A 60,948-nucleotide genomic window follows, 5' to 3' on the forward strand; every position below is an offset into this window, starting at 1 on the left:
TCAGATTTCACTAGGGTCATGTGAATTAGCAAACAGATTGATTTAGGCATAGCCAAATGCTCAGCTCAGCAAAGTTAATAGGTTCAAATGTAGCCTGATTTAGATGAAATAAAAATTGCATTCAGGTTGAAATGTTTAGGTCCGTCAGTTACTGAAAAAACTACAACTTCCAATATTAAACTCATTGAATAAATTGAACATTTTAAGAGTCTTACGGATTGAAACAAACTTAAACAAACCGTAAGGGGTTCACTAACAAGAAATAAACTGAAACCAAGAAATAAATTCGTGTTCCAAGTAAAAAAATAAATAAATAAAACTTTTATTAAAAAAACCCAAAAATTTAATTGACTAGTATCAAATACTTGCAGAAGTTCTAAAAATTCTCAACCACCTAATTATATTGACAAGGAAAAAGAACGTCAACAAATTATGTTGGCTATGTTAGTATTTTACATCACAGACTTTATAATCACAAAAAACATACATCTATTACAATTGGGTACACGATCCCTATTAATGAGTATGACACATTTTTATTGGAATGAGGTGTTTTGGATGAATTGGGAAAATATTAAACAAATGGATAATAGGATGTGTATATGATGACCAAAAAAAGAAGTGATTTGGAAACCAAGTATAAGGAATCGTTTTTTTTTTTTTTTTGGGGGGGGGGGGGGGGGGGGGAGGGGGGGGGGAAGCAAGGACTAAAATGCTATTCCCTTCCATTTTGATACAAATTAAGAGAAAGACTTGACTTACAACACAGAGAAGAGAGTTACAAAGAAATTAGGCTGCCTCCATTGATAAAATCTCGAGTTCTGCCCACCACAAGGGGGAAAGCCTTGGGGTAGCTTGCTCAGGTGGGATATTAATCCCTTGCCTCAATTTGGAAGTGATATCCTTCATTGTTGGTCTTTGCCTTGGATCTGTTTGGATGCACTCCTGTATAATCTCACAGATTATATCAAGCTCATTATTTTTGAAAGATTTGAGGGTAGGATCAATCATGCAGCTGATGTTCCGTTTATCATTCAAATATTGACCGGCCTGTCAAGTTCATGATTATTAGTTTACCAAAACGCAAAAACGGGTAGGGGTAAAGCAATGCAAGTGTAGCTTTTGCCTAGAACAGGTAGGGGTAAGAGGCAGGCACTATGTAGTCATTATCTGTCATCCAAAACATACCCATTTCTCAAGAGGCCCTTGCTCTTCTGAGTAAGGAAGCTTTCCGGAAATGGTTTCAAGTAACAATATGCCAAAACTGTAGACATTCACTTCTGGATCAACAAAAGGTGGCAATTCGGAATGCTGTGATTCACCATCACCTGAGGTTTTCAACTTGGGTGCAGCCTCTGAACTAGCAATTTCCCAAACCTGCGAAAGTAAAAGGAGAGGAAAGAGAATGAGTGTTTTATAATGATAAGACCTTAATGAAGCCAATTTATACAGAAATTGCTGTACCTTTGCAGCATAATCATCTGTTAGAAAGATAGCAGTTGAACTTAGGTTTGAATGAGCTACAGGAGGATTCAGATCATGGTGCATATACTGAAGACAATAAGCTACACCCATGATGATCCTCATCCTTGTATTCCAATCAAGATGTTCCATTTCTTTAACTGATAACAAAATTAAATATTTAAGCTCTCAACGACTCAACATTGAATGCAATATTCACCAGGAAATATGCATGTAAGTGATAATATTACCATGCAGATGCTCAAAAAGTGTTCCATTTGGAGCATATTCAAACACCATCATCCTGTTGAAAGGTTCATTCTCCTCACAGTAGCCAATAAGGTTGACAAAATTCTTATGGTTAACTCGTGACAATGTATCAATCTATGGTGAGTTCCAATATCACAATTGATCAAAATAAAAATAATCAGGAGATTTAAAAATATAAAATTGATTTCTGTTATGGGCACAAATTATCACATTTATATGTTGTGACCATAAAAACAACAAACCTTTCTCCGATAGGCCATCTCTGAGTTCTTTGACCAGTCTTCTAAAGATGAAACGCTGATAGATGCAACAGCAATCTCAACCCCGCTGGAAAGTGTCCCTTTATACACTGTACAACCACCGATTGTGTCAATTATATTGCTAAAATCCTCACAAGCTGTTTCCAGTTCTGATCGGTTTAGCTTAGGCACCCCTGCATTTCAAATAAACTGAAAATTAAGTTTTTCTGCATTAAACAAAAATGATTAGTGTCATGCCAATAAATTCAAATTGGTCCAAACATTATCTCAGATCAAGCCACCTCATGCTAAGTAAGATATTGGACAAGTAATGAAAATCCAATTACCCTGCCATATGTTTCACAGCACATGAAGCGATGTCTCCATTCTCCAAATTTAGAAAGTAAAATAACAGGGTCTATCACCACATGTAACAAAGATGAACATTTAAGTTTCTGTCAATCGACAGAATTTTTTAAGAATCATTTGTTTAACCATCCTGATTCCTACCATGAACAAACACTGTTTAACTATCCTAATTCCTACCATGAACAAACACTGGACTATGTAATAATAAAATCTGAATGGTTAAAACTATGCAATTTCCAAGGAACAATATATTTGAATAATCTTATCAGCATATATAATGTAGTGCCATACTGAAAATGCAATTTGACCATCTACAAAATTTAATCAGGATCACAAATCAACAGTTCAACTAGATATATAATTTGGTTGTTGACATATAATCAAACAAAACATTTTGCAATTACCTGTAACGAAAGCTTTCTGCAGCTGTCCGCTTAGTCCAGTTTTCCAGGGACCTATGGTTTTTACTGCTCGTCTCCTACATATGATAACCATGGCCACAACTGCAAGCAAGATGACCACACAGGGAATGGAAATGAGATATTTCCATAAATCTCCAGAAGCTGAAGGCTGTTGAGCAGTTGGCTCTGCATTAGAGAATTGGGATGACTGGCCAGCAGGCTTTGAATTAGTCCCTGGAAGGGGAGGATCAACCAGTGGTGGTGGTGCAAGAGACTGTTTCTTTGTTCCCTTCGGCACAGCGGGGAAAGTCCCACTACTTCTGGTAGTTGGGAGAGAAATGATCTGTTCAGTGGAAGACACATTGGGAGCAGGTGCAGCTGGGAGGTTCTTTGACTGCTCAAGCAGCCTACGACGTGCAAAAGGGACAAGATTCCTTATATCATGGGCCATTTGTTGCTCAGACGAACCTACTTAAGAAAAACAAAATGCAGTTGTTTCCCAGAAGCCATACTTTGTTGTCCAATAGACTGAGATTTGTTAATTGTTCTACTCACCAGGCACATCACTGCAGCAACTGTCTTGATGCTCAACCGGAGAGTTTTTTTGCAACTTGAACCTTGTAAGAAGGTAAACCATGTTAACAAAGAAAAAAACAAGATTTTAAAAACTAAAATAACAAAACCAACAATAAAAGTAGGATAGTAAAAAGATATATATCAGTTCATACTGTGGCAATGGCAAGGCATTGAGGTAATGTGTAAGAGCTCTTTTAATTGGAATGAATAATGATCCACCTCTGTTCAGTTGTTTCAAACTGCTCTGCCATGTGCTGTCAACTTAGGCAATAAGTAATTAGGAAACTAAAGGCTAGAACTCTTAACAAGTTTAATTAGCCGGATAAAAAGAAACCGTAGTATAAAATGAAGCATATTAATCTCCCACATGCCACTTATTCAATGCAAAATTTTGAATAACCTTTTGTAGAATCAAGTTCAATGTATTTTGAAGAAAATAGGACCTTGTAATAATTCTAAGCTAGCAGCATCCAAGTCTGAGAACATTATGACGGCCATCGTTAGACATGGTATTCCATGACCTTATACTGAAGCTTATACCAGTAAAACTTAATAATTCAAATTGCTTCATAGAAATATCAAACAAGTGTTATCTCTCTATGTCTAGGAACTGATTTCTCACATGAAATTTAATTTTTTGTCCATCCAGACTCCAGAGTTTCAACAGTAGAATTTGGCAGAGCAAAGAGTGACTCCATGAATCCCAGAATTGGCATAAGCACTACAATTAACAGTTCAGTTGTGAATACAAGCCAAAGATTTAGAGTATCTAATTAATCGAATAGATTCGGTATCATAAATAAGGCTAAAAGTCAAGCAAGCCATTAGCAGCACTCCTTTGATTATTAGAGGCATATTTGTATGGTGTGATTATAGAGGCATATTAAATGGTTTTAAAGGAAGCTGATCTCCTCCCTTATTTTCTTATAATCATGCTGCAATTTTATAAAACTAGGCATTTAAAGAAATTTTAGGCCAATGAACCTAAAAAATTAGTCTACTTTATGAAACATATATTTTCTTCTAACATAACCTTTGCCGAGGCAATTATCAAATTCATGCCATATTCATAAGGTCAACAAAAAGACAATGGGGAAAAAGTCAGATGGTTTTGCATTGTGGGTGGATAAATATAGGTTACAGAATAAGGGGAGGGGATCAACAACATATAGCAATAAAAATTCCACTGCAATGAGTATGCTCTTACCAAAGTCCAAACTTTCTATTTACACAGCCAATTCCAGTAGCCAATATCAATGTAAGATTTTCATCAAACTGCAGTTCAGAGAGCAGGTTTAGCCCCCCAAGATCTGAAGGAATTCCGCCCTCAAATTTGTTGTCATAAAGTAACCTAAGGTGGAAGGCAATTTAGTTAAAGGTAACAAAATAATGCATTATGCACAGAGTAAATTTACAAACGTGAACTTACAAGTGTTTTAGAGACAGCATTTTGCCTATCTCTGCCGGAATTGTTCCACTCAAGTTATTTTCCCTCAAATCCAATAGTTCCAGCTTTGTAAGCTCTCCAAACTCCTTTGGAATGGCACCAGAGAAATGGTTTTTATAGAGCACACTGTTAATATAAGAAAAAGATCCAGAAAGTTCAATTAGGTTAAGCGAGCACTAAAATATTACCAAATATGAGGCTGCATATTAACACCTACATACAGTGCCTCTCATTTACAGGATTCCATGAATTCACACAGTAAGTTAATCTATTGCAATGCATGAAACCAGGGTTTATTCGAATTGACAATAAAGAAAACCAGCAAACAAGAATTAAAATGCAAAAGATAAGGGAGAACCTTGTTTCCAGATCATATATTGGGGCCAAATTGTAATTGATAATCACAATATCATATGATGCTGACTTTTATCAGGATTGTTAGGCATGCAAGAAGAAATACAAGCTAAAGTAGATAAAGAATTTCAGAGGGAAAAAATGAAAAACCAATCATTTAGCAGCAAAATTGTGAATCCTTACAGTGATCTTAAGTTGCTTAATTTCCCTAGCTCGGGCGCCAATGTTCCTTCCAATGAAAGAGCACTCAAATCCCTAAAAGCAAACATCAGAAGATTCATCCTAGACATTTTACACCATAAAGAACTTCAAGGATTCTTCTCTAAACAAATGTATTTCATTGATGAGTATAGAGAGAAACTATATATAATAAGAAAGACTTACAGCATTTGCACTTTACTGTCAACACAATGAACCCCAAACCACATGCATGGTGTGCTGTCATTGGAATTCCAATTTGCAAACAAACCACAAGGATCAGAATCAATTCTCGCTCGAAATTCTAACAAAGCCAAACCTGCATCCCCAAATTCATTTAAAATCAAACAAACAAGTAAAAAAAGAAAACAAACAATAAATTGAACAGCATTGTTAAAAAAAGTAAACAAACAGAAATACCAGAAAAAGGAATTACCATCAGAGTTAATAGCCAAAGACTCTTGAATCATGAAACTTGGAATCAAGAACAAGAAGCTTAACAAAACGAATCCAACTGGGTTCCATCCACCCCCCATTGCTTGATAGGCCAAATACAGCAGTGGCGGAGGACGCTATACAGAATCGCCAGGTTTTCCTTATACAATGCACCTCTACAAACCGAAACAATAACAACAACAACAAAAGAGAAAAATTTCCCTGCGTTCCCTTTGGGTTTACAAGAAAACGTGAAAGAATGCAACTTTTTTACTACAAAACTATATTACAAAAAAAGATAAATTCAACGCCTTTAGTGATGATCACATCAGGGTCTCTCATTTTTCCCTTTTTTTATTTGATCTTACAACACCGTTTTTCTTGACAATTGCATGTGCATTATCAAAAACAGAAACTCAACTTCTCCTTTCAATCTCCAGAGAAGCTGAAAAAAAATGCAAAAAGAAAATGAAGAAATGTTGGCGACAGAATGACGTTGAGAGCAAGCAATCCAAGAAAAGTCTCCGAAGCAATAAAGAAAAAGTTGAAATTACCATAAAGGGTGCACAAAATCAAAACTTTTTCTCCTTCTTCGATACTGTTGTTGAAGTGGTAATAATGGAATTTTCTCTGAATAAATGAAAAGTATAAAAAGAAAGTACGTTCTTGATAGTTGGGCGGTGGTGATGGTGGAGAGAAGGTTTCTGATAGAGACTCAAAAAGGCAGCACAGAAAAATTATGTAAAAAAGTGTGGAATTTGAAACAAACAAAACCAAAAAAAAAAAGAAAAAAACCCAGATTTTTTTTTTTTCTATTACTGCCCTTTTTTCACAGGATGATCTCAGAGCAGTAATTCCATCTCTTCCACCATCTTTGGTCTCTCTCTCATTAGTGGGGGGCCTTCAAGTTTTTGACTTCTTAATCCTTTTTTCTTTACAAAATTTACCAGAGATTTTTTTTTCTTTTCTTCTTCTTTCTCTTTCTTTGTTTTTCCTGGAGTGTGGAGCCCCCACCAGCCACCCCCACAAACTGTGCTATGTTTTACTTTCTTTTCCTCAATATTTTTTTCTTTTTTTTTTCTTTGTTTTTCTTGAAGGGTGATAACAAAATTTGTCATTTTTTTGAGGTGTTTAATTTTGATGGGCGGGAGCGGCCCACAAAAAAGTGCAATTAATTAATTAAGTAATTACTAATTAGTGTCGATAAGTATTGGCGGGAAGGATTAAGGAGAGGACTAACCGTCAACTTTGGCCCCACATAAATAAAGAATGGTGGTGAGGGCCCCCACTTCCGTTGTCCTCGGACGCGCTTTTTCCCTTTTTTTATTATTTTTTAACTTTGACTGGGCCCACAATTTGCGTGCTTCCCTCTTTCTAACATGATTAAGATATTCTTATTCAAATTATTATGAGAATAACATTTAATTTTTTTCATTGAATATTATTTTATGAGAATAATTAATATAATATTAAACCTTTGAAAACTCTCCATTGTTTTTGTGGCCTCCCACCACTCTCTTTGTGCTGTTGTCTTTGTATTGATTTTAAGAATTTCACTTTATTATTTTTAAGGAAGATTTTTATTGCTACCATTACTTTTTTTTATTATTTCAATATGTCAATTCCTTTTTTTTTTTTAATTTAAGTATAATTTTCACGAAATTTAAGTATTTGGGTATCCAAATCCTCCATATAATTTCTAATTGTCATGAACAAATTTCATGGACCTTCAAATGCGTCCAAAACAGGAAAAACTCTTGAACCAAGCCCATATCCAAGACAAAGAACATCAGAAGTAGCCCGATTGGTAAAGGGGCTTGCAAATTTTAAACAGGCCACGTAGCTCGTGACTTGCGTTGGGCTATTGGCTAAACTAGGTTAAGCTTGGCTTTCGCTCTCAAATTACTTTTATTTCTTTTTTATATCGAAACGAGTCAATATTTAAATCCTAATTTTTCGTGTATTCATATGTATTTTTTTAATTCTTATCCAAATGGTGTTGATCAGTTGCGTGGTATAAATTCTTCTGAAGTGGTTTGGTTGAAAGAGATTCAAGCCCCTGAAAACTTGTTGGTCCATAGGGGACAGTATAGAGGCCCCATTATTCGACAAGAAGGGATTTTGAGAAGGACCATACCATTAGTACTCACATTGGCTCAACAGTCGACAAGCGAAGAGCCATTTCACACATTGTTGGAATGTTAGGTGTCAATTCTGTTGAAAATAAATTACTCGAGGAATTTGTTTGTACCTATTACATTAGTATTTTATATGCCTGCTTAATGGTGAATGTCGATTATATCAGAGTTCTTGGCGAGAATTTATTTCTAAATGAGGCATATTATTATTATTATTATTTTCCTTATGAAATTTTCTTATAGCTTTACTTTCTTTTTATATTTACATGTTTGGTGTAATTTTTCTCTACATTTACTGACCTATCCGGATAATAGTCGAGTTATGGGCAAGAAGGCTGTTATGCGAGTAGGTGGCTAATTAGTTAGAGGAAAAGAAACGAAGAAAATGACTGCTAGTATTCTTTCTTTGTGGAGGTGGTGAAGAGAAATACTAGATGTCAAGGAGACAGTGCACAACAAGTACGCCTCACTAGCTGGAACACAATGGGCCGCTGGAGTTGAATTCCTTCTGATATGTACCAACCACTGAGGAAATGGTGAGACTAGATGGGCAGTTGCCTTATGAACCCTCTCGCGTCATTTTCAATTATTACTAAATCCAACAAACTGTGTACAATGCAGGTAAAGGTTTGCTTTCCACAGTGTTGAAGTAGATGCCTGAAATTAGTTTCCAAATCAAGCACCCATGCCATAAAAGTACTTTGTCCACTGGACAAGGAAGCAGGCTACGGCAAAACTACATGCTAAAAACGTGCAGAAACCAACATTTTTTAAGGGTTTTTTACATTTGAAAAACCTGTTTGGTAATCATTGAAAACCCAGAAAATCAACAGTGTTTTACTTTTTTCTTTTCTTGTATTTGATTGTACAATCTGCAAGTGACACTCATAAAACAAAATTAATACCTGTGAGGCCCTATGAAAGTAGTTGAAGATGATATATATGATTCATGAAAGTGGAAAACATTATTAGGTCCTTAAAACAGGAAAATAGTAGTAGAAATTTTATGTAGTGCTGCACGGTTGGACCTACTTATACTGTAGGTGCTGTTAATAGAACAGTGGGCAAACACAACAGATTGGCAGGCTCTGATTATTTCAGAGGCCAGTCCAGTTTCATATTTGATTCTGTTTGTGTAGTTACGAGTAGTATTGAAAATTTGGCCCTTGGTTGCTGGTGCTTTATAACCCCATGCTGCCAAAAACATTTCTGGGCAATCAACTGGGACCCTGTTCATAGAGCAAATATGTAATTGAGAGATGATTTTTCCCTTTTTTTAGATGAATTTGATTTTCTCCATGGACGAAAGTGAAAGTGAATGTCAAAGTTAGTAGTCAAGATGCTTAAGAGGTTTTGGCAGTCATAACTTCTCTTTGGCCCATGGATTTAGTACATAATTGCAGATACACACACACACACACACACACATATATATATATATATAAATATATACTCTCATGCATGAAGAACATTAATTTTTATGTCTATGTTAAGAGAAAGAACTTTCTCAAGGAACACTTTTTCTTTGTTACATTAACCTTTTTTGTCTCTTTTCTTTTCTTGCAAGTGACTTCTCTGAATTCTAACCAAAGTCATCAAGTTGCCCAACTCTCTTTAAGACAAAAGTGTAGCTATGTTCTTTTTATTTAGGCATAGTTCTTAGCTATTTTTACAGGTTTATACATAGATTGTAACTTGAAAGATTTAGATGGAAAAACAAAATAAGGATAAAAAACGGAGAACAAAAAAAAAAAAAAAAAGGAAAGTTATTATGAGAATGTTCCCAATAAACTTTCCTCCTCCATCTCACATGGGTAAATGGACCTTCTTCATCAATGCATTTCTCAACACATATATACCATTCAGTTCCCCAGAATAATGGCTAAAACTGCACTGTTTCCTTTTTTTTTTTTTACATTTTTCCATCGTTACTGTACAGAGGATTTATTTCAAGTAGCATCAGGAATTTTATGTATACTCGTATATTCTTACTTTCCTCCCAATTAATCTCATGTGCAAGCTTGTGGTATGTAGTTGCATATATTGAATTGGGAGAGTATTTTGCATTGGACCAGCAAAGCATATATGATGAAATCAATTGAAAATGCACTTTACTTCCGATTACTTACTACTACTTTTCTTCAAAAAGTGGAAAACTAAGATGATGATGATGATGAAGCAGCAAAAAGCAAAAAGGAAAAGGGATTGCATTGGGGGTTGGTTAGGTTTTTAACAAAATAATATCCAGCGACAACATGAAAAGGTCTCCCCACCTCATTGTATAGTAACTAAGCAGCAGATAGGGGAATAAGAAATGTTGTTTTCATCTGAAGGTATTTCATGTCGGGCACTTTTTCACCAGAAACGTCTTTTCCTATTGATTTTGAGAAAAGAAAATTTCCCATGCCCTGGATTGGATGGATATATATGAAAATAAATTAAAGTTCAATCTAACTACTACCCTTTGAATTTCATCCAATGGTGTAGACAGAATATTTATGTTTATCAGCTTGCAATGAATTTTAGTCTATTTCATTGCGCCATAATTGAGAGTACATTTAGGTTAGATCTTAATCAACTTCAAATTTTACAAATTATAACCAGTAATGCTTTCTTTAAAATGAATAGTCCATATAGAAGCAGCTGATCTCTGCCATTATTTAATTGCATTGATGGCTCAAGACAAGAGGTTGGTAAGGCTACGTATATACCAAAATATAATATAAATACCCTAAAAACAGAAGAAAAAAAAAAAAAAAAGAGAAAGGAATGATACTTGTTTAAGTCTATATCTATTTCCATTATTGTCCTTCCCCCAGCTTCAAGGGCACATGTCAAGTTCTTGTTTTTGCGTCAACTGCTTAGTCAACATTTAAAATAGATCTTATTTAGATGAGCTTCTCATTGGTTTTTATTGCCTTTAAATTTGCGATATAGCAGTATGTCAGACTATCTTAAATTGAAACTAGTGTGAAATATACAAAAGTGTTATAACATGTCACTTGTTTCTGGATAACCAAGTAAGGTTTGGGAAAATACTATATTCTTTTCTTTTCTTTTCTTTTCCTTTCCATATTGCATCATTACGCATTAATTCGCTTACTGTAGACAAGAAATGATACTTAACATATAAAAATGCATAAAGTAAAGGATAGAGTATTGCTCAAATTCAGACTTGTCTAATCTCAAAATAATGGATTATTACCCTAGCGACTAACAGTAACTAGATATATATATATTTATATATATATTATATAGATATAGATGATTTCGTTTAGATATTATAAAAGAAAAAGGCATTCTTGTGGATGGTTTACTCTCATGACTAGTTGGAGCTAATCAAGTCTAATTTGTTACAACTACTCACATGAATATGACCGATATATATTAATCTTTGCCATGACGATGGGCTAATGATTGTTTCCTAACTCTTCAAAAGGGCACAACTACACTGATATATGAACTTAATTGGCCTCTTTACCTCCCCTTTTCGTGCTTTTGATGATTCGATCCGATGAGGCAAAACATGCAAAATCATTCTGGTATGAATGAGCTTTTAGGGACCCAACGGAGCTGGTAATTTTTTTGATATAAAGAGGTTATAGTCTTAGAATAAAGGAAGGGATTATAAGTATTAGGATTTTAATCTAGACCTATTAGATATCACATTTTAGAGTTGATTATACGAATAAACTAATTTAAATTTTAGGTTCATCAAGAAATTTGTGGTAGACTTGATTCTTAAACAAAAAGTGGTATGTCTTAATTTCTTAATTAATTTTATATGGTTATGTTTCAGGAATAAAATTTCCTCTAATTATCAATCTTATTCTTGGTCATACTGGTGTTTTTCATGTGTATCAAATTGAGACCGTCCTCTATATATTGTCAGTTATAGTGGGGAAGCAGGCGACCAAAGATGAAGCAATTTGGTGAGCCGGTTCATGCGTTTAATAGTGATATCTATGGAATCCCAATTCTGGCACAGTGAAGGATCCGAACGGGAAGAAAAGGAAGACTAAACAATCATAAGAAACAAACAGAATAAAAACGATAGATTATTGGTATTAAAGTTGATTTGTGGATTTATCAGCATGATTCTTTCTTCACGGTTACTTTTAAAAAATGGTTTAAAAAAATGTTTCCCGAGACCATTTTTTAAAATCATGATGGGCAGTGATGCTAGGTTGGATGTCTTTATCCATGAAATGATACAAAACAAAAAATAAGTAATTCTTTAAAAGATTCTCATGGGTTTAAACAAATAAAAAATGTCAACTCCCCATGCACAGGAGAAGACAAGAACCAAGTGTTTTCTAGCGACGTAGGGTTGGGTTTTGTTCTCTATTCCAAGTTGTTTTCTCTGTTAAAACTTTTAATTTAATCCTTAGAATATCTGTCATCTCTGTTTTTGGAACAAAAATAATGAACATGTCACACATAACGAGCTACTTTTGGATGTCATTTAGCCAAACCTAATCCTCTTAAGTTATTCCTCTTCTTTCCCAAAGACATTGAAAGAGAGAAGACAAAACAGTCCAAATTCTATCTGCTCAGCCTCGGAAAGTAAACCCTTTGATGTTAGGGAAAAAGAATAGACAAATCTCTTAATTTATTCAAAAGTATTATCGTCATACAAGAAATTTGTTTATGTGTTTTTGCTTGCAAAACTATCCCCACCATCCTCATTAATTTCCATTTCTTGATCAATATATATCTAAAGAACAAATTAGTTAATGCACTTTTGAACTTTGATTATCACCAGGAATTGGAGAAGTTTTATAATGATTTATACTTGAGTTTCAGCATATATGAAATTTCAAAACAATATGTATTTTTTTTTTTGTACAAAAAAACTGTAATACGAAAACAAAAAAAATGTTGTAAGAATTAAAATTTGGATGTAAATTTATTAGATGCCACATCATATTTTTTGTTATGATCAAAATTAATTAATCAGTGTATAAGTGTTGTTAGATCTATACTCAATGTTTAATTAAATTATTCATTAATTACCTGATGTGATAATTATTAGGTCATAAAAGTTGAAACTACTAATCTATACCCTTAGGTATAAAACATATAGATACACTCTTAAAAAAAAAAAAAGTTAAACAGTCATTTCTGGTTGGTGTAGTTGCAACAATCTTCAACAATTTCAATATACGTAATTATATGTCAAATTTCATATATTTTTCACTTATCATTTCTCCTCGATATATAAACAATTAATCCGGTATTGTACAAATTTTTTTTTTTTTTTTTGGAAGGCAAAATGGAACCGAAAAAAATAGGAGTACCTAAAAGGGAAACTCCATAGACCAAATGACAACAATTTTAATGGCAACAATTACAGCTAAGCTACCAAGTCTTGTGATCGAGAGACCCCTGCTTTGACTAATTCATCAGCAAATAGAGTTAGTCTCTCAAGGAATGTGACTGATTAAGACTCCTATAATTTTGAACTCAAACAATGAAAAAAATTGGGTTGTTGTATGGTAGAGCTAAGAAGTACCAAATATTTTCCTGAGTCACAAATATAATTATTTTTCTCTTCAAAAAAGTCTGAGTGAAAATAGAAAAAAAATTATTGATACTAAAATTTAAATCTCAGATCCGATAAATATTACATTTTAATAGTGATTATATGAAATTTTATTATTTCACTTATGGAAAAATTAAAATTAAACTAACTAGCTGCTAGTAATGGTACTTTGAAAGTATTTCTTGCCAAAAGTTTATTTCTTTACTAACTAGATACAGAAGTAATTAGTCCATTTTTTTCCTTTTATAATATGAAGAAATTAAGTGCAATTTTGTGTCAGATGTTTATCTAACCAACTAATTATCTCAAATCTTTATATATTTAAAGGACAAAATGGGGGTCCTCAATTTTTTTGTATTTTTGTGAGAGTTAAGTGTGTGGAGCATTTTCCAGTGGCTAAAGCTAAAATCAGTTTGACCAGACCATGCCCTAAGCCTAGCCTCTAATTTCTATTTATAGCATATTATCAGAATTCGAACAAATTAATTCACTCCTAACTTTATTCCTTTCCTAATGAAGCGATGAGGATGTTGAAGTCTAGATTTTGAATCAAGCTCATTCACTTAAAACAATCATTTTTTCCTCAAATTTTTATATATGTCAAATATTCTTCATAGCTCATTTGCTCTCCTGTTTGCAAATTGCAAAATGTTTGGTAAGTGATCGAGTGCAACTTGTTTGAATACACGAGAGGAGACCCACAAAATCGACGATGTTTTCTAGCTTTTGCTCATAATTTTTGACCTCAGAATAATTTGTGATATAAGGACGGCCATTTCTTTTCCTATTTGAAAAACGAATGAAAGTATATATAATCAAAGTCATAGCAACCTGTATTGGCACCGAAAATTAAAGCTGTGGACTCTAAAAAATAAGAAGATGGGGACAAGACAAGAGTATGCTACTATGATAACCAAAAAAAAGTCTTTGTTTAGGTAGGAAGAAATTGATGGGTTGATGAAGAAATGGCCCCACAATTTTCTCACAAAACCCATGTTTAATTATCTCATAGAATCCTGTTTTTTGGTTAATCGTATAATAATTATTAACAATGAGAGGAATCTCTTAAGACCTTATTAACAAAGGTCAAACAATTAGTTTAATCACCAAAGAAAGAGAATATGTAAAGAGTTTTTAGTTTTTACAACAAAGGAGACAACTGTCAAAGGAGAATTCATTATTCATGGAAATAAGAGAAAAAAGAAGAAAAAAAGGTGGAATGGTCACATGATATATGCAAAAGTCGCATCTGTATCCATAATGTGATGAGAGACTCTCCTTTTTGCATTATAAAGAACAAGTGCAGTGTCAACATATGGTTGATTTTTTTGTTTGTTTTGATTTAAAACCATGAAGATGAGGGTCTCATATATAATAGTATATAAATTTTTTATGACTTAAATTCCACGGTTCAAGGAAACCCAAATTACATGTGTCCACAGACCAAGTTGAAAAAAACCTTACCCAGCTTCTTTTTCTTCTTCTTCTCTCTCTCTTGATCATTAGTTTAGAGGAAGACCAAGTTGAACCCAATCTCTTCCTTTCTATATATATACTCCTCATCAACTCTCAAGTTGAAGGTTATCTGATGATCAACAACTTGGAAGGAATATAGGCTTCAGGAATCTTCAGCATAAATGGTTTGTATCTTTGAGGGAAAAAAAAAGAAAAAGAAAAGACATGATTTCTTTGTGTTAATTGATTTCTTAATTTTCTTTTGGGTTCTAATTTCTAGTTTCTTCTTGTTAACTCAAGTTTTTTCATAATTCTTTTAGGGCAGTTAATTGTGTTATTTTTCTTTCTGAGTCTATGGATTGATCTTTTTTTCTTTTTCCCTTAAATTTTAAAGGTAGGTTATAGATTTTTTTTTACAAGTATTCTGGAAAAGAAATGAAAGGATTTTCTTGAATGAGTGAAAGATGATGTTTTCCAGTATCCTAGATATGAACTGCTTCCCATTTCTTCGGAAGTCAATCTGAAGAACTATATAGTTCATGTTTAGACACAACTGAAACACAGTTGCTACTTGCTACCTGAAGGTGTTTTTTTTTTTTTTTTTATTGAGCAAATTTTATATAAAGGATTGGGAAAATCTCAAGTGTAAATTAATTTAGCTACCTCTTTTCATTGGATGCCATTCTTCACTGTTTTCATTCTAATGAAATATCAACAATCTTTACAGATGAGAAATCTCCCCTCTTTCTATCTGATCTCTTCCGCCTTCTGTTCTAATAAAAACAGCAGTGCAGTTGGGAATTTCTCAGTTTTTCTCTTCATGATTTACTTGTGTTCTAAACACAATACGTATAGAGCAGAATCCAAACTCCACTAGTACTATTTTTCCTACAAAACGTTCGGGTTATGAATTACACACTTACCATTTGCTAATTGATGTTACTGTAACCCAATATCTTCCTCGGTACGATGTTGATTAGATTTTTTGTCAGATCAATATAATATAGCTGAGATTGTTTCCATCTGCTATGGCAAATACACCACTTTTGCAGAAACTGGATGCCTAGAAGTTTCAAAAATCCTTAAGGTTGGCTTCACTTTCTCACTCGAGCAAGATTTAGATCAATATGTAAGTGTGACGTATGACACTCATTTTTTTTCTGTCATGCATTAATGCTTTTAGCAATAATGTTTTCACCAAAATAAATATATATTTATAGTTATAAATAAATATTTATTTATTTATATATGTTGAAGTATAAAGCAACCTGTTGGATGAAATTGTCTGGTATTTGTTTTTTTATGAGAGAGAACTCGGTCGAATGTTGTAATTTGTCTACGTTTAATTTACTTCACAAAACACCACATTCTTCTTAGACAAAACTTATTAAATTTGAAACTACTTCCATTTACAAAGGTGGATGATTTTGTTTGTGCAAATGGTTTCCCCCATTAATTTCCTGACAAATAAAATGCTGTGCACTCCGCAATAAGTTAGTGCAGTTAAACCTATCACCTAAAAATGTCCTCACATCCATAAGATCGAATATGGGGAGCAGTTGAAATCTTTTAAACCCCAGCAAATGTTGGATATTGCTACTTATTGCATTTCGATGTACATTTCAACTCCTTGCTATAAACTTCATCTAAAAAATTTAAATGTCTCCAAGTGTTGGGGTATGGCAAAATATATATATATATATGTCATATTAGATAATTAATTAGTACTGCATTAATATTGAGGATGCAGGTTTATTGTCTTAATTTTCATTTATGAAGTCATTACAGATTTAATGGCAAGGCAACCCATATGTAAACCTGAAAGAGGATTTATAATTAGCACTTTAATTAGGGATTATATGAAAATTTAAGCCTTTTAATTACTTTCAATTAGTGTATAAAAGGAAACTAAACCTGACATTTCTAAAATATTCTACTTCAGCGCATGGGATCTCTGCATGTTGTGCTATCTGTGATAAGAATTTTCTTTGGGAAAAGATAAATGGTATTATAAAGAAAACTTTTAATTTGTTTTTTTGAAACAAGGGAAGCTTTCATGGTAGTAAAAAAGATTTAAAAATGTACTTTTGGAATATATTTGATAGAAATACTGACATCTTTCAGTATTTTCTTTGATTTTAACTTCTAGTCATTGTAGCTTATCCAAAGTCCAAACCAACAACCAGAAGAATTTCGGAGAAACTTGTTTCATAAAACTAATTTTATTGCATGGTCCAAGTTTTACATTAATGTTGGAATTGGTAGGTTGCATAGAAGCATATGTCCTTTATTATTCATAAACGATGGGTTAAATGTAAAGAAAAAAAATGGTATGAGCGAGGATTCTACTGCAACTTTGAACAATATTTTCATCTTGCAAACCAATGTTACACATATAGAATAAACAGATTTGACAGTTAGGCAATAAGGGCATTAATAAATAAAATTCAAGGTGGTATTTTTTTTTCTCTGATCATCTTCAAGGAATTTGGGGCATAACAATAGTTTCATTTCACTTGTTTTTTAATACCCTTCCTCCCTTTTCTATTTCTATCAGCAGAAAGCAATGGTAGAAGGTATGATAGAGATGCATGATGAAGAAAAGAGGGTTGATAGTGAGGAGCAAGCTGAAAACTTGTCTGCAGTGTCTTCCCAGAAGTGTTCATCATTCGACTTGAATGAAGAAGCTAGCAGCGAAGAGGATTATTATAATATAATTGTCAAGGAAGGTGAAGTCATGAGTGTTGAAGAGGATGAGATCGAGAAGAGAACTGAAGGGAGTTCTAGCAATAACAATGTTGGCGAAGGAGGGAGTGATAGAAGAACAGTAAGGCACTATGTTAGATCAAAATTGCCTCGGCTTCGATGGACTCCTGATCTCCATCTCTCTTTCATGCATGCTGTTGAAAGGCTTGGTGGACAAGAAAGTAAGTTCAAACATTAGTGTCATTCATATTTCTTTTTAATTTTAACGTTCTTATGATCTTGATTCAAGAAAGAAAAGTAAAACAAGAAGGATTTTCAAGTTGATTTACCGTACTTTGTTTGGTTTAATTTGTTGCAGGAGCAACTCCAAAGTTAGTTCTTCAATTGATGAATGTGAGGGGACTTAGCATTGCTCATGTAAAAAGTCACTTGCAGGTTAAAAAAAAAAAAAAGAACATTTTGATTTGATATTTCCTTGCCGAACTCTTAAACTTTTCGATCCATTATTTCACATGTCTTAACTTTCTATTCCTGTTTCAGATGTACAGAAGTAAGAAACTTGATGAGGCTGGACAAGGTGAAGTTCCTTTTTCCTTACTAAATGATTTACTACTTTAATACGATCATGTCATTGTATAAATTAATCAAGAGTGAAAGCATAGAGCTTGCAATAAAAAATCAGAATACATCTTTGAATCCTCAAGTATTATATTATTAGAATCAGATATTCTACCATTTAACTAGGAAAACTTTTTTAATTCTAGAAGGATAAATTTTTAGGTTAGAACAAGACTAGGCATAGTTCATTAAAAAAGTATCAAATAGTGCATACCAAAAGAAATAAATTTATTATATTTGATATACGGTCAGAATATATATTATATATACTATCAATTAATCATAAATTGACATTTCATTAATAAATAAGATTGAAATTTTAAAAATTTTTAAAAATAAATGTCAATAAATTAACATTTGATCGCTTAAAGATTATTGGAAGATTTTTTTAGCTCTCTTCTCGAATCTTTTAACAAATAAAGAAAAGAAAAAAAATGAAATGAAATTTCTATGTGTTAGGCTTCATAGATAGTTGAGAAACTCCATTATTAGATGTAATCAATTTTGACAGTATTTTCAAATTAAGTGGTAATTCCTTTTCTTTTCTTTTTTTCATTTTGGAGTTTGAGTTTTTTTGGCAAAACTTTTACACATTTGAGCCATTGATTTCTGATTTTTTTAAAAGTATTGAGCCATGAATTTCTAAAATTGCTTAATCAGATTAAGGTTTTGTTTACTTGACCTCTTGTTCTTTTTATTGACAAAGAAATATCCAAATTTGAATTTGAAAATTTGTGACGTTAATAAAAAAAATTACTAGTATCAATTTATAATTGATTGGTAGTGTATAAGATATATACCTTGTTAATGTATCACATATAAATCCAATGATTAGAAAGTAGCAAAAATTAATTAAAAGATAATTATTATTTCATATAAAAGTGAAATATTTTTTATTTATAAAAATTAATCCTTTTAATTTGAATTATCTAAATAATTTTAATTTTATATACATGTTTTTTTTAATATTTGGTCATTAAAATTAAGTAATAAAAATATATAACAACGAAGGTTACGTTTGATTGATACTTCTATTTTTTTGCTATTGGTCCCTTGTTATCGGTTTTTTTTTTTATTATTTTTTATTGTGAAAAACAAAAAGTTAAAAAAAAAAAAAGCTTTGCATTTGTTATGCAGTTTAAAGGGCAACTTAGGGCAAATAATATTAAAGGGCATATCATAGATAAATTAATAGTGCTATATATTCAACTAAAAAAAGTTTGGATTTGTACAGTTTTATGCCAAACAAATAGACCAATTCAAGTAAGGGATGAATTCCGGAGCATATTGTTGCAGCAGGCCTCTACCTTCAGTCCTCATCAACATTTCAGAATGGAAAATGGTGGAATTGTCTTAGCCAGAGAATCTCCTGATAATAACATCACTCCAAGTCGTTTCCAACGACCATTAGATTTCAAAGCTACCTTTCCAAGGTAAGAATAACTCTTATCAATCCTAGTCAGCGATTGAAACGATCCAGAAGTTAATTTCTCAAGTCTAATTAATGCTGAAACTTAAATTGCTTCCTAATTTTATAGGCACCAATTACCAAATTCTTTCATAAGCAAAGCTAGTGGACAAGAAAATGGTTGCCCAAAACCAGCTGTCTTCTGCAGTCAAGGCCAGTCAAATGAAATTCATGGAATGGATACGACCATGCGAATTGGACCCATTGGACTTGGCCGATTTCTTGAAGAGACGAGGTGGCATCCTTTTGAAAAGATCAGTAATAGATGGAAGGTTAATAATGGAAATATGAACAAGCTTTCTAATACCTGCTCACAATCTCCATCACATTATTTTTGCAAAAGACCAAGCTCGTATGGGGGAGGCTACTCCACAAGGCCAACTGAAGGGAACCTTGGAAACACGAAAATGGTACTGGGGCAATTTGTTTCGGACAACCACGATTCCTTGAGCAAATACAATAGCTGTAGAGCAGATCTTGACGCACCGTTTTTAGCTGAGGTAATCACTGCTGCTGGACTTTGGCAATATATATATATATATATATATAATGCCTATAATTACTAGTTAACAATAGTTAAAATTTTTATTTATAATAAATTATTGTATTTAATGCATTATTTTCATCGGGTTTAAAAGAAAAATAACACATTAATTACAAATTTTTTCTTTAAATATCACCCTAGTGATCAATGTTAACATTTTTCATTAATAAAACTGCTTTTGAAATATTTTTCTTTTTTTATTAATTTTTTTTTACCATTGTTTGAAATGCAGTTGCACCAAAATAAAATGATGAAAGACAAGGAATGGTTGCCTGATCTGCAGTTAAGACTAAGCCAAAGAACTGGAATAGATGATGAGAAGAACCATTTTAAAGGCACGCAGGAAATTAGCACCCAGCTTTCACTTTCTTAGCCTCAATATTTATCCAGGATAAAATCCACCACAACCAAGCAAAAAGATTCAGAAGAATTGTCCAAACTGAGTATCTTGTTCTACATACACAAATTAATATGTTGCAACAAGGCCGAATGAGGCTGTGTACTTAATTAAGGATCTGACCATATAAAAATAAACCCACAGGAAGTGAGATCTTTCTAAGCACTTGGCCTAGAGCCATTATAAGCATAGTGTTTGTTTTTTCATTTGAATCTTTTTGTTGTTAAATGAGTTTTGAATGAGATAGATCGAGTACTCAACCTTAGGAAGGTTTGCGATTGACATTTCGTTGAGTTTGCGGTATATATTTTCAAATTTTCACCAATATCATTCATCCATGAACGTTAGTGTTTTTACCTTGTAATTGAGATTCATGTTCATACATGCATGCATGATGAAACTAATGAACAGCTAACCCTAGCTAGAGTTTGGCTTGGGAAGAAACCCTAGCTAGGGACACAGGATGTTAAGTCACCATTGAGTAATACACAGAAATCACCTTTTTGATCATTTAGATTTAGTCATGGATCTGGGTTTGGATTAATTTAGCAGAGGGAACATGTGAAATTGAATTTTCTTGCGTTATCATTCTCAATTCCTGATGTCTTGTTCGCAAACGGCATGGACTCATGGCTATATGCAGCAATATTCGTCGGTTCTGTTGGAGTATACTGAAGAAAAAAGCTCCTTCAAGATTGCCGCCCAATATGATCCCTCATTCGCGTGCATGGCGGTCTTGGAAGTCTTCTAATTAGCCCTCAATCCTCAGTCTCCAAGACATGGTGGGTTCTTCTGTTTTCATTGATCATCATAAATTAATCACCCTTTTTCATGCGCAAGTCGTTTCTCGAAGTGCAGTACGCCATGTGGCCTTTATCTAGAATACTCAAATATAATGGTTTTAATGGAATTTTCTCTCTCTTTTTTTTTTTATAGCAGGATGGACTTAGTGATTATCTTTATAAATCCAAAAAAAAAAAAAATAGTGCATTTATCCTAATTCTAGTTTGTAACGACTTAAACTAAACTTAGCCGGCATTTGAACACCGACTGACATATAATGGTGTCACAGATCAAATGCAACATCACTTAATTTTTAGTTTTGAGGATTTTATTGCCTACTAACTACTCATCAACCAAAACAAGTCTTTAAAATTTATTTCAGATAAAAAAAATTATTATTAGACGGTGATATGATCGTTGAGTTACATATATTTAAAAAAAAAATTATTAATTCTTGCTATTATGAACTTTGTTTATATTCAAATTTTTTTTTTAAAAAAAATAATGATTTCGCTACAACGCGCATGCATGACATGAATTATATATATATATATATATATATATGATATATTTATATTCATACCTCTACTATAAAAACTAGCTTCTTAAGATCAACAGGCCCATAAGTGGATGTTTGGCTCTGAAGAGTTGAGAGTCAAGACCCAAGACCGACTGTGATTGTATGGGCCCGTTGCTCTCTTTTTTCTTTTCTTTCCACGGTGAGAATGCGCACTTTGGGCAATGATGTCAGTTACTGATTGCAATGATGAAGCATCAGAAAACGCTATGAGTAAAAAAAACAAATGAGGTTACGGGCTTGAGGAATTGAAGCACCAGGAACGCCCAAAAGAGAAAATGGAAAAGGGCATGGGATTGGGTTCCCAAACCGCACACTACTACTTTCAAGTTTCAATTTTCGATCCTTTAACCGAAGCCATAATCAAATTTTAAGGTCGGGAACAGCATATTCATCTGAATTAGTGACAGAGGGCAAGTACGTTTTTCCCCTGGATGCATTTGTTTCTCCATCATATTAGAACTACCCAGGTAACAAGTATATATGAATGAATCGATTTTATATTTGTGTTGAAACTTTGGACAGTAAAGTCAGGAGCACATGAATTACTTTACCAATGAACTGCTGGTGGGATAAAGTTAAGCTATAATAATGGCAGACCAATAAAATATACAATAGTTTATTAATATATCTGAACAATGTGTGGTCCAATACTCCAAGTTCCCTATAGATTATAGAGCCTGCTATTTGAGATGAAAATGTTCAATATAGACTATAGAGCCTGCTATTTGAGATGAAAATGTTCAATTCTACTAGAAGCCTATAACAAGTAAGGTTGGCAACTGGTAAGATCGAAGTAAATTTTTGTTTGTCTCGAATTCGATCTGATTTTATTTTTATCAAACTTGAACTCGACTTGAAATTTTTTTTATTTTTTCATATCTGAACTTGATTTGATATTATATAAACTGTATTTGATCCGATTTTAAATTAGTAAAATATTATTTTTAAAATATAAATATTTAAATATATAATTATATAAAATATATATAAATAAATAATTAAAAAATAATTTTTATATAATATTGGGTAATATTAGATCAGATTTGCTTAAAATTTGAACTTGATTTTTTTTTTAGCCTTACTTGACTCGACCTAACTCGATATCCGATTTAAAAAAAAAAAAAAAAAAACCCAATCTTATAAAATCAAGTCGTGTCAAAACCCGGCGGAACAGGTTAACAAGCATGTTTTATATCAAAGAACCTTTTATATCTAATAATTTTTCAGAACAATATGTTGACTCCTGTGCAACATAAACAACACAAGAACTACAAGATTTGAAGTTCAAAATATATTTGTGGTCATTACAAGATTTGAATCTTACTTTGATGTACCAAATTCCTCAGCCTGCACTGATGGCTGATGTAGGAAAAAGAAAAAATGAACAACTTACAAGCTTGTACAAGAACAAGAGCTAACAAACCCACTTGCCTTGCGTAAGATACAAGGAAAATGGAAGGAGAAATTCCGGGAAGAAAAATGAATAAAAAAAATGGTAGGCTGCTGCAAAATCTTAAACCAGCTCTAACCATGTTGAACCAAAACTGCTGAAACAAAGGCAGTGAATGCAGGGAATTCAATGATGCCCTCTGCATTTTTAAGTTTTGGATTTCTGGGAAAAGTGAGGTACTAATTCCTGTTAAGGAAGCAAGTGTTAGTATTTACAAAATGAAACTCTCATCAGAGAAGACAACGTCATTGTTAAAGAATGATAATATTACCTCAGAATAGCGTACGTGATCATGATGCAAGTAAGAAGTTTTGACAATTGTTTCCCACTTGGTATCAGTAGCAGGTATCATAGGTTCCCGTTTTTTAGGATTAAAACGAGTTCCATTGTAAGACTGCGAAAATGAATTTCTTGATGTAACAGAAGGCAGTGCACGCCAAAGCCAAGACTCAGATGGTGTTTTTGGTAAAGGAGGAGGAAGAGGAGAGTAATCAGAACCAGCCTTAGCTTCTCCTCGATCAGCTGCTCTCAAATCATCATCATCATCAATAAAAGTTAGATTTCCATCAGCCCTAACTTTTATAGGCTCAAAGGACTTGGCTTTTTGATCCAGTTCTCCATTCTGTCCGAAGTGATCTATCATTGTTGCTTGACCTCTGAGATCAGGTTTGTCAGAGAAAGAAGATCGAGTAGAATTCACCAGCCCTGTGATTTCATATTCTGCTATGCCCTTTCCATCCAAAAGATCAAGACCTTTTATATCTTGAAGAGAAGATTCTACAGTAGCAGGTTCTTCCTGCATTCTCTTCACTACTAAGGTATCAGAGTGCTTTCCCGTGGAGTCCGTTTGGATATTGGAATCTGAGGAATTGGAATTTGAACTTGCAATTTCAGTAAAATTTACAGTATCTACATACAATGTTTTCTCAACTGCAGGGCTCAGAGAACCTAGCCCTTGTCTAGTGCTCTGATAGGGTACTAATTCCTGCGAGTTGTTATTGCTTTTGGTATACTTAACCAACATATTGGCTTTGAATTTCTCAGCTTCTTTAGGCATGCCAAGAAACCCCCCTCCACGGAAGGGAGATTGCGGTCTCTCTCTACGATAGGGAGAAATGCGAGCACCACCTGGAAGCCTTCTGGAGAGTGACCTGTTCACTATCTGCTGGTCATTTGAGCGCGCAAATTGATTTGATCCACATGTCAGCTTTTTCCCAATCTCAGGAATTCTAGGGGATTGAACTCCATTATCTGATTTGTCCTCTGGGAGCCTGGGCAATTGAACTGCACTGTCTGATTCGTTCTGTAGGAACCTGGGGGTTTGAACTCCACTATCTGATTTGTTCTTATGAACAACATCCCACGCATGCTGCAAAGATACAAAATAATAAATACAAAAGCCATTCATTCCGATCTCTAACACTTACAGAAAGAGCATTGAATAGTGATTTGAAGGAAAATGAAAAGATCCATACTAACCTTCTCAACAATTTGGCTGTTAGACTTCATATAGGTAGCTTTGCCTGGTTTTGCTACCTCCAGAGTAGAAGACATCGAAGAGTAAGTCCTAACTTTTAACCCTGGCACAGGACTTAAGAGGCACAGAGAGTTCTTAAAGCATAATCGAGGCAACAAGCCACAGGCTTTTCTTGATAAATTGCCTGAATCCTCGTAGTCATTGTATTCATCTTCTGTTTCTTCTTCATCTACATCCTGGTTATAATGTGGAATGATAATGGACTCAGATTGATTAACAGGAGGTTTCCTGTCCCCAACAACCACTTTCTTAACCTCTCTGTGTTGTTCAGGTGGCATAGATTGTTTCCTTGAGGCATACTGAGGTGTCACCAGAGTCATTGCCTTGGCAGCAGGTAAAAAGCGACTCATCATGAAATCCCAAGTTTGTGGATCTGTAGAGGATGTTCGTGATGGTTTTGCAACTGTGCCATCTGATCCACTTAGACCACTTATACTACAATTCATGGAGAATGAATCTGTTGGGGACAAGGTATCAAGAGCATCAGAATAGGCATCATCATCATTCTCAGAGTCTGAGATGCATTTCTCATTCATTCCCTCATTTGAACAATCTAATTTAGTCACATTATCATTCCTAGAGTATGCTTTGTTTTGGGGCCTAACCACATTCTGACTTTCAAAGTCTTTCTCCACAGGATACTTTATGACATCCAAAACCCTCCCTGGCGGAAGCCTAGGAGTACCAGAAGCTTCCTTTTTAGGCTGAAACTCATGCTCAATGCCACCTTTAGCTTTCCCAGGGATCTGCTCCCATACAAAAGGAACAGCAACAGGTTCTGTTACCTGATCCAAACTCACATCCGAGTTATAGAAGGTGAGAGTATGTCGTTTCGTGGGAGGAGAATTCTCTATTATATTCTGCTTATCTCTATTTGAGAAGGAAGATGTTGCAGAAAACCGCCTCACAGATAAAAGTGGTGCATTGAAATTTAATTTCCTTTCCTCCATCACACTTTACAATCAAGAAGTTCAGCAGCCTTCCTTCTAAATATGATTCACTAATTCAAAACATGACATAGCTGATGACAATTGTTGGATGAGAACACCATGGTAAATTCCTTCATGTCAAAAGTTTGCCAGAATACCTGAAAATATGCTAAGACTAATTATTTGAAGAACCTAAACTCACAGCAATGAGCATTCAATATACTTTACATCTCCCTAATCTCTGCTTAAACTAGATAAGCATGACAAGGTACACCAAAACAAGTAAATTTCAGAACATTTATGCTATGTAACCAAATCTTGAGTAATTATATAACAATACTTGAGAAAACCTTCAGTGCTCTCAGCTAATAGACTATGGAAAAGAAAGAAACAAAATGAGAAACATTGATGCTCCCCTCAGTGCCACCTAAACGTAATTGAACATTTGAATTTTGGAGAACCAAATTTGACATTATCTGGGATCTGACAACCAAAAATGCCCAATCAACGACCCCTACAGTATATCAAGGCTAGAAGTAAATACAGAATTCAATGTCTTCTATATCCTTAGAAGACAGGCAAAGATTTGAATTCCATTTAATAAAAAAGTGTAAATTTATAAGATAGGTGGACACATACATTAAATTCAGGCTATGAAAAATCAAATGAAAACGCATTGATTATATCATCTCAATTTTATCTACTCTGCCATATTGATTATTGGCATCACCAAGAAAAGTAAATCCTAGTAAAAAAAGATCAACAAACCTGATCAAGAACTTGGTAAAACCTTAAAGATAGTCATAAATAGTTCGACCTTACCAACATGAAAAACTTCATGTACAACAAAAATCTCTAAACTAACACCACAACCCAAGATTTACCTCTTTTTCAAGATCGTTAAACCAAAAAAAGAAAAGAAGAAGAAAATCTACGGAGAAAGTAAACAAGAATCTTTAGCTTTAACGTAAGCCCAGTATTCCTTTCAACCTTTAAACAACATAAACATTTCTTGAAGCAAGTAGCTTTTGCATAAAAAAGATCATTATCTGAAACAAAAGATAAGAAGATATACCTGTAACTGCGGAAGAGATAGCTGAGTTCTTTGATGTTTTGGGTTTTGGGTGTGTTCTAAAATGATGGCAAGAGTTTAGGGAATGAGTGAGGACAAAGAAAAGTAAAGAACGAATAGAAAGACAGAGATTTGACGCTATTGGGGCTTTTCTTTGCTTGAGCTTTGCTTTCTATGTATTTTGCACTTGGAGTCGCAAGAGTGTAGATTCTACATAAGACTTTGAGAGGGATAAACTTTTCTGTTAAAAGCTTTGGGCTTTGGGTTTTGTGTATAACTGCATGTCGCGTTTGCATCCACGCGCCTTGATTTCCTTGTTCTTTTTTGCATAAAATAGTTTATACTTTCTTTTTTTCAAATTACAATAAAAGTTTTAATATTTTGTCAAAATTTGAAATTTAATTTTTATAATTTAATTCATATAAATTTAATTTTTGTATTATTTTAATTTAATAATTTTAATCTAATTACTAGTTTCATCAAATTTTTTATTGTTAAAAATATTCACGTGAGTATTAATTTTACTATCGTGATAATTTGGATGAAAAAAATTAATTGTCAAATTACATAAATAATCTCTATATTCATATAAAATTTTAATTTTAATTTTTTTAATATAATTTTATAAAAATTTTATTCTCAAATAAGTTAAATTTGATAATATTAATTTAATTAATAATAAAATTTATATTTTTTATTTTTTAAAATTAGATTTTATTTTTTTGAAAAATAAATTTTTAAATTTTTTATTTTTTATACTTTTAAAATATTAAATTTAATATTTTTAAAATGTTTTTTAAATCATATTTTTCTGAATTTTTTAAAATCTTTTTTTTAAATTCAATATTTTGATTCGTTTTATAAACTTTTTAGATTTTTAAAAATATTAAATTTAAAATTTTTAATATTTTAATTTTTTTAGACTTCATTTTTTTAAGTTTTTATATTTTTTTAAAATTTTAACATTTTATTTAAACAAAATATTTAATTTATTATTTTTAATTCTTTGGAATTTTTATAAAATTTTCTATATTATTTTAATTTGTATATTTTTTACAAATTTATTTTTAATTTTTTATATTTTAAAAGGAGTATAAATTTTAAAAAAATTTACACATTTTTTATGTTATTCAATAAAAATAAATTAGAATCCAAAGCTCTACGTATTAAGCTATTTCTTTGTTTTATCTTAATTTTTTATACTCTTTCACCTCATATATAGTAAAATAGAACAAGTTATAAAAACTTATGTTTTCTTAATAGTTTATTTATTTGTTCATTTAAATATTAAAAAATATATAAATTTTTGAAAAAAAATAAAGATTAAATAATTTATAAAAATTTCAACAAATTAAAAACAAAAAATTATATATTAAATTAAATAAAATCTAAAAATTTCAAAAAAAAAATCAAAAAATGAATTATTTTTAAAAATTTAAAATTTTAAAAAAGTAAATCTAATATTATCAAAACATTTAGAAAATATCTAAAAATTTTGAATATTGAATTTTTTTAAAAAATAAAATATTATTTTAAAAATTAAAAAATATATGATTTTTTAAAAAATGTAAATATCTAAAAAATATTAGATTTAATATGAAAATTTTTAAAAAAATTATAAATATTGATTTTTTTAAAAAAATTGAAATTTAATTTTTTAAAAAAAGTAAAAAAATTAATAATTGAACTAAAATCTGATTTTAAAAAATAAAAAAAACAAATTTAATAATAATTAAACTAACATTATTAAGTTTAATTTATATGATGATGATATTTTTATGAAATTTTATTAGAGATATTAAATTTTAAATTTTGTTTAAACACATGGATTATTCGAATAATTTAATAATTAATTTTATTCATTTAAATTGTTATTTAATAAAGCTAATACACATAAGCAAAATTGATACTCACATGATTAAGTCAATAATCACATCAATATTTTTGACGAATAGATTAATAAAGTTAGTAATTTAATTAAAATTATTAAATTAAATAATATGATGATTAAATTTATATAAATTATAATATAAAAATTAAATTTTAAATTTAGACAAAGTATAAGACGTTTGTTTTGGCTTTTTTATTATTATTATTAGTAACAAGCCGGGAAAAAAGAAACAGGGATAAACATCTTTGAATAATTCACTCAAGAAAAAGTAACATTTCCTAAATTTCATCACCAATAGAAACAATGGGGAAAACGATGATGAAAACTCGTTGATCTTGGTGGTAACAAAAACAAAAGAGACATGTAAAAGCAGAAGGAAAGCAAAGGCAACTTGATTGGATTTTGTCATAATTGAGGAGCGAAGGAAGGGTGTGGTCACGAGCAAACAGTTGGGGTTGGGAAGGAAACGTGACGGTTGTTAAGCCAACGGTCCTTTTTAACACTCCTACTCTTCTGCACCATTATTAGTCCAATTGGGGTATTATTGGGGCTGGGGATCGGAGTCGGACCCACCCTTTCTTTTAAATTCAAAATTATGACTCGAGGCAGCATTAATCAGTCATTGTCCGCAATTTAATTTCCGAGTCTAGCTAACCCAGGCTTCACCCTTCACGTAAAGGCCGACACAGCTCGGGAAAAGTGCCCTACGTATAAATTGTCGACGTCCTTGTCTCATCTCTATCACTTTTTCTTCGATAACGTGACTGGTTTCTCCACTAGCTATTTCTTTTATTTTTTCATTTGTATGGTATAGCACAAAATGTAAACACTTTATTCTAACTTGGACTACTATTTCTGTGGGAGGAGTGACGTCATTTCAAACCTAAATGTAATTAAATAAAAAGAGTAACCAAAGTGGGTATTATTGAATCCAAGTTTTCCAAACTACTCAATTACAATGTTTCGATATTTAATTTTTTGTGTTTTGATTTTGGAAAAAAAATTAAAAAAAGGGTACTTTATAAAGTATAATCATCTCACAATCACGTTTAGTGAAATTAACATGAAACACGTTTCTCGACATCTTACTTTGAATATTAATTCTAACAAATTAGCATGTGATGGTTTTATAATTATTATTGATTATTGCAATAATTTTTTTTTCACAATTGATATCGCAATTTAATTATAACAAGATCATGTGTTAAGTTTAAATTTTAAATTTATTGGAGATTGTTTTCAAAATTAATTATATAAATCAATTTGGTAACTACTACCCCACTCAAAATTTTCTTAAACAGTCGTCGAACTATTTTTATTTAATTTTTTAAAAATTCAATATCTGATTTTGAAAACAATTCGACACAAAATGCATGAATACTATAATTGATTGCTTCTTGACCGATAAACCAGCAGTGAACCCACCTCCAAAACCTAACTTCGTGGCAATCTTACGTTGGCCCATAAAAAGCCCTTTTCGTATAGTCAAGATTTTGGCAAACCACTTTTTTCGCATATCTAGTAAAGTAGGCAGACCAGAATCCCCGGTGTAAACATAAACCCTGCAAAAGCTCTTTGTCGTCAAATTACTCAGAAACGTCTAAGTTATTCAAAATGGCCTAACTTTTGGTGGATTTGTCTCAATATATGCTCTAATTATCCTTAATCAGCGGCTACAAAACATGTGTTAGCTCATTTTTGTTAACCTATTATCATGTCTACCAGAAATCAGTCTTGAGATCTAGTGACTGCCAATCTTGACTCTATCTATACACTATGAGAAGTTAATATTAGTAAGAGACAAATATATATTCCATGGCACCAATCAAGAGTTGAGAATTTATTTGTGGAAATTTTTGCTTCTCACACATGGGGCATTTTCTCCATGGCCGCCCAAAAATTTATGAAATGATCTCGTTTGAGTTTCTTGTCCCATTTCCATCAATATATAGGCCAAATGTTAAACAGTTTTGAAGAGGGTTGAACACTTTGATTGCTTGTCTCCATTTTATATATTCAATATCAAGATTTGGGTCTTGTTTAGCTATAAGCCTATAACGTAGATATTCTAATTTTCTTGTAATTTTGTTAGCATAAAAAGAGAGACGAATGCCCTTTATAATTTAGTTTGGTCATCTAATCTAACCAAAAATCATTTTCCATGTAACATCTTCCATGCTCCATGGAAGTGCTTTTACCTAAAATTTGCTGTGGGAGAAAGATGAGAAATTGTACCCCACCAGCACCACCCGATCCCCCAAGTCACACGCCTAGGTCGACATGTAGAGTCCATCCTCCAGCACCAGCCGCACGTTGATGGGGGGAGGCATTTTGAACCCTGAACCTCACTTTATCTTGTCTTGTTGTCCCCCACCTACACCTTTTTTGTTCTTGCTACTGCGAACAAGGGAAGAGAAAGCTAAAGCCCAAAACTAAAAGCCTCGAACTAAATGATACATGACATGGTGATCTACCTGTCTTTGGGCTAGCTTGTCTGAATCCAGGTCTTTACACATTAGACTACAGAAATTGGGCCTTAAGCCCCATTGGTTGACAAAATTTAAATTTCTTCAAACATTGATGTTTTATTTTATATATATATATTCCCGTATATGAGGATTGCTTGTAAATGCATATAGTTGCGTGTAAAGACTTGAGAGTACTTAGCCAATAGTAATTGGTTCAATGATTATCATCTTAAATAAAGTGCTTGAATGTCCGAAGTTAAAAAAGACAAACTTTGCAAGTTTGTACCAATTCTTTTATGATTTAAAGGATGATTGTTGTCATTAGTTCATTAGAAATTCCAAAGAAAGTAGGGGATTTTGTAGAAAAATCACCACGCACACAATATTTATGAACTAAATAAAAAATTTAAATCAAGAATAAAACCACATAAATATATTTGTTTTAGTCCAACTCAAAATGATCCACTTTAAACTTAATCAATTAACAAATAAATTTTTATAATTATGAGATTTTTGAAATGAAAAAAGTCATCAAAAATTTTTTACTCAAAACTTAACCCAAAATCTAATTACATTTTTTAATAGCCTACTCACTTAACTATTCTTTTGGTGTCTAACTATATAAAATTATCAAACAAAAAACAAAACATCTTATTTATAAACATGAAACCCTTATACCTTTACTAAACTCTCGATATGAAATATAAAATAAACTCAAACTCACTTAACTTTCGATGTGAGACTATAAAATTTAAGGCAAATCCCAACAAATCTTTTATTGATTTGAATCTTCAAACACTTCAACAATATCTGTAAAGCTGACATGCTTGCATTTTTTTTTTTTTATCATAGGAATCTCAGCAATTGAGCTTACATCAAGCATGTACAAGTGATTTTTGACCATATTCCCTTATAGAATCACACTACCATTATTGTACACTTTAAACAAATCATTACTACCATAATATGTGTACCCCTAAGAAGCTAACTCACCTAAAATAATTAAATTATGCTACAACTCGGTACATACCTTACATGATGAAGCATCTTAATAACATTATTGTAAGATTCAAGGTGAACACTCTCAATGCCTTAAATCTGCACATTTTCATTGTTGGCAATCATAATATCTCTATACTTCACATTATCCTCCAACTCCACAAAATAATTTATATCATTACAAACATGGACTATAGTAGTTGAATCTAAAACCCAACTTTTATCACTTTTTAAAGTCTGAGTCTCATCACACAAGTCATTAAAATGACATTATCATCATTAGATACAATAGCAGCAATATCACTTTTTCCTTTATCTAATTTCTTTTCATCATTTGTCATTTTGAAAGGAGCCATATCCCTTTTCAGCTTCTTACAGTGCATTTGGATATGTCTATTTTCACCATAATAATAACATTTATGTCACTATAATCTCTGTCTCTTAATTCACAAATCCTATTTTAAGTCTTCCATCTATCAAAACCCTCTACAGTTAGTGTACTCCCCCTAAGTTATGGGTTTTGTATTCTTATAAACCTTTCATTCTCACGTAATAAGACAGTCACATCATCTAACTTTAAAGTAAACCTACTCACCAACAAAGTCTGAACTAAAGGCCTGGGCAAAGATGACAGTAAAATTAAAGCTTTCTCTTTATCTTTTAACTTATCAACAAAAATCGTCAACAATTGAGAAACTAATCTATTAAACTCATTCAGGTGATTATAAAAACTCATACTTTTTTTCATCTTTAGAGAATATAAATTCATCTTTAAACATAATCTGTTAATCAATGACTTTGATGCATAAATACCCTCAAGTTTTTCTTAAAAACTATTCGAATTACTTTCAGTCAACACACTATACTTTACCTCTAGGGCTAACGTCAATCTAATAGTACTAATAGCTTTCTTCTTAATTCTATTTCAATTACCATCAGATATTCCCTTAGGTTTACTACTTTCTAATGCTTGATCCAATCTTTGTTGTACTAACAGATATTGAATCGTATTTTACCATAACATAAAATTGTTCTTTCCATCAAATAACAAAAACTCAAACTTAGACATAGACATACTAGACATACATTTATCAGACATCTTGAAATACTTACTTCACGATCTCTTATGCCTGCCTTTTCTTTTTCCCACGAACCTTGCTCTAATACCACTTATTAAAGATCACCACAACTTTGATACCATTTGTTGGAAAATCATCACGCACATGTAGCACCCATGAACAAAATAGAAAGCTCAAATAAAAAATAACAACATCCTAATAAATTTGTTTCAATCCAACTCAAAATGAATTACTTCAAACCCAATCACTAACAAATAAATTTTTAAAATTGTGAGACTTTTGGAATGAAAAAAGTCACTAATAACTCTTTACTTAAAACTTAACCCAAAATCCAATTACACCGTTTAATACCTTACTCACTTAGCTATTCTTTTTACGTCTAACTATCTAAGATTACCAAACCAAAAATAAAAATCTTATTTATCTGAGTGAAATCTCTTGTACCTTTACTAAACTCTCGATATGGGATACAAAATAAATTTAAACTCACTTAACTTTCAACGTGAGATTATGAGATTTAAGACAAATCCCAACATATCTACTACATTCTAGTGCTTCATGTGAAATTGCAGTCCATCATGGAAATTAGAATTGATGTCTTCTGGACTCAAGTAAATCTGCAGCCCAATCTTGAATATGGTCTTTCCAACTATGGAGTGAAGAAGAATTAGCTTTCTTAACCCCATTAACATTAGTAACAAATTTTAGCAATTGATTCATAGATTTGTGTCTGCTGCTGTGTAGTAGAAATAAGGCGATTGTAGAAAACTAACAGGCCCTTATTTTAATATGTATAGATATTTATATTACAAAGCCTAGATGAACAACAACGCCAAGGTGGCCCGACCATGAAACAAGCCTAGAGAAATAAATAAAAGCACAGTAGTTTTTACACCCAGGTGAAGAATGAAAAACACTGTTTCCAAATTCAAATGCAGTATCTAAACAAACAAACAAACAAAATTTCCCCCTTTTTATCTTCTCTTTCTGGATTTGCTTCTTGTCATATGTTTCGACAGAAACATAAGTTGAAAGAAAGGATGAGATGATGCCTCCCTGGTGGAGGAAAAGTAAAAATGAGAAAATGTAAAAACAACCTTCAACTTCTGAGAGATGATACGTATTTTTCATGATTTTTCAGCGCATTGCTGCAAAAGGGTTCCTCTTCCACTGCAGAGGCAGGTATGTCTTCTCTGTTTGCTCTATTTTTGTCCATGGCAACCTGTGCTTAGCCATCTTTCGCTTCCTAGCTGCTACTCCCAGATAGTCCCCAGCGTTCTGAAAATAAATATTGCAGAAAAGAGTTGCTTATAGTGAATTTGAATGGAACTGTAGAAGTATTTGGCTACAAAGACTACTAAGTTTAAAGCTCACTAGACATTGGACCAATGTCCTGCAACTTATTAGACTAAAACTGGTAAATTCTAGTTTATGCCAAATGCATGCCACATTTGGATATTAAGGATTAGTTTTTGGTACCTTGAGGCAGAGTCCTTCTTCGACATCACAAATGGGGTAATCACTAGGGCAGCAGTATTCGGTTCCAGTACAGCAAACGGCATTTTCATATGCACAGCAGCCGTATATTAGGCAATAGTCAAAGAATTCAAAAAGGCAACAGCACGTCTCATCACTCGGACAATAGGAAAAGTCTCCACAATCACTTGGTGAAGGAGATGGAGGTGGGGGTGGGGGTGGTGGTGGTGGAGTTGAAGGAGGTGGCGGTGGTGGAGGAACAGTTGGCGATGGATAAGGCGATGGTGAAGAGGATTCTTTAGTTGGATAAGAAGCCATGGCATTGACAGCGCAAACACCATATGGTAAATCAGTGTTTCTTTTTAGATAGAAATATCCATCCACTCCCCAACTTGTTCCCCATGAATTCTTCACTATCCAATAGTCGTCACCGTCTTCTGAACCATAGCCAACTATTAAAACAGCATGATCAATGTCATCTGGATTATCCGAGCAGCTACCATCATAAATTCCCTAATCATGCATGTCATACAAATTTCAGTGGTCAGAATATATTTCCAGGTTGCTCGTTTAATTACATAACCAAAAAAAGATACTTACACCAGTGTAAAGTTGAAAATCAATTGCGGAACCATCCATTCCCACACTAACGGGTTGCTGAACAACAGCACACAAGAGAGCACTGTCTGATTCCTCTACATCTTGATAGCCATCGATAGATACAGCCTTGGTTTCCTCCTGATAAAAAACGAGTGCAATATATCAGTCAGAGTAGATACAATGGAAGAACTTGTTGAACAATTGCAATAGAAATGAATTATGCTCCAGGACAGGTGAGGGGAACCAGACCTTGGTGATGTTACATGTGCCGTCCTCACCCGTGTAGGGGTAGTCGCTTTCTGTATCGATACCACCATTGTTTATAACCCATTCGAAAGCATAGTCCATATACCCTCCGTCACACCCTTCGTTGGTGCTATCACAATCCACAAGTTCTTGTTCTGAAAGGCTAACAAGGTCTCCGGTAACCAAGGCATTTATTCCTTCCATGGCTCCGGTTGAAGAGAATGCCCAACAACTTCCTGTAAACATAGGACACAGTCAAGATATTATCTTTTTAATGCCATCATAACTGCTCTATTTAGCTTACATTTCGAATGATTTGAATCAATTACCTGAAGTTTTAGTTCAAAGGGGAACTTATCACTGTATAATGGGCCTTTTTTTGGGTTTTTTTTTTTTTTTTCTTTTTGGATGAACAGCTTTTAATCCTGGCGTATGAACAAAGTAAATTGCAGTCTGGTGATTGTTACTCTTCTTTTACCAGGATAAGGTTTAAGGTTGACTATTATTTCTTGTTGCCCTACACATGTGCAACCTTCCCCTCTCTCTCTTTATATATACATAAACGATATGGGTTGTGAGTTTAATTTCATCGACCTAGGTTTCGGCTTAGCTTAGTATTGCTGTTGCAGTCGAAAAAAACTCAAATTGAAAAAAATATGTTTGAAAGGTATTATGAAAATTTGTTATTTAAAATTTTTGAGTGTTTGGTATTGTTGTGAAAATTTATTATAAAAAATTAAAATATTTAAAGATAAAATGATGTTGGAAAGAAAAAATAGATTATTGTTATTAAAAATAAATAATAAAATAGATATTTAATCATTTTATCATCAAATCATAAATTTCAAATCAAAACTGTACTTTCCAATAAACTTTTGCAGATGACTCACTTATCAAAATGTGGTTTTAACTCAATCCATGGATTGATGTTTAGTATTGCTTTTGAGTTTAAAAGCTGCTTTTAGAAACCTAATCACAATACCAAACCAAGCCGAAGAATTGATCTGTGAGAAGAATGCTTAAGGTTGAATGGAGGAATTGAACAAAAAGGTTCTAAAGCTAAATCTTGTGGGCACGGTCTGGTCACCTCTGCTCTTCCTCTGCTAATATGAACAACATGATGATACTTTAAAAAAAAAAAAGAACAAACTTCTAGTCTGATACTCTGATTGTGGGGCAAAGAACACCAAAAAAAGTATTCAAAAACCTCTTTGACCCGACTTTAATCTTCAAACGTGCTCGGACCAGTTTGTGTAAATTTGAAATGCTTTGGCACTTCCAAGGACCTATTATATTCTATAGTATTTGGATTTTCTAGATAAGAAATATCCCATAAGGTGACTACAACTAAAACACACATGATGATCAGCTAAATACATAATTTCTGTGGTTATTTGTTGGTATTCATTTGTAGATATTCACTATTGCAGTAAACTTTGGAATTGCAGGCAGAAGCAGAGAGGTATGGAAGTCGAACGATTTCTGGAGGTGGGGCAAATTAGTTCTGCAGATGAGGAAGATGGCCAGTTTTGTTACTAGGCACATTTCTCAGCATGATCTCGTTATCACATAAAATAAATGTTGAATTTAAATGCTAGGGTCATGCCACATTCTAAAAGAAACTTGTGATTTTGATCACGAGCTGAAGATGTTAAGAGTCCCGTCAGAAAGAATAAAGAGGTTTAAGGCTTATACTGAAGAAAGGTTTAAAATAAAACTTTGGCCTGGTGCCTAACGGGTGACCAATCTTTTCAATATCACATTTCCTATTGATGACTAATATCCAAATTACTGAATTGATTATAATAAAATCTTTTTTATTGCTTCTGTTAATCATAAGATGTTTGTGTCAAAGTGGCCCAAGAATCACCAACTAGCAAGAAAGCGTCACAAACAAATACACTATTCTGGAACCGATGTTTGCTTTGTGGAGAAAATGATAGTCATGCTCTTGTATATTTTGAAAACAAAATACTGAATCTAAAGCTTTACTCGATTATGAACCAAATAAAAAGACACTTACCACAGGAACCCTGGTCCTTGATGCTAGTTACAATTCCATAGTTCCTCCAATCCAAGGATGATGGTGCATCACAAGACTGCACCTTTCTCCTCATGTTCCTTGATAGAGTGCTCCCTTTGTTGATGGGCTTTTTCACCTTTGACAAGTAAGCTTTTCTAAACTCCTCATTGCTCATATCAGCAAACTTGTTCAATCCCACACGATGTTCCCCCTTGGTTGGTTTTTTCTTTGCATTCCTCTCTAGTATATACTTCAAATTCCTCTTAAAATTTTCAAACCTTTTTTCAGCCTCCTCAACACGATGGTATACTTTCCGATGCTTTTCTTTCCATTGTTGAAAGATCTCCAATATCTGTTCCTCCGAAAGAAATGCGTCAGGGTCATGTTCCACTATGGAGTATTCACTAGGAAGGCTAGAAGATGGGCATGTTAGTGAAGCCAAGATGAAGAAAAGGAAAGCCAATAAGCTTCTCTGGAAACCCATTTTCTCAACTGGGTTGCCAATGATGTCTGATCTAAATCTACATTGTATTGTATATAAGGCGGAATTACTTGCTAACTAAGCCACGCCTACCAGTCAGCTCAAGAACATTTCTGTTTCAAAATGAAAAAAAAACTTTTTCCCCATTTCTTTTTTCTGCCCTTCCATATTACAATGTTACTTATATCATTTAAAAGCAAAGAGACCAAAAGAACATTGGACTTGACCAAAAGAACATTGGACAATGGAAAAAAATTGAGGGCATTTTGTGAATTGTGTTGAATAATACCAAATCATTTTGGTGGCTGTGCCCGTCTGCTGTTCAGATTGTTGTTGCTTTTGACTTGTGAGTAAGGATAGTAGCTGGAGTTAAATCTAACGGTCAACTTTTTACTTAATTGGCAGTTAGCATATTATATAACTACACACACACACACATATATATATATATATGAATATATTATTTCTATAGCGTACAATTGACAGTTAGCTTTTCTCAGAAATGAAAAAACAGGACTGACGGACATATAGAAGACTATGATTAAGTTTGGAAAACCAGTAAATGAATTAAGATCAGATCGTGCAGAATTCGTAAGGTTAGAGTATATGAGAGGTTGAAAGAGGTACTTTTCAAGGTAGAGTTGAGACCTTTAAAGGTTAAATCTGTATACCTTACTTTTATGAAAATGTTGATTTTAAAATTGGATGAACAACTTGCAACTATTTTAATCTGACTCCTATCACATTAATACCTGAGACATAAGTGATTGAACAACTCCAACTATAGGTCAAGCCAATTTTGATAACAATCATGTGGTAGATTTGGTTGACGAAATATCTCCATGGCAGTCTTTGGTTTACTTTAATGGGGACAAATTACCAGGAAAATCGGCAATAGTCCCTTGAATAAGCAACTACTCAAAGGTAGTCACTTTAGATTGGTGCCAATCGTTAAATTTAGAAGCAATAGGCACTTTTCATCTACCATAGCAGCACAACACACATATCAGAGAGCATATCACATTGCTTGGATTGAGGTATACAAATTTCATCCTAGGTATGGAAAGAAATAGATTTCGTGGCAACTTTCATTAAACCAGTCATCAAAATCATTTTACCCTGGTCATTTTCTGCAACTAATTATCAAATACTAATACTAACAGTATAGTCCAAGTTCATAAACGATCAATAAATTGTTACTAAGGGGCATTCAAAGATATTGGTCATAGTGTTTTACCGATAGGTGATAATTATTAATTGTAAACATATTTCTAAAAATAAGAGTTTTCATTATAATCACAATGGTTTTGTTAGAATTTTGTTGTATCTATTTAATCTTTTGTTCAAATGATGGCGTGGGATCATTCATTCAATATAAAATACAAGGACCTGTGCATGTGCTCTTAATTGTTTGACTCTGCTACCTACTAGTCTTTTGCCTTGCAAAGAAGAGTAGCTTTGAGCTGATTTTTTTTTGCCTTGCAAAAAATGATTTCAAGGTGTAAATTATTAGTGCCGTGCAAAGGGTGAAGTTTCTAGTTGTGTTAATTTCGCAAGATGTTACTACAAAGAGTTAATTTGAGTCATTGAGTACCCACTAGTACTATGTTCGTACATTGAAAAAAGTGAAAATTTTTGTTTAAAAATGAAAAAAAAAATTTCTACTTCCCTTGATAAATAGTATAAATTTTCAAATTTTAATTTAATTGATTTAAGCAATTATTTTTAAAAAATAACATTTAATAAATTTAAAAATTAAATTTCAATAACTATAATTATTTTTTTCATTTTCAAACTATAACATATTTGAAAAAAAAAAAACAATTATAGTTTTATTATATCCTTTTCATCTTAGTCAGATAAGACAAAGAAAAATTTGACTTGCATTTCACTTTTTTTCATGTCATTTTCAAGATACCAACATATCTTAAGAATTAAGAATGTATTATTATATTTGGAATTGAACGAAACGGAGATCTTGCTTTTCCAAAGCTAGTTTGCAGCACAGTACTTGGGCTCCATAACTAAGTTTCTATGAGCAAGCCCAAACCACATCAGGGACCCAAGAAAGGCCCATGGGTGGACCATGTTTGTGAAAGAGGCTCATTGAGAAAGTTATCGTTTCGTGTATCACCTGCCTTGAAAAACGACAAGCAAAACAATCGTCATCATGGAATCAACTTCGGCCCGCCCTTAGTCGAGAAGGCCTAGTGAACTCTTCAATGGCCTATAAAGAAATTTTTTTTTATGAGAAATAATGGCCTATAAAGGAATTATATTACCAATTTATTATCATAAAATAAATATATTCCTAAGCAAAGCAAAGCAAATTAAGAGAAAAAAAAAAGTATCAATAACTCCTGTGATAAAGGAAAAAAGAAAGTAGTTTAACCTAGTGAAAAATTATTACTAATATTATTATTTTAATAATAATTTTTTAACAAAGTGAATATTTTTAATCTTTACTTAATACTTTTAAATTTAAAATATATAGTACTTTTACTATCTTAATGACAAATGTTTTTATATTACAACTTTAATAATAAATATAAATAAGTAATACTTTTTAATGATTTAATAATAAATATTTCAATATAAAAAATATTAATTCTTTAATACTATAAGTACTTTTAGTATTTTAATAATAAATATTATTGTAGAAATAATAATATTTTAATATTTTAAAATTTAATATAAATAAAATTTTAATAATAAATTGTAGTTTTCAATTATTTAATATTAATATAATGTTTCACTATTAAACATTACTATTAAAATAATATTATTTAAAATGTTAACATTTTAATAATATATTTTTAATATTTTAATAATTGTATCAATATTACTATTAGAAAGCATAATAGATTTTTCAGAAAACTATTAAACAACAAAAAAATATATTTTTTTTTCATTTAATCATCAAAACAATAAAAAAATTTTATTTTTTATAAAATATTTTCTGAAACGAAAAAACGGAGCCCAAGTAAATATCATTTCGAGACAATGCCTGAAATTGCGCCTTTAAAGCGTGTTAATGGGCCACAACTTGTTGCCACCATAATGGCCAAGAATCTCTATAAATGGTCCACTTTTCCATTAAGTACTATATATATATGATCATTAAAAATAGTTGAAAGCTATAAAAAATAAAAAAAAAGGAAAAATAAAATAAAATAGCGTTCTTTAGACAAACTTTCTCTGCTCTTGATTTGGAAAATCTTGCAGCCAATTTAATTCTCATCATGGGTGTCGGGGGATATTATGACAATACTTAAAGTAACTCTGTACGAGAAAACAGCAGTCTGGTGATGTTTCTTTCATTTTTTCTCTTGCTTTTAGAAAAAGAAAAAAAAAATCAGATTTTAGACAGCTTTTAATATGCCTAATTGCAAGTAAATCAGAAGAAGGAAATGAAATTTTAGTCATCGAAATGAAACAACACTATAATATGTTTTTATAAATGATAATTAGATAAGTGGTGTGCTTAATATGATCTATAAGTAGAACCACATAAATTATATATAGGAATAGGAGGTCTTTTATTCCCATTTATGCACTAATTTTAAATACTCATAATTCCCAACACCACCCAATTTGTCCTAGCTATTTTCCAGTAGTGAGATTCCAAATCTTTGTAGTTAAGATATGCCTCACCATTTTGGTTTATTATTGGATAACTTATGCTCCACCTTCTTGAAAGGACTTGGAATTTAGCAACACCACCAATTTTTAATCGGGTACCTGGCGGCTGCTGCTATTAAGAGCATCCTCGAATCGACAGCAGGAGTCTACTCTCATCTCCGTGCTTGTATCATTCTCTGGTGCAGGATAATAATCTTCTCTAAGTTGAACATCCCTGAGAGTTGGGATTCTCAGGAGAAACATCATGAAGTGTTCATTTGCCGTTCCATGAATGAAAAGTTTCCTCAGACTCCCACATTGCGCTAGCAGTCCTGCTGCTGGGAGAAAAAGACTTCTCTGATTGACATCCGCGTCCTGTGCGGGCCAATAGTTTAGTTCATTAAGATGCAAATTCTCAATTCCATTCAGAAAAAATCTCTCCCACAAGCTCAAATCTGCTTGTCCTGTGGGAGCAGTAAGAGCATAACCTATCACTCCACTACAGTCGAGAAGCATCCTTGAAAGCCTTGGATAGCAGGCCAAGGAACGCAGCCCAAATGCATCCATGAAAGGCCTTGGTTGATTCCTGCAATCACCTTCAATTTTTATTTGTATCTCTTCCAGTGCAGGACAATCATCTAAACCTGCCAAAGATAATGGAGTGAGCAACTCACCTGCAGCAATCCAAAGGGAAAGATAGTGTAGCTTAGTCCAAGTATTAGAAGAGAACAAATTATCATTCTCGACATCGTAGGACTTGTATTTCTTTTTCAAACTTTTTTCTTCCCTGATGATGCCTCGTTTCCCTGCTTGGAAGTTCTCAAATCCACCTGGTTGTTGATTTGAACTGCCTGTCTGGCCTTCTGAATTATCAACACTTTCCCACACGCAATCTATATGGAGTCTTTCTATCCGGTCTCGAATTGGTTCCAATGCCTGCAATGATGAAACTGCATTGAGGTTTTTGCAGTAAGAAATTTTCACATCAACCAAAGTTTTCCGAAGAACATGAGTCAATTTCCACATCCCCGTTCCAGTGATTCTCTTGCATCCTAGCACCTCAAACTTGGAAAGTCTCGGGCAGCCTAGAGAAATAGCTACCAAAACGGTATCAGTTAATTCAGCAGAATTCTTGATTGACAAAGATTCCAACCCATGGCATAGGGCCATTCCATCTGGTCGAAAATCTATGCCCCTGCAGATTCCATGGAACTGTCCCAGCTTCAAGGATTTAAGCCTGGGGCACCTGGAATTAAGTAACTCCAACGCTGGCCAGGCATCCCTAACATTGTGACAAACATCGAGAACTAAGTCTTCAAGTAGTGGCAATCCAGCAAATACATCTCCAAGTGCAGCATGGCTGATACTTGCCTCTTCAGATGTGTAACCCTCATCGTTTGGGTCGGACCTAACGTTGGACAAAGAAGTTGCATCAACGAGGTGAAGTAGAGAAAGGCAAGGACAATTTGAAGTAAGAGCAAGCAAGGTTTGATCGTCGATAAATCCAATGAATCGATGGTCAAATATACATGTTGCAAGCAATTCACGGAGGTTTGGACAGGAGGCAGTAATGGCTAAAAGCTCATGGGACTTGAACCCCTCAGCTGAAGAATGTTTGAGGATATTGAGATGGGAAAGAGAAGCTGCAATCGAAGGGTATGCTTCAATTGCTGGTGGAAGATCCTCAGTCCAGCAATAAAAATGTGAAACATCAAGTGAAGAAAGCATACGACAATGCTCAAAAAGTGCAATAAAATCAGAGCCAAGAGGTGTAGGTAAACGCTGATGCCAACGTATGAGCTTAACATGTCGTAAGTTAGGCCATTGGGGAGCTAGAAGATTGAGAGTTGAAGGGTTGCGGATATAAAGAACGAGAGAAACAACTGATGGAAATGCATGTCGAAAGAGTTGAGCAAGAAGAAGTGGGCTTGGAGAGGAATCAAGAAGAGGGTGTCCCCATGGGGAGAGGAAAGAGAGGTCGAGATTGGTAACAGCTCGAAAGCAAGTCGGGAGGAGGAAGAGATCACGGATGTTGCCACGGAGGGTGAGGGATTTGCGAGTGGAGCGCTCGAGCAAGTGCCATCTGAGACACACAAGGGACATGGCATTGCGTGTGCGAGTATCAGTAACGAAAGAGAATATGGTGGAGAGAATCACATCCGGTATGTCATGGAAATGAACATTGCTTGAAGTTTCAGCCATTTCTTTTTTTGGCATATGCCGTCCTGATGAAAATCAAGAGAGATTAATATGTTGAACCTGGAACTTAAATTCTATATTTTGTATGTGTATGGGGACAAAGGGTCATCAGTGAGAAATGTATAAGCCAAGATAAAATCACCTAGATTCAAAGGCTACTACTAGCGGCTTGTTGAGAGAAAGAGAGAGTTAGCTAATGCACATATGACTGGGCTGAAGATAAATGTATAGAAACTGATCAACTTGTGTTGTCTATATATAGTGAAGAACAAGTGCATTTATATAATTTTCTTTGTGTATTTTTATATTTTAAATGAAAGAAGCATATTATAATTAATCAATTATAGCTTAAAAATATATAAGGTTCATTAAAAATTTGTATGAAACTCATTTTTATAAATGATGAATTTTTATGTAAATTTTATTATGATTAGACAATTACAAGATTATAATAAAAAAAAATGAGTGAAATGCTCTTCTAAAAGAGTATATGTCAATATTTTTAATTCAATTAGGGTCGTAATAAACTCCAACACCACTTGTGGATAGGAATAAAAATCAAGAAAGAAAAAGCATGCATTATCTATAGGGGAGGTGTGAAAATGAAGATAAAGATTCAAGAGCTAGTTAATTGGAGGCCTACAAAAGAGAGATATTTGGGAACAAAATATATAGTATCTTTTATGTGGTGTGAGAGAGAAAGATAAAGTGAATAAAAAACTGGGTGATAATTAAAAGAAGCCTGTAAATGTTAGTAACCTTGGAAGTGCAATGTGAGGGTGAAAATGAAGATTCAATGAAAGAAAGAGAGAAAGAGATGAGGAATCTGGATGTCAAGGTGAGGAAATAAAGATGAAAGGAAAAAAAGTAGTGGAAACTGGAAGGCCCTGAAGGAGACGAGATAAGAGGGGAGTTTCTGATCATGTAGCTGAGGTATGATCGTGAGGACGAAGATAAAGATACAGAAACCTGTGGCCTCGGATAGAATATTGGAGCGGAGAGGAGAGGAGGGGAGAGAATGAAAACACAGTTATGTTAATTTTATAACAGTAATTTGATATTTGGGCAGGCCACTTGCCGTATGAGGCCTACCCCATCGATCATGTTTGATATTGATCATCATCCACTACCCAATTACCCTTCCCTTTTCATTATTCCTTCTTTTCCACCTTTCCCTTGATATTCAAAGGTCTCTATTTTTTTCTTTTACTAAATATAATATATATTTATATGCTAGTATCTAGCACTACAGGAAACTTTGATAAATGATTGTGGCATCATTTTAATTTTTTTGATATTTCAAAATATCAAAATTTTAATTTTAATTATCAAAATTAAGAGTTCATTATTTTACAAATAGATGACGTATTGTTAGTACTTTAATTTTGTATATGATAGCTAGTAATTTTTTTTCTTTTTTTTTTCTCATTTTTCTTTTAATTTTAATCTTCATCCAAATGTTAACCCAAATTTTTTTCTTTGGGTTCATGAATTTGTCACATAATTGTCTATGATTTAAAATTACTTTTGCATTCATAAATTTTTTTTTATAAACCTTACATAATATTAAATTATAATTATTTAATTAACTACAGTAATTTTAACTGATATTTCTCCATATTTTTCGAACAAAACACAACTACGCTACTATCTTCTCGAATCACACTCTTAAGAGGAGAATCAGAGTTTGAAGGGGGTAGGGTTTTGTAATTATTAGAAGCTTAAAAGGATAAGGGTAAAATTTCTAAAGGGCAGATGGAAGTGCACTTAAAGTTAAAGCAAAAGGAATGATTTGGTTAAAGGAAGTTATGGATATGGTAATTGGTAAATATAAAAAGCTTCTGCTACTTAAAAAATGATTAAAACAAAGACATAGGGTAAGTGAATTTTAAAAAGTTTTTGTTACTGTTGGAAGGAAGAGAAGAGAAAGAAGAAAGATCCTTTTCTTCTTCTTTCTAAAAAAGAAAAGAGAAAAGAACATTTCTAAAAAAGAAAAGAAAAGAAAAGATCAAACAAGGTGAGTGCTCAAATGCAAGTGGAGAAAAAGGAATCACAAAGGAAAAATAAGTAAATTTTCAAATAATGTTTGCAAAGATGCTGCAATTTTATATATCAATTTTTATACACATTGTTGCTACAAAATGTTGCAATAGCTATAGGCTATTCTACTACAAGATCTTTTATGTGCATGCCAAATTTAAATTCATCATCTAATTTCAACATTATTAAAGCTATACTGCAAACTTTATCCAAAGCGTTTAGAAACCAAGGAAAATGCTCAGCATAATCCTTGATTCTTTCGAAATATCAGTTTCCTGTATATCAAAAGCCTTCTCTAAACAAGAAATGAGAGAATTTATAAATGTTTTTGTTGTGTCATTGTAACTTATAAAGTCGAGTTGGCAACCTAGTAGGATACTACTTGTCTACTGGTTGTCAAGTTGAAGGAAGCACAACCAAAAAAAAAAAAAAATTACAAACATACAAGCATGAATTGGTGCTTTGAACATCTCAGGCGCATTTCCTACACCCCCCCCCCCCCTCCCCTCTCCCTTGGCAATGACTTGACGTAAGGGCATGCTCATCAAAACCGACCCAAACGATAAAGAACATGCATGGTACCTGCTGCTACTACTACTTTCCTAATATAGAATCAAATTAGGAGAACACCAAAGCAGAAAAAACAAACCATGAAGAACAATAACAGAACCACAAAGGACAACATGCGAATAAAGCCTCTGAAGTCTAAACACTCTGATCGATATATAGACCTCCGTATCCCACCTCTCAACAGGTAAGGCATGCGCACTTGTGACAAAACACCACTCCTTTTTTCTGTTTTTCTACCACCAACTTCTTGCTTGGCTTGGGATTGATTTCCGAATTTTAAACTGATCTTTTTGAAAGATACAAATATCCATATTCACTACAGATTGCTTATTCGTTGAACAATAATATGTCGAGAATAATCTGAATTAAGTTCCCTGAGCGTTCCATGTTTTATCAATTTCCTTCTAGTTCTCAACGAGTAACCGCAGCATTTAGGATTTAACCATGCAATATTGATATTATGTGATTCAATCACTAATTCTATTAATTTTTTATAGTTAAAAATGTTGATGTGATTATTGATTTGATAACATTGGTATTGACTTTAGTAATGTGATGTTGATTTATTGACGTAATAACTTAAATGTATAAAATTAATTATTAAATTATACTAATAAATCATGTAATCACATGAAATTTAACATTTAGTGCATTAGGTATAATTTCATAAAAATTTTATCCTCGTATAAGTTAAAATTAATAATAGTGGTACAATTTTTAATAAATATATTGTTTTTTCTTTTTTTTTAATTAAATTTTTTTGAAAAAATCAAATCTAAAGTTTTTTAAGAAAATTTCCATATTTTTAAAATATTAATTTAACATTTTTAAATATTTAATATTTAAAAATTCATATTTTAGAATTTTTAAAATCAAATTTTAATTTTTCAAAAATTCAATATTTTGAATTTTTTAGAAATTTTATAGTTTTTAAAATATTAATTGTACATTTTTCAAAATTTTAATTTTTCAAATAAAAATCATTTTTGAATTTTTATTTTTTCAAATTTACCATTTTATTGGATCAAAATATTTTAATTTTTAATTTTTAATTTTTAATTTTTTAAAATTTTTATAAAATTTTCTATATTTTTTATTTTTTTTAAAAGTTGTCTATATTTTAACATTTAAATGAACAAATATATAAATAAACTATAAATTAAGAAGACACAAATCTTTAAAATTTATTCTATTTTAGTTTATTTGAAGTGAAAGATTAAAAAAATTTGAAATAAAACAAAGAAATAATAAAATATGAACCAGTTGAACAGGAATTAAGTGATATACAATAGTAACTACCTCTAGAATCTCAATATCTTATTGATCCTATGAGCTGTGTGTATTTTATGTTGGGTTTGCCTAATATTTTGTGTGATTCGGTAAATCTATATACTTTGTGTTAAGTTTGATAAGAATATCAAGTTTTAACGAGATAAGTTATAATATCTCAATCTCATATTGGGATGTTTTGAGAATCTGTTATAATATATAAATTGAGATTTAATCTCAAACTTATAAGATGTTTTTTGTGAGACAAAATTATAAAACATTTGGATTAAAGTAAATAATATTCCGCAAATTTAATGCGAGTCTTCACATAAATCTCAACATATTCAAAGGAAACAAAGGAAATAACTTTTTCACGGTTAAAAGTTAAAACTACGTCAATCCTATCCTATGTCTCCGAATGTTAATTTTATCATAATCAACAAGGTTAGAGTTTAACATAATGCCCCTCTAATGCCTAAACTAATATCTACGAGAACACTGATTGTAGGCCAATTTCACGCTGTTCAGATGTGTATAAGTGCATCACCAAGATACTGGCATGTAGGCTGCAACACTATTTGCCTATGCTCATCAGTAATAGTCAAAGTGCATTCATTAAGAGAAGAAGCATTTCTGACAATGTGCTAATGGCACAGAAGCTGGTTAGAGGGTACAGCAAAACCACTCTTTCCCCAAGATGTGCACTCAAAGTGGATTTAAAGAAAGCTTTTGACTCTTTAAGTTGGGAGTTTTTGATATCAGTCCTATTGGCCATGGGGATACCAAGGAGATTTGTTAGGTGGGTGCAGTGCTGTCTCACGACACCAAGGTTTTCATTGTCAATTAATGGTGGCTTGGTAGGATACTTTGCGGGTGCAAGAGGAGTCTGGCAAGGACACCCATTTTCACCTTACCTATTTGTTATTGCAATGAATGCATTGTCAAGATTGCTGGACATTGCAGCTGAGTTTGGGATCTTTTCTTACCGTCCAAAATGCAAGAAAGTCAAATTGACACGTGTTTTGCGGATGACTTAATTTCACGAAGGGGAATATGGACTCTATTACTGGGATTCAGAACATACTACATCTCTTCTACTCTTACTCGGGGCTTCAGCTTAATAATGCAAAAAGTGAGTTGTTTAGTTCGAAGATCCAAAGGCAAGAACTGCTTGAGATATTGCAAGAGACAGGTTTTAAACATGGAACCCTCCCTGTTAGATATCTTAGTGTTGCTTTGGTCACGCGCAAACTTACTGTCAGGGACTGCACTCCATTAATTGAAAGGATTACTACAAGAATTAATAGTCAACTGATACAATTAATCATATTCAGCATGCATAATTACATGCATAATTACTGGTGTCGGCACTTTCAGCACGCATAACTACTGGTGTCGGCACTTTGTTCTCCTTCAAAATGTTGTAAGGAAGGTCATACAACTATGTTCAAGTTTTTTTCAGAATGTCTAGGCCAATTCAGCAAAAGGGGCAAGGGTAAGGTGGCAGATCATATGTAGTCTTAAGCCAGAGGGAGACCTAGGACTAAAAGACCTTCTCACATGGAACCAGGCTTGCATCCTAAAGCATTTATGGTCACTCTCCTCGCAAGTTGGCTCAATATGGATAGCATGGATACATATATACGTGCTCAAAGAGCAAAGCTTATGGGAGATGCCAATTAGTAAAGGTACTAGCTGGTGCATGAAAAAGCTATTACAATTGAAAGTACTGCTTCCAGGCTCTTGGTGCAAACAGAAGAAGGTATGGTTTGGAATGCTGGTGGTTCGAGGTATTCTGCTGCTGCTGTATGCAGAGAACTAAGAGCATAGCAGACAAAAGTAGATTGGCACAGGCTTATATGGTGCAAATTTCATATCTCAAAATGTACCGTCATTGCTTGGATGGCTATTCTCAATAAACTTCCTACCAAAGACAGGCTGACTTCATGGGGGATTGCAAATGAAGGAGGCTGTGTGTTGTGCAGTCAGGAGACTGAAAGCAGAAACCACATAATTTTCAGTTGCAGCTATTCGAAAACAGTGTGGAAGGGGGTTTTGAGACTATGCAATTTGCACAAAGAGGTTGCTGGCTGGGAAAATGAGTTATAATGGGCAGTGATGAAGTTTCGAGGGAAGTCCTTATTGTCTATCCTATTACAACTAGCTTGGGGAGTATACCTATATTTGATATGGAAAGAAAGGAATAGAAGGTATTCAAAAGAGAAGATTGCTCTGGAGAACAGATTTTGCAGCAACTCAAGGAAATGGTTAGGATCAGATTAATAGGGTTGTAGAACATTGCCAATGATCATGTAAATAGGAAGTTAAGTGAAAGATGGGAACTTAGTGCAGATATGTTTTTAGTATAAATCACACATTGTAGAAAGAATGTTGTTCTGTAAATAGGTAGCAGCAAATTGCTGCTTCTTGGATAACAATATTACAATTTATCCAAAAACAATATATCTACGAGAACATATCCTAAAATTTAAAACTCCTAACCTCTTATCTGCGACTTCTTGGAAACCCTTCCAAGTACCATCAAGTCACAGATCCCTAGTTGTAATAGCTTTCCTTGAATGATCTAAAGGTGAGCTATGATTTGAGTTCAATGTATATAACACCCACAAGTGGCTCTAGGTAAAGAAGTTGGAAGTCAAAGCCAAAAGGAAAGGGGTGATATATGGGTAGGTTTCTTCTAAGAGCTATGATCTTTCAAATACATTTACCAGATAAAATGTTGTCCATTGACACTAGCAAGACCAACCATCGAGGCAGCTCTGTCACTACCTCTAGAAGAGGATGCCCAGATTGAGTAGCAACGAGTTTAAGCTAGGGAACAAACTGTCTCCAAGCTTCACCCCTTGTCTGTATATATTTAATAAAGATTAAACGCAGACATACAATTTTTAAATTTGACTATGGTGTATAATTTCCTTACAGCTTTAGAAAAGTTGTGAATTGCTAACCAAGATTCTAGAGGCATTCATAGCTACTATCAGAACTCTTAAGCCTCGCACAGTCTGCTAGCTAATAAATGACTCATTTGCAAGAGCAGAGTTACCAAATACTTATTCACACATGGTATTGCAAGAGTATATGAAACACTCCCACTCTTTTTATCATATATGAGAAATATATGCAATGAGACAAACTAAAAAGGATCACAGAGGCAAATCTTGGGGAGGGGGGGGGGGACCAAAAATTTTGATAATATTATAGCATAAAACTTGGCCCCCCTTCCCAACTTGGTTCCCTATTTCAGCCCCCTTCATGATTTTCCTGGCTTCGCCTCCGATCACAACTTGCGAGACCTTAAAAAACATGGAGAACATGAGTACATGACCTAAAATAAAGAAGAAAACCTAAAATAAAAACCGAAATAAAGAAGAAAGAAAAATATAAACTCCTTTGCTTTATTAGAATTGATACGCAGGGGATCAATATCCAACACAATTAGGATTACTAATTCATTAAGAACAAAATTCAATTGTGCAAAGGCATGTTGTAGCTATACAATAATTAACTACAACAACAGCATCATGCCCCCCATTACCAATCCCCTGCCAAGCATTTCATTCATCAGTTTCTACCCATTCAAAAGTCAAAATCATTACAGTACTTATTCAAGTTATGACAATGAATTATAACAAAAACCGAACAGAAACAAAAGAAAAAAGGTGTAACGACTACCCTTTTTAAGCTGCTGTGGGGACCATCCCCTGCTGGCAAACGCAAACAAGTTCATCCCAGCCAGTACTGGCCTTAAGTCCATCAACAAGCACACTCAGATCCACCTCGGCACGAACTCTGTATGATGATCATACCTTCCAACAAGTGCATCTTCTACCATAATATCCCACAAACAAACCGTCATATCCTACGAACAAGACACAATCAAATTCCTCCTATGCGGCGAAAACTTAATTTTCCTAACAGCATAACCACGACCATTGAAACCGAAACCGGCACCCTATAATTCCTGGCATCTCAAATTTAAGTCCCAGATTCTTACTGTACAGTCACCGGCAGCCTAGGCAAAAACGTCGGGGTGTTTGGGGTTCCACGAGGCGGAATACACGCAGAAAGCGTGTTCCCTAAAAGTGCGGAGGGAAGCGGAGCGGTCGATGGTCCAGAGCTTCATGGAATCGTCCCACGAAGTGGAGAGGAACGAATCGCGCCGCGTGAGGTATAAACTCGAGAACGTGGACTTCACGGGCGTGTTCTTTGAGAGAGCGGAGAGGGTTGGTGTGAGGAGGGATGGTGGTGTCGTAGACTTTGATAGAACAATCAGCAATGGCGGCGACGAGGACTGAGTCGTGGGATTCCGACTACGCAGGGTCGTAGACTCCGTCAGCGGTGTCGAAGGCGATGAGTTCGTTGATGGTTGGGGAGAGGTCGATGACGTGGTCACAGCCGTTGCCTAAGATGCCGAAGTTTTGGGCGGTTGCTACTGCTAAACGGGACTCGTAAAAAGGGGAGAGCCTAACGCAGTTGCCGTTGAACGGGGTTTTGAAAACGGGCATCGTTAATATTCAGCATTTGGAGGATTGACCGTGGCGCAAACGGTAAAGGAACTTTTTTTCCCCGGGACTAGTCTTTGGTGGGTAATAATTTGGTTTTCCAAAGATTTGGACGAGGTTTTTTTGCGGTAAAAAGTGAAATCGATCGAGTTTAAAGTTTAAATTGATATGATATTAAATTTGAATTTAAAATTTAAAATTTTGTTTGAATTTAATTAAATTTTATTTTTTTTATTTAAATTTGATTTGAAATAAAAATTAAATTAATATATAAAAATAAATTTAATTTTTATATTTAATAAAAATTTAATTATTTATATTTAAATTTGAGTTCAAATTTAAAATATTTTATTAATTAAAATAATAAAAATTATTTAAATAAAAATTTAATTAAATTCATATAACTCACAAATCGAACATAAAAATATTTAAATTAAATTCAATGAATCAAACTATTTAATTCAATAATAATTATATTAAATTTAAAAATTTTTCAAATCAAATCTAAATATCTTATAAATATTAATACAGAGAATTGCACCTGACTTTCAACTTCAGCAAAGCTGAACTTCATCAGTCTCACTTTTACCAGGAATTGCATTTTTTTCTTTGGGCTTGAGTGGAGAAGAACGTAGAATGGGCCAGATCCAGTACAGTAAAACTTGGGCGATACTAAAAGGCTTAATAGAAAATGAACCAGATCCAGTGAGCTGGGAATGCTAATTGGGACCAGGTTTGATGGCCGCATACCTTCAATTATAGAGAAACTGAAAAGTTGGTCCTTGGGTAGGTTGGGTCGGGTTACTTTGGATCGAAAGAAATTCAAATAGTTTGGTTTATCTATAATTTTTAGATCATTAGGGTTCTTGATTGGGTTATTAGGTTCTAAGTCATTTTTTGTCCAAGTTGTTTAACTTTTGAAGTGAAATCAGTTTTCAATTCAGGATTTCACTTCAGGTTAAGATGTATGAGTATGAGTTCACTTTTATTAAATTTGTCATGATTTATTAAGTGATTTGTTTTATCTCGAACAAAATAAAAATCAAATTAATTTGGCTTTAGATGATATTGAGTTGGTTTTAACAGGTTTGAATTATTGAATTTTCTTAATCAAATAGGATTACATTGGATTCAAATTTAATCTGATTTTTCAAGTTTGGATCAACTTTCATCTTGAATTCCATGCCAATAATGCCATTTGTGAGTATTTTGGTTACAAATAAATAATAAAATTTTGAAAAGTTATACAACTCACTTTAGGATTTTTTATTATTATTATTTTGGAAAGGAAATATTTGAGTCGTACTCTTTGAATAAAGAAGATTATACACCAATAATCGAAGCAAATGCTTGAAGGTGTATTTTAAGGTATTTCTAAAAATGAGGAGACAATGAGTTTGGTCGCTCAGTGGGCCTTGAGCCCCCGCTCACTTGGATAAAAGGCTCCATGCCCAATAACAAACAAGAGGACAAGAAGGCGTTGAAATGAACCTACGTATGGCTGGCTTGCGTATCTACTGCTGCTACGGCCTGTTGGCCACCGAAGCTTTCAACAACTGTGTCTGCTCTACATTTGTCTCACAACTATAAATAAATATATACAAGCGGTACTTTTCTAATTAATCTTTCCTTGCTTCCGATCTGCTATCTGCATATTACAAATTCACGTCTCATATATAAAATTTAAAGAGTTTTTACTTGTTCGTTCAAACTAGCATTAATTTTATCAGTTGTTATTGTTTAAGTAGAAAGAAAATTTTCAACAATGAACATTTTGAAGATTTCTCTGTGTAATTAATAAATTAATAATCGAATGGTAATTTAACTGTACATATTAAAAATATTTATTCAAAAATATTTATAATAAAATTATTGTGTAATATTTTTAAAATATAAAATTCGTAACAATTATAAGTATTGGATATAAAACTTTAAGTTATTTTAGTATTATTATTATTATTATTATTATTACTACTGTTGTTGTTATTGTTGTTATTTTTTTTATAATTTAATGTATTCAAATTAAATCCCACTGAATAAAAATTTTGAATCAACTAGTGAATTTGGTCTGTTTAAATTAGTGATAGTTTTAGGTATGAATTTAATGTTATTAAAGCACTCACTCCGTTTGAATTTGTAGGTTGTTGTCTTCCGAGTTAGGAGTTAGGGCCCCTTGCATTAAATTTTGTGGGGGAGTTAAACAACAAAGGGAGGAGAATGACTAAATGAGCCATCTGGGAACTTGCTCCGTCCTGTTTGAAATCTGCATGACGCAAAACAGCGTGGACGTGTACAGTCGCTGGTGCCTGCCACAGCTGCAATGTCCCAAATTAAAAATGGTGGCCCAATTAGGGATGGCCTCAATTTGATACTGGGCTCAGAGTAAACTCGGCGTTTACCAAAATGCAAACTCAGGCTCGTCAAGGCAGACCACTGCTAAAGGAGCTTAAAATCTTTTATTGGTTAATATTTAGTAGAGGGTAAATATGTTTCGTTAATAAAATATATATCATTCTACATTTCTCAAACTAATTTGTTCATCAATAAATTTGGAAAAAAAGAAGAAAAAAATTAAAAAACTGAGACAATTAATTAGGTTATTTTAAGACGTACCAAACTTGAATATAATATCTTATTTTAAGACCTAATCTTTCCTTGTAATTAATTAGGCTTCTTTCTCAATAAAATGAGGGAGACAATTATTGATGCCATCAAAGAAACAGCTATCCATCGAAATATGTACACAAATCCAATTCTCAAAGAAAATAATAATAAAAAAATACTTAATTTAAATGGTTTATTCAGTTCTCTTAAAAATGAATTTTTGTAAATTTGAGATTAAATTCTAAGTAATTTTTTCTTTTTCAATTCTCTAAACTCTGGCTTTCGTTTGTTAACAAAAAAAAAATTATATAAAGGAGAAGATTAAAAGTAGTAGTAATTAATAATAAATATTAAACAACACTTTTACATGGAGTTAACAAGCAAAAGCCCCGGAAGTTTAGAAATGGTGTTGAAGTCAAGTCGGCCAGATTTGGAGTTTTCCTGTAAACAACTTCATTGATAAGGTTTGGTTTCATTTGACCCCATTATTTAAAACTTATCTTTATGCCATTTCTCGACACAATAATTTATTGGTCAAAAACATAAATAAATTTTTTTATCATTTTCTTTTTGTTTTTATGTTCAAAGTGTTCATTGGAATTTAGAAATAAATAACAGTTGAAATTAATAATATCAAATTATAATAGAATTGTTAACTTTTAAACCATGTTACTAAAATTACTGAGAAAGTATTGGTAAGCAGCTTTTGTTTTAGAGACCTAAATTAGCTAATAGCAGGGGGAAAAAAAGGAGAAAAGGATGAAGTTCTAACAAGCAGGAATGTGATTTCATCAACTTTGCGTAAATCAAGATCCCTTTATTTTTAAGTTTGACAATTATGATATATGAATTTAAAATTTAATTTATTTAATTTATGTGATCATTATAAGATGCTATAGTTATTAAGTTTAAAATTTAAATATCGATACTTATAGTTAATTTTTCTATTTTCATGAATATTATTTAATTTGTACAAATCTTATTTAACAAATAATGACGAATCTTAATACTTAATTTAAAGAGGTTAATTAATATTATATTTTATTTTATTTTATATTTCATGTAATTTATTATATCACATATATACATACAAACAATATGTTAATATATGCAATTAATTTTAATTTTGAAGGGAGTAATTTAAGTTTATATATATATATATACACTAAAAATTGCTAAAAGTTTGGGAGGGGACCTTAAAAGTTGTAAAAACTTTGAGGGGCCAAGATCCCTCGCGCTTAAATGCCGGTCTGCCCCTATAAGAAAATGATTTAATATTCAAAATGCCTTCAAGGGTATAAATTTACGTGAAAACATATTATTTATAATTATTATAACGTAATTAATTAATTATAATTTAGTAATATATAGGATTTATAAAAAAATCAAGTATAGCACACACTATTAAATGATATTATAGTAAAAAGAATTGTAAATTAAATACTTTTAATTTACATATAATATACTTTTATTATAATTTTTATCTCTCTCTTTCAGAACATTCAACGGCAAAAAGTTGTTCTATTAGTAGTAAATTTAAATGATATTTTTACTAAAAATAAAAAATAATTAGAAGACTTGAAAAAAGGCAAAGAAGATTGTAATTAAATCAAATCTTAAATAAGAATTTATTTGTTTATGTGAAGATAAAGGGAATAAGTCCAAAACAGAACATGTCCAGAAGTAAAGCCTTTTGCCAATGTGATTGATGTATTTTTTTTTTTTTCTTTTGGGCCATTGATTGATGTGTAGTTTAGGGGACCCATAGTTTTATTATATAGTTAGTAATTTGTTTAATCATAGTTGAGGTGATTAAAAGGGTCTTAAAAGTATTGCAAGACAGTCAAATAATTTAGAATGAAGAAACACAAACATAAAAAAAGTGACAATGAATTTGGTGAGCTAATTCAGCAATCAATAAGAAAGGGTTTTGCTAAGATTCTTTGATAGAGTTCAAGACAATATATATATATATATATAAAACCATCAAAATTCAATGGACCCTCCTTCTCCATACTATCACATGTTGCCCACTAACATCTACATCTGAACCATTAAATTGGTAGGCCACAGCTTGGATGGGACATTACTGAGATTAACAGCAAATCAAACCATTTAAACAGTTTTAAACTACCTTGTTTTTTCTTGTGGCAAAATCCCAATGTAGTCTCACTAATTTCTTGTTATTGCCCCAAGTGAAAATGAAATAATAAACATCAAATCAAACCATTTAATATCCTCTTTTAAGGGATTGGCTTGAAAATTTTTCTTGGTGTCATGATCTAGCTTTTTGAAAATTAATGGTTACTTACAAAAGAATTTTGTAACTACTGTATGTGAAAGGGGAGCACAAAGCAATCACTCTCACATGAACATTTTGAAAGTTAAATCAAGAAATATGGTAAAAAGAAGTTGGGAATTGGGATGAAGCTATATGTGGCAAAGTGCAAGTGGGGCTGGCTACAATTCGTAGTAGCAAAAAGGGTCAGATAGACAATTACAAAAATAATTGAGTCAAAGCACTTAAAAAAAAAAAAAAAACCACAAAGGGGGTGGAAGGATAAAGTAAAAGAATTCTACCATCTAAACTTCACTTTCCAACGAAAGCCACAACCCACATGATCTTGCTTGGGGATATTGAAAGATCGCAACCCCCTCAAAAGAAGATTTCCCAATACCCCAATTCCCTAACCCCCGTTCACACAATCCCAATTTAACTCTAAACAAGGCCTCTATCTCTCTCTTTTTCTCAATGGCCCCATGCCAATTAGCCTCCTCACATAATATCAGTGGCATTTTCGGTATTGAAATGACCCGTGTCACAAAGTGATTGAAGTATGTTTCACAGGCCAGCTCCTGAAGGAGGTCTTGTTCAGTTGTTCTGGCTTATTTGGCAGCCCCAATCATGCATCAACATGTGTCACCAATAAGTCCTCCAACCTTTCAATACCAAAACCCAAAATTATTGATCTTAGTGAACGGAAAGAAGATGGGGGCCCTAAATGATGGATCCAAAGGCAAAGTACAGAGGAAGGTGCAATTATTCATGCCATAGATTTCATCCTAAGCAAGTGAAGAAAAAATTCCCTCAAAAACGCAGAGAAAAAGAACCCAAAAAAACCAAAAGAAAAAAAAAAGAAAAAGTAAGACTATATAATAAAAACATCATTTTTTTTTTTTCTTTTATGTGACTGATTCTCACTCTCTTTCAGTCATCTAAGGCAAAAGAAAAAGAGATTTCTCTTTCTCCTCATATATTTCTTTCTATTACTTCCTTTCCTCCCTCTTTTTCATCTCCACTTTTCTCTCTATGAGAGACCAATATAGAGAGAGAGAAGAGCCATGAAGAACACCATCCGGTGCTGCATCTCCTGCATTCTTCCCTGTGGAGCACTCGATGTGATTCGAATAGTACACTCCAATGGCCGCGTTGAAGAAATCAGTGGCTCCATCAAAGCCAGCGAGATCATGAAGGCTCACCCTAAGCACGTTCTAAAGAAACCCTCCTCTTCTTCTGATGATGGGATGGTCCCAAAAATTGTGATCGTCCCACCAGACGCAGAGCTCCAACGTGGGAAGATTTATTTCCTCATGCCAGCCCCTTCAACACCCGAAAAAACCCGATCAAAATCTTCCTCAACAACCAAGAAGAAAAAAAGAGACTGTCTTGATAGCAACAACAACAACAACAGCAGCAGCAGCAGCAGTAGCAACAGCCACAGCCGCCAACATCGTCACAGCCGAAGCATGAGCAACGCCAACAAGAACAACACAATTTCAATGACTAATCTTATGATATCAGATCAGTATCTAAGTGAGATACTTTCAGAGAAGTTGTCAACGCAAAGGGATCGAAGCAGAGGCCGAGTTGGGGTGTGGAGACCACACTTAGAGAGCATCTCCGAGGCTCCAAACGATGGTTGATCATCATGAAGTTCGCTGTGTTATACTACTACTGCTACTATTTTGGATTTCAAAAATAGTTTACAATTTTCTTCATATTTTTATATGATTCATTTTTAGAAAAAAAAAAAAAAAATACATCCACCCAAACATCCATTAGGGTTCTAGGAACAGCTGCTTATTTGTTTTTTTTTTTTCTTCTTCTTTTTTACATTTATTTTATGCCCTTTTATTAGTTTTCCTTTTTTTTGGGAGTTCTGTATATATAGGCATAGACGTAAAATAATAATGCAATGCAAGAGAAAAACAACTTGAGCTGTAATTTGGAAATTGTGGTGATGATTCTTACAACACAGTTGTTGTGGGATCTTGGGTCTGGATGATTTGCCACAGTTGCCGGATTTTTAAGTTTAATTTTCAAGTGCTAAATCTATTGGAAGTTGTTTTTTTTGCAAAATTAAATGCTGAGAGAGGATTGTTTGTGGATTTTTTTTTCTTTTGTGGGGGAATTAAATTATTATCCAAAGGGATGAGAGACAACGAGGGATGTATACTTTTACTACTATTGAGCACCAAACATAAATATGGTATGAATTGAAAAAGATTTTGATTCTAAGGTGATTGTGAAATGATGTTGCCAATGGAATATATATTAATAATCGATCATGTTATAACATTTTGCCCACACTCTGCTTTTTATCATCAAGATAGGGTAGTTCATAGGAGATTTCTCATCATGATTTTGGAAATGATGATGATGTAAGGACTTCGTCACTTTCAGTAATGGATAAATTGGAATTTTATCGCATATATAGCAAAATTATCATTTTGGAAATAATTCCAAGTGGGCTTCTAATTGAAAATTGGTTCCTAGTTGTCACTTCGCAAAATTAAGAAGCTGTTGCTCGACACTTTGGCCTCTAATAAAACTTCTGTACAAAAAAATAGAAAGAAAAAAAAATTATTTCATTACATAATAGATCATATACCTTTCTATAACAATTGGAAAATCAAACAGTATATATTCATGAAAGGTGACACTTCATAGATATGCGATCGATCAAAACACATGATCAAACCAAATATAGATATGCGATGTCTACAGTCAAAATCAAAGGGAGAGAATTCACATGATAATGCTTTAATATGCTAGAACCCATAAATAATTATGGAGGTTGCAATCACAATGAAATATCCCCATCAATTGAAAAAGAAAACAAAATGATAGAATAAAAAATAAGAAAAGAAATAGTTTATAGAGATTAGTTAAACCAAAGTGACTTTGAGGTGCAAGGAATAATAGTCCCCACATAAAACTTTTTTCCACCAAAGAATAATTATAATTGCAGTTGCACTAAACAAAGTGGGCTTTTTGGGGGGGGGCGGGGGGGGCATATGTCTTTCAACCATGTTTGTTCTCTTACAAGATGGTGTGCCAGCAGCGTCCTGTAAAGCTAATTAACGTACAGAAGAGTTTGACCTGTTCATTGGCTGGATTGATTGTTGCTGCTGGTGAAATTTCAGTTCACCTAGCTTCATCATCAGGGGCATGTTTGTTCTCTTACAAGATGGATTATCAGATGGTGTGCCAACAGCATCCTGTAAAGCTAATTAACGTACAGAAGAGTTTGACCTGTACATTGGCTGGATAGATTGTTGCTGCTGGTGAAATTTCAGTTCACCTAGCTTCATCATCAGGGGCCTGCCTGGATCAAATCACCATTTTCCGTTTTATATATATGTTCCTGAATCCTGATATGCAAATTTAATTTAATACTTTTATTGCCTTTTCCAGTCCCACCATCTGGGCCAACAAAAAGGCAACAGAAGTTGGATAGATATCATTGGAATACGATCTATTTCAGTTGATGCTTTGGCATGTCAGAATTGCAGTTCATTTTTATCTGCTTGAACATCCAGTAAACTATTGAGTAAGTCTTTTTCCTCTTTTTTCAATTCCTTTTTCATTTATGGATGAATTAAC

General features: G+C 33.0%; 7 protein-coding genes and 1 pseudogene across 13 annotated transcripts; 3 read left to right on the forward strand and 5 right to left on the reverse strand.

Annotated features, from left to right (window-relative positions):
* Positions 1–374: 374 nt before the first annotated feature.
* LOC111274968 (protein MALE DISCOVERER 2-like) lies at positions 375–6,834 on the reverse strand. Of its 3 annotated transcripts, none has more exons than XM_089755256.1 (14): positions 6,305–6,834; positions 5,752–6,195; positions 5,502–5,634; positions 5,301–5,372; positions 4,746–4,889; positions 4,524–4,667; positions 3,469–3,570; positions 3,296–3,357; positions 2,744–3,208; positions 1,974–2,164; positions 1,713–1,845; positions 1,465–1,622; positions 1,189–1,377; positions 375–1,050 (listed from the first exon to the last, which is right to left on the reverse strand). In XM_089755256.1, exons 2-14 carry the CDS (start codon positions 5,849–5,851, stop codon positions 790–792), a joined length of 2,154 nt encoding a protein of 717 aa, XP_089611382.1. In that variant the 5' UTR covers positions 5,852–6,195; positions 6,305–6,834; the 3' UTR covers positions 375–789. The 3 variants fall into 3 exon arrangements, with proteins under 3 accessions (XP_089611382.1, XP_089611381.1, XP_022715756.2); XM_089755255.1 differs by having other exon boundaries at positions 2,744–3,211; XM_022860021.2 differs by lacking the exon at positions 6,305–6,834 and having other exon boundaries at positions 5,752–6,254.
* Positions 6,835–14,809: 7,975 nt separating this feature from the next.
* LOC111291569 (uncharacterized) lies at positions 14,810–20,826 on the forward strand. Of its 4 annotated transcripts, none has more exons than XM_089755434.1 (8): positions 14,810–15,073; positions 15,941–16,017; positions 17,449–17,815; positions 17,953–18,029; positions 18,135–18,171; positions 19,447–19,645; positions 19,751–20,180; positions 20,457–20,826. In XM_089755434.1, exons 3-8 carry the CDS (start codon positions 17,455–17,457, stop codon positions 20,595–20,597), a joined length of 1,245 nt encoding a protein of 414 aa, XP_089611560.1. In that variant the 5' UTR covers positions 14,810–15,073; positions 15,941–16,017; positions 17,449–17,454; the 3' UTR covers positions 20,598–20,826. The 4 variants fall into 4 exon arrangements, with proteins under 4 accessions (XP_089611560.1, XP_089611561.1, XP_022739111.2 ...); XM_089755435.1 differs by having other exon boundaries at positions 14,951–15,073; positions 17,446–17,815; positions 20,457–20,724; XM_022883376.2 differs by lacking the exon at positions 14,810–15,073 and having other exon boundaries at positions 15,886–16,017; positions 20,457–20,724.
* Positions 20,827–23,239: 2,413 nt separating this feature from the next.
* LOC111274233 (uncharacterized) lies at positions 23,240–27,160 on the reverse strand. The gene is made up of 4 exons (XM_089755735.1): positions 26,976–27,160; positions 24,914–26,058; positions 23,706–24,803; positions 23,240–23,620 (listed from the first exon to the last, which is right to left on the reverse strand). The coding sequence occupies exons 2-4, from the start codon at positions 25,919–25,921 to the stop codon at positions 23,582–23,584; spliced, it is 2,145 nt and encodes a 714-aa protein (XP_089611861.1). The 5' UTR covers positions 25,922–26,058; positions 26,976–27,160; the 3' UTR covers positions 23,240–23,581.
* Positions 27,161–34,167: 7,007 nt separating this feature from the next.
* LOC111274969 (cysteine protease XCP2-like) lies at positions 34,168–38,266 on the reverse strand. The gene is made up of 5 exons (XM_022860022.2): positions 37,755–38,266; positions 35,735–35,967; positions 35,486–35,623; positions 34,889–35,398; positions 34,168–34,687 (listed from the first exon to the last, which is right to left on the reverse strand). Exons 1-5 carry the CDS (start codon positions 38,236–38,238, stop codon positions 34,547–34,549), a joined length of 1,506 nt encoding a protein of 501 aa, XP_022715757.1. The 5' UTR covers positions 38,239–38,266; the 3' UTR covers positions 34,168–34,546.
* A 3,400-nt stretch (positions 38,267–41,666) lies between these two features.
* On the reverse strand, positions 41,667–44,333 carry LOC111318695 (F-box protein MAX2 homolog A-like). 2 transcript variants are annotated; one of them, XM_089755865.1, is made up of 2 exons: positions 42,345–44,221; positions 41,989–42,231 (listed from the first exon to the last, which is right to left on the reverse strand). In XM_089755865.1, the coding sequence occupies exons 1-2, from the start codon at positions 44,071–44,073 to the stop codon at positions 42,131–42,133; spliced, it is 1,830 nt and encodes a 609-aa protein (XP_089611991.1). In that variant the 5' UTR covers positions 44,074–44,221; the 3' UTR covers positions 41,989–42,130. The 2 variants fall into 2 exon arrangements, with proteins under 2 accessions (XP_022777306.2, XP_089611991.1); XM_022921571.2 differs by having other exon boundaries at positions 41,667–44,333.
* A 4,654-nt stretch (positions 44,334–48,987) lies between these two features.
* On the forward strand, positions 48,988–50,043 carry LOC111274234 (uncharacterized). The gene is made up of 3 exons (XM_022858850.2): positions 48,988–49,191; positions 49,406–49,701; positions 49,788–50,043. The coding sequence occupies exons 1-3, from the start codon at positions 48,988–48,990 to the stop codon at positions 50,041–50,043; spliced, it is 756 nt and encodes a 251-aa protein (XP_022714585.2).
* A 1,288-nt stretch (positions 50,044–51,331) lies between these two features.
* LOC111318696 (peroxisomal targeting signal type 2 receptor pseudogene) lies at positions 51,332–52,602 on the reverse strand (annotated as a pseudogene).
* A 5,484-nt stretch (positions 52,603–58,086) lies between these two features.
* LOC111318698 (uncharacterized) lies at positions 58,087–59,286 on the forward strand. The gene has a single exon (XM_022921572.2). It carries the CDS (start codon positions 58,404–58,406, stop codon positions 58,983–58,985), a length of 582 nt encoding a protein of 193 aa, XP_022777307.2. The 5' UTR covers positions 58,087–58,403; the 3' UTR covers positions 58,986–59,286.
* The last annotated feature ends 1,662 nt before the right edge of the window (positions 59,287–60,948 follow it).

This window comes from Durio zibethinus, chromosome 26 (genome assembly GCF_047325235.1).
Source record: "Durio zibethinus cultivar Kanyao isolate XHJ-2024 chromosome 26, ASM4732523v1, whole genome shotgun sequence".
Taxonomy (NCBI): domain Eukaryota; kingdom Viridiplantae; phylum Streptophyta; class Magnoliopsida; order Malvales; family Malvaceae; genus Durio; species Durio zibethinus.

What these genes read in the sequence shown, in the direction of transcription:
- LOC111274233 (XM_089755735.1), bottom strand. Translation starts at nt 25,921, where the DNA reads ATGGAGGAAAGGAAATTAAATTTCAATGCACCACTTTTATCTGTGAGG. An exon ending in ACAGCCAAATTGTTGAGAAG is followed by an intron (nt 24,804 to 24,913) that starts GTTAGTATGGAT and finishes GTATCTTTGCAG; the next exon opens with CATGCGTGGGATGTTGTTCA. An exon ending in ATCACGTACGCTATTCTGAG is followed by an intron (nt 23,621 to 23,705) that starts GTAATATTATCA and finishes CTTCCTTAACAG; the next exon opens with GAATTAGTACCTCACTTTTC.
- LOC111318695 (XM_022921571.2), bottom strand. Translation starts at nt 44,073, where the DNA reads ATGCCAAAAAAAGAAATGGCTGAAACTTCAAGCAATGTTCATTTCCAT.
- LOC111274968 (XM_089755255.1), bottom strand. Translation starts at nt 5,851, where the DNA reads ATGGGGGGTGGATGGAACCCAGTTGGATTCGTTTTGTTAAGCTTCTTG. An exon ending in GACAGTAAAGTGCAAATGCT is followed by an intron (nt 5,373 to 5,501) that starts GTAAGTCTTTCT and finishes GTTTGCTTTTAG; the next exon opens with GGATTTGAGTGCTCTTTCAT. An exon ending in ACTTTTTGAGCATCTGCATG is followed by an intron (nt 1,623 to 1,712) that starts GTAATATTATCA and finishes TTTTGTTATCAG; the next exon opens with TTAAAGAAATGGAACATCTT.
- LOC111274969 (XM_022860022.2), bottom strand. Translation starts at nt 38,238, where the DNA reads ATGGGTTTCCAGAGAAGCTTATTGGCTTTCCTTTTCTTCATCTTGGCT. An exon ending in ATTTTCAACTTTACACTGGT is followed by an intron (nt 35,399 to 35,485) that starts GTAAGTATCTTT and finishes ATGCATGATTAG; the next exon opens with GGAATTTATGATGGTAGCTG. An exon ending in AAGAAGGACTCTGCCTCAAG is followed by an intron (nt 34,688 to 34,888) that starts GTACCAAAAACT and finishes ATTTATTTTCAG; the next exon opens with AACGCTGGGGACTATCTGGG.
- LOC111291569 (XM_089755434.1), top strand. Translation starts at nt 17,455, where the DNA reads ATGGTAGAAGGTATGATAGAGATGCATGATGAAGAAAAGAGGGTTGAT. An exon ending in AAGGCTTGGTGGACAAGAAA is followed by an intron (nt 17,816 to 17,952) that starts GTAAGTTCAAAC and finishes AATTTGTTGCAG; the next exon opens with GAGCAACTCCAAAGTTAGTT. An exon ending in ACGCACCGTTTTTAGCTGAG is followed by an intron (nt 20,181 to 20,456) that starts GTAATCACTGCT and finishes TTTGAAATGCAG; the next exon opens with TTGCACCAAAATAAAATGAT.
- LOC111274234 (XM_022858850.2), top strand. Translation starts at nt 48,988, where the DNA reads ATGGACTCTATTACTGGGATTCAGAACATACTACATCTCTTCTACTCT. An exon ending in TGGTCACGCGCAAACTTACT is followed by an intron (nt 49,192 to 49,405) that starts GTCAGGGACTGC and finishes CAGAATGTCTAG; the next exon opens with GCCAATTCAGCAAAAGGGGC. An exon ending in TGCAAACAGAAGAAGGTATG is followed by an intron (nt 49,702 to 49,787) that starts GTTTGGAATGCT and finishes AGATTGGCACAG; the next exon opens with GCTTATATGGTGCAAATTTC.
- LOC111318698 (XM_022921572.2), top strand. Translation starts at nt 58,404, where the DNA reads ATGAAGAACACCATCCGGTGCTGCATCTCCTGCATTCTTCCCTGTGGA.